The sequence below is a fragment of the Centruroides sculpturatus genome, unplaced genomic scaffold (genome assembly GCF_000671375.1).
Source record: "Centruroides sculpturatus isolate CEXI.00-Female unplaced genomic scaffold, Cexi_2.0 scaffold90, whole genome shotgun sequence".
Taxonomy (NCBI): domain Eukaryota; kingdom Metazoa; phylum Arthropoda; class Arachnida; order Scorpiones; family Buthidae; genus Centruroides; species Centruroides sculpturatus.
Genome location: NW_019384353.1, coordinates 7,135 through 79,223, shown reverse-complemented (window position 1 = coordinate 79,223; position 72,089 = coordinate 7,135). Strand labels below are relative to the sequence as shown.

Below are 72,089 nucleotides of genomic sequence, written 5' to 3'. Positions count from 1 at the left end.
TTAAATATTTAAATATAAAAGAAAATATAATAGAAAATAAATCATTTCATCAAATTAAATATAGTAATAATGATAATAATTATTATTACATTTAATTTATAATATAATTATTATATCATAAATAATAATGTAACGGTTTAAACTTTATGATATTCCAGTGTAGGTAATATTCTGAAGCTGACACTGTTATGGGTCCCCTTCTCAACTAGTAACAATGGGGCAACATCCAACAAAGTAAGTAACAATGGGGCAACATCCATCCAACAAGGATCTTGCTGCACTTGCAAATATCTCGAGGCCCGAGTGGTGGAGAACGGAATGGTGGGGTGGAGTGAACTGAAGCTTAATTATTGGTTAATGAAATCATCATAAATATACACATAAAAATATTATCCACGTCACTATGGACCAAACTTATAAGCTCATCTTGACCATATTTAACACTAAACACTGAAGAAGATATAATCGAGAACGTACCAGAAACGAAGTGAAAGAAAATACATAGGAACGAAAATGACATCCTCTACATCAACGAATAGAGAAAAATATTGGTCCATTCTCTATAAGAGAGATAGGTCATCAAAGGGGGAATCGTTAAAATAGAAGTAAAAATCTGATTTCTCGTGTTAAATTGCACAAGAGAGACGAGTGAGTGCAGTCTGAATCGAATATTCAGACTGTACTCACTCGTCTCTCTTGTTCAATAGAACCATTTTATGGTTCTATTGAAAAATTATAAAATTTATATAGAAGGTTATCATAGAAACAATAATTGAGATGTACGAATAAAAAAGATGTCTGAATCGAAGATCCAGACATCTTTTTTATNACGACAGAGCCATAATCACAGATAAAACAATTTACCACAACAGACCAGACATTACACTCATTGACAAATACAATAAAATCACATACATTATAGACATAGCTATTCCAAACACTCACAATGTAAAAAACACATGCACTGAAAAAATTAGCAAGTACACAGAACTCGCCGAGGAAATAAGGCATCTGTGGAGGATGGATAGGGTGCTTATTGTACCTGTTGTTCTCTCCTGTACAGGTGTGATACCACACACACTACACAAAAGCCTGGGAACATTAGAATTGAGTAGAAATACATACATAACACTACAGAAGGCCACTATATTGAATACATGCCACATTGTTAGGAAATTCCTGAATACAGACACTGACACACTTATTTAATTTTAGTTTTGTTTTGGTTGCTATGCCTTGACTCTGGTCCGGCATAGTACACAGCCACCGGTGTGAACCGAGTAAAATTCACTAAACTCAACATAATAATAATAATAATGGGACTGACCTTTGCTGCAACTTGTATGTAAGTATAAATTTTTAAGACTGATTTTATTATAAGAATACCGACAAGAAGAATTTTGCTACATTCAATCATGTAATACATTTATTTGGTAGTTAAATAGATGCTATTTACATACCTAAGAGGATATTCATCTATGGTCAATGTTTCTATTTTTTCGTAAAAAGAAGTAATACATGAACTATTTGACAAGCAGAGTGAAGATGTAGTAAAGTGGATTAACAGTACGTCACTGCATTAAAATGAAACGTTTTGTTGTTAGGCAATAACATCACTGCTAATCAGCTTTACACCTTCACTCTGCTTGTCAAATAGTCTGTGTATTAGTTTCTGATGAAAAAATAGAAACATTGACCATAGAGAAATAATCTCTTAAACACATTCTATTTGCATACCTAATTATCAAATAAATGTTAGTACTAAGTATTATATGACTTGCATGTAGTTACATTCGCCTTGTGAGTGTGACATCTGTCGACATTAAAATTATTTAGTATGATTTTCTGACTAACATTTGATCAGATTTAAACATTTTTTGTTTAACAGTTCTAGATTTTCAAATGTCTGTGTTTGAATGCTGTTTATTTACCTTGTAACCACATTTGAAATTGTCATCTTTCAATGACACATCTTAGTTTGGAGAAGAAAACATGTTTAGCATAGGTGTAATCTGGATAGTAGGATGGATGAAGTAACACAGTAATACATTTGTTTTTTGTTTTTCTTTGGCTAAAAAAATGCTTTATAATGGATTATTTCAGTTACAATGTACAAAATTATTTATTCACAAAAGAAATGAGAACTCTAGAGCTGTTGTACAGAAGAGACTGTTGAAATATGGTTAAGTATTATTCTAACCACCATACTAAAGACTTTGTCAGAAAATAGATGTTACATAGTAGTATTGTAATAAAATCAGTCTTAAAAATTTTTGGACAGACCTTGTGTATATGTATGTGTATGCACAAACACATACATATACAGTTGAACCTGTCTATTTGAAACATGTTTATCTCAATATCCTCTTTATATTGAAATTTATTTTTTCTCTGCATTTTCAGCCTAAATTCATTATATTTTCTATGTTTATCTCAAATAATTTTCTCCTGAAATTTCTATATATCGAATTATGGACTGAAATGTCAATTACAATTTCAAAACTTGATAACTAAAGTTGATAGCATAAACTGTAGTTGAGAAACATTTCTTGCAATACAGTACATAGTTGCAATTAATACTGCTGTTCTTTGATTGGAAATGAGTTGGCTTATGTCTTATTAATTGAAGATGGTCAGGCATCAGAAACTATTGACAAATTATTTCTGTTAACATATGTAAAAAATATTTTATATATATCTAATATAGGTATGTGCTGTACTTGCTATGATATTAATAAAATACCTACCTCCAGTTAAACCTATTACTTTCTATTGTATAGGAACCTTTATGTTTTCAAACCTGTCTATTTTGAATTTTTGTTTATTTTTCCTGTAAGATTAGAGATGGGACAGGTTCAACTGTGCACACATGCACACATATACATGCATAGTTTATAAAATAAGTTATCTTGGCTTACACTAGTGAATTTTTTTAAAATTTGAAATATTTAATAAAATAATCTTTCTCAGATGTCTAATTAACAATAAAAATAAAATATTTTTTCTAAATTTAAAATGTGAACATTTGTTTTATTACGAAAGTTAAGATTATAATAATTAAGACATACAGAAAATAGTTTTATCTCTAACAAGAGTTAAATTCAACATAATGTTAAGTTACTTATTAATAAACTATATACTACTTCAAAAAATTCATTAAATAACTTCTGGACTAGTTTTAAAAATATATACAGAGTGGCCCAAAAATCAGATAACCAAGTTATATTTTAAGAACAGTTAAAACTGGTCTGGAACAGCTGCATGTTGTTTTGTTTAACTGTTTTTAAAATAAACTTGGTTAACTGATTTTTGACTGTCCTATATTTTTAAAAATCTGTTGCAAGTTCACATTAATTAGGTGGATTTGCTACATTTTATAATAACTACTATTTTATTGAATGCAATTATTAGAGCATAAGTTATTTATACTTACAGAACATTTATTTATTGATAATTTTACAAAGCATGTGAATTTTATATGCATTGTGCTTTATAGTTTTGAAAATTGAGTTTGTAATTTGAAATTTTAATAAATAAAAATTTTACAAATGCAAAATATTTTATACAGTCATTAATTTCATTAAAATCTCATTAATAATTGATTTAAAAATATGTTCAAATATTTTGTTATTACAATATATAAATAAATACAGGTAACTCCCGTATAACATGGCACTTCTATAGCATGGATTCACTCTAACACGATTCGAGAATTGGGATCCCCTGTATAACTCGGTGGTTTTATAGCACAGGCTCACTCTAACACAGTTCAGGAATTGGGTAAAACCCTCATACAACATGAAATGTAATAAAGGGTGCATTCTTTTATACTTCCACGTAACTCCGTGCGAGCATTCTAATTGTTTTTGTGGCTACTTTGAATACTCTTTCAACAAATAATCTATTTAATGGTTAAATTTTACAATTGGGACCCTTCTTTTGTCTCTAAAAGCTTATTTTAGAATTATAGATTCCTCCATCACGATACTATCGATAGTGCGGGCACAGCCATTTTTCTTTCACCGTCGTTTCTAAATTCCTACAAACAGCAGCGCACTCCCATTGCAAAGCAACCACTATTAACAAACACACCCAAAAACTGTTACCAGTTGATGATGCTCATGCTGAGATTATCATACAGGATGAATAATCCTCTGGTAAAATATTTACTTAAATAAGAAATAAGTATTTTACCTATGAAAAAACAAATAATAAATTTGATTTAAATAAGGATTTAACAGCATGTTTTTTAATTTTTGGAACTTAACCCCCCTTTTTGCACTAGTTCTTTGTTTTGTATAACACGGATTTGCACAACATGGCAATTTTTTTGGAACGTAACTCCCGTGTTATATGGGGGTTACCTGTATATTCTTGTGATAAATTGTTATAATTATTGCTTAAATTGAAAGTTTCTTTCTAGACTTAAATAAGAAATAATCTTCAAAAGTTTTGTTTTATACATTTTCAATACTACACACACACACATATAGGGTTAGCTCTGTTCAATATGATGTCCTGGGGCAAGAGCGGATTTTGGTGTCCCAATATCAGGTTTACTCCTAAATAATAAGTTTGGAAATGGGTTTGGATAGGAACAATTTAACTAATGAGGTTCAGATTAAAACATTTTATTGATATTCAACACTTTTACAAAAGTTTACTAAAAATTGACAAGAAAATTTTCCGTTTTCTACTTGGAACACTCTGCACATTCTATTTTTTCAAATGTGTTCTTTTTCGCTTGAGAACGATGATATAATACTCGTCGAAAGTACTTGCGATATAAGAAAATCGTGTTAACGCTGAACTCAGTGCTTGTTATCAAGAAGCTAGATTAAACAATAATTTGGGGTACGTTCGTAAAGTCAAACGAGTTAAACACGTTAGTAACGAATCATTTGAATAGTAGTAGTCTTGCTCAGTGCGCATGCTCTGCGGTGATGACGTTTCGAACGAAACTCTAACGAAGTTCACGAAGGAAAGAGTTAGTTTACTTCGTTAAGAAAATGGCGCCCGACGATATCGATGTTTCTAAATCTACTCGAGAGTTNACGTTAATAATTTATATATTTTTAAGCTGGTTTGACCATATAATTAAAATTATTAAAAATAATTGTATAAATTACAATTTTTATCTTACACTCTATTGAAATTATTACTATTTGAACTGGAATACTCTTCATAATTAGTGAGTGCGATTTGTAACTTGGCCTTAATACTTCAAGATAATGTAATTAACGATAACGAGTCTTAACATCAATCCTCAGGAATAATTAACTGCAACAATCATTAAATGCAACATCTCGTGGAATGCTTTCTCTAAACAAGACTGTATTTACAAATTTCAAAGACGATATCGTTTTAAAGTAGGATAGGATTTTTAAATAGCACTTACGTCCTACTTTAAAAAGTTTAAAATTTCAGCCCAATCTTACGAAATTATTAATGAATATTAAAACATTTTGAATAATTTGAGTTACGTTTTCACAATAACCAAGCATTTTGTCACGAATACTAATCAAAAATGGCTGACGGATGGATCGAAATAGGAAAATTCAAATATAAATTACATTAACATGCCATAAAAATCATTAAATTTTATGGTTTCCTGTAAGAATGTAAGACGAAATTGGGAAACGATTAACAAATTTAAAATTAAAAAGTGAAGATAATATATAAAAAGAGTTTTATAAGACTAATATCGTTTAATAATTGATAAGGATTGGGTTTTCAATTGTCAGAAATTCTGCGAATGCCTTCAAAGACGAGATATTGGCGAATAATGTAGATAAGAATCTTCTTCGGCATAATTGCTGTAATGTTTTTGTGTACTCTATTTTATGTTTAATTTTTACATATAGTAAGTTTAATCTAGATTTAGCTACCGCTGTAATGGACGTTAAACGTTAGAGTAATCTTAATGGCATGGTAGAAAGCTACGAGTTCTTAATTCGCTTGCTATTTTTCCCACTTTTTCTTACCATCTATCGTTATATAATTTTAGTGCTTCTTGGATATATTTGATGCGTATAAATAAAAATAAGTTAAGGAAGAGAATTAATTTTAAATAAATTATTATTACTACTTCAATCACGGGTGATTTCATTTAAAGACTATAAGGTTTTCTTTATTGCTACTAAAATATTATTATTTTACAGAGAGATTCATAAAAATGTAGAATTTATGTGATAAAATATGTTATAAATTGCACGTTTTGAAGCATAAATCCTTCTCCACGCATAGAATACTCGATGCCCGACAGACATTTTGACGTGCCATTCTCACTTATGTCATAACGATATGTCAGTTGTTGATAAGTAGAATTAGAAATAAAACGAAAAACATTTTCATAAGAATTTTTATACTGAAAGCAAACATGTTTGTGCTTTCTTCATACTCCATAAAAGAAATTTATCGATTTTTCGATTGACAAATGATGGAAAATGTTAATAAGCCTATTATTTTCCCTTTATTTTTTAAATAAATTACAAAAATCGATAAATGATAAAATTTAGAAAGTTTACCAATGCGAAAACACAAAATTTAACTGAATAATTTCACAGTTTTTGCGCTCCTAGTTATGATTTTTATTAGTTTTATCGTGTTCTTACTTAAACATTATAATAATAAAAATAAAATTCCAGTAATAATATCTTAAACAAACAGTAATAGAAAATTATTAAAGTATATCTATTAAACATGAAATTGTAAACTAAGGTATAGTTTAGGAGTTCATGGAAAACTTTTAACTATGTATTTCCATGCAGCGTCCCTTATATTAATGCATGCATCCTCTAACTTGCTTCTATAAATTTCAATTTTTTCAGTGCTCATTGCTAATGTTGGGGAGTGCAAGGGTCTGACAATATCTCCTTCATTCCAAATGGCACAGTCTCAAGGTTGTGCCATTTGGGAAAGTACTGTAGTATTAGATCCTTTATTAACATTACACTTGTTTTCTTTAAGCCTGACTCCCAAACAACACCAATATAGTTTTTTTTTTATTCCTAGTTGTATGTTTTCATAAGGTATCTTGTAGAACTCTGCTTTTTCTTCTTTTTAAATGTTACCTTTGTTATTCCTTAAAATTGTATATAGGTTCAGAACTCTTTTTAAAACTATTTTTGACCTCTTGTGGTTTATAATTTCTTTCATGATGCTTTTTGTATTTTTGTTATATGTGAAATTTGTGATTTTACTGGGATCATGGTTTGAAGCTTTGCTGTGCCCATTTCATAGCTTCTAATCATTCCTGTTATTGTGCCTGTTATATATCCCAGAGCTTCAGCCATCTTTATAATTTTGTTGATCTCCCTTTTTCTGTCCACAACACTACCACAATATAGAAAGCCCTTCTAATTAGAGTTTGGAACAAATTGAATGATCCTTACTGGTATAAGCTGAACTCTAATTGTAAGATAATGCTTAATACTTTTCTTGTTTGTTTTTGGTTTCACATAATTTAGATAAAATTTTACTTTTCAGTTGTTTTGTTGCATAAATAATACAATGTTAATTTTCATGTTGTTCTTATCAGTAGTTCCTGGGATATTGATTAAAGTAATGATTATAATTACTTTTTGGATATGAATGTGTATAGGTACGTTAAAAGTCCTGTTCCATGGAATAAAAGCCCTAGAAGTTTTTACAAGAATTATAACACAAGTCTGTTGAATAGCCTCTCAGATCACCCTGTTCCTGTAGATTGTTTCTTATGTGATCACCTTAAATCCGCATCCAATTTTAGAACAAAATAAAATTTAAAAGATAATATCAAATCAGAATTTGAAACCATTACATGTTACTCTATCTCAAACATTTTAAGATAATATGTTAAATAAGTAAAGAAGGAAGTGTTTAAAAGAAAACGATAACCAATTCAAATGTTTAATAATAATAATAATAATAATAATAATAACTCTCTTGTGGTGGGAGAGTCCAGTAATTTTACTGATCCATAGGGCAATGCAGGGTAGAGCACAAGCTCCTGGTAGGGACACCCATGCCAGTTTGGTCTATGGGGAAAAATNTTTAAAAATATTAATCTTAATTATCTCTAGCAATTAATCCAACATTTTTATAACTTCGCAATGAAAGTTGGTGCAGTTAAGAATTTTTCTCATCATCTCTAGTTTCAAATGCGTAATTATTGGTACAAAAAGTATTTCTTTACGCTCTATAACACTTCTTTAATGAGAAATATAATGTAAAAGTATCTCCAGACAAATTGTTTGTGACTCGAGATACGAAGATTATTTCCAAAAAAAGAAAAAAAATTATTTTCCTCTAAAAATAATGACAATATTTGGAATAGTCAATTAATTGTAATTTAATGCACAATTATGAAATAATTATATTTAAATTAAACCCGGATTTGCACGCAAGTTGTAGTTTGGGACCTGATGCTAACAGACTACAACTTAAGACCTCACGCTTTTAAATTTACTATTATTTAGTAGGGATAGAGGAACTCGTATATTACGTCTTAGGACATCTGTCACAGATTTAAACACATTTTATTACTGTTTAAATTCAAAGCTTGCTTTTTCGAAACTAAATCAATAAATGCAAATTACAATTGTAATTTTAAGTTTTTAAATGAATTTACATTCAGAATATTTATAATTTAAAAAATAATCTTAAAAGCTGTAATGAAATATTTTATATGTTCAATGGCTGCCACAATTAATTAATGATAGATCCATTTCAAAATATATAAATATTCTTGAAAATTGCAAGAAATCGAGGAACAACGTACTATATATTATGTTTATCAATAATTTTTAATAAGTTTTCAGCTGTTATAATCAAAGATCCGTAAATCTTCTCTAGAATTACAACTATCTTTTGCAATTCCAAGAGATCATCGATAGCATTTAGCTGTTTCGACAGCTCTTTATTGTATTTATATAATAAATAAAATATATGTTTTAACTCCTATAAAAAAAATTCTGTAAATTACAATAGGGTATATAATTTCTACACATAATGACCCAAAAATCAGTTAACCGATTAATGTATATTTTTACCGTAATATAAATTAGTTGAGTAATTTTTGAGTCATCTTGCACATAGGAAAAAATAAAGATACAGTATTCGATTCTAGGTAGACAATTTAATTATTTTAAAATAAATACATAATATAATATCGCACATATATACGAGGTATATATATATAGACGGCCGGATGGTCGAGCGGTCAAGGTGGCAGCCAACTACTCTGGGGGACCGGGAACGAATCCTGACGGGTCAAAATAAATTTCGGGATGGTCCGNTTCAGTTGTTTTGTTGCATAAATAATACAATGTTAATTTTCATGTTGTTCTTATCAGTAGTTCCTGGGATATTGATTAAAGTAATGATTATAATTACTTTTTGGATATGAATGTGTATAGGTACGTTAAAAGTCCTGTTCCATGGAATAAAAGCCCTAGAAGTTTTTACAAGAATTATAACACAAGTCTGTTGAATAGCCTCTCAGATCACCCTGTTCCTGTAGATTGTTTCTTATGTGATCACCTTAAATCCGCATCCAATTTTAGAACAAAATAAAATTTAAAAGATAATATCAAATCAGAATTTGAAACCATTACATGTTACTCTATCTCAAACATTTTAAGATAATATGTTAAATAAGTAAAGAAGGAAGTGTTTAAAAGAAAACGATAACCAATTCAAATGTTTAATAATAATAATAATAATAATAATAATAACTCTCTTGTGGTGGGAGAGTCCAGTAATTTTACTGATCCATAGGGCAATGCAGGGTAGAGCACAAGCTCCTGGTAGGGACACCCATGCCAGTTTGGTCTATGGGGAAAAATGAAGCTAAGAGTGACTACAACCCACATTCTGTGGAGACATTTATCATGATAGTAACCAGGTCTAAGTGTGATACTGGCCCAGATATTGCCCGAGTTAACAAGATCCACATTCATGGGTTAGGCAGAGTCTCACATTTGAAAAAATAGGCCACAGTCTCCCTTGGCTACTGGTGCTGGTCCAAGCATGGCTACTGCAATGCCCTCGACAGAACTGAGGAGCCAACCCAGCCCTGGTATTACTGTGGCAATGCATCCACAGACCACAAAAGCTGGAAAACCATGCCAACGGATGAAATGGACAACAGAAATGAACAAGTTTATCNCAATGCAAAATATGTAATTATTTTCGGTAATCCAGACACTTTTGGTAATCTGACACACCTTTGGTCCCATACCTGTCGGATTATCAAGGGACAACTGTAATTATATTCTGGAATCCCAGGAAACAGTTTACTTTTTTCTGGAGTCCTGGGACAAGCAAAAGATTGGGAAATGAAAAACCTTATACATGAAATATTATTAAAGTAATCAAATAATCACATATGGCATATCCAAAAATAATTAATAACAGTCCAATGTTGATATTAATAACTTAATTGTAATTGAAATTAATTGTAAAAGTATGTAGTGTAAGTATGTAAATAGGGCAAGTGGGTGGATGCATTGTAACATCACTGCACCTGTTGTATAAAAACGAGACGACTCAGATGAGGTGAAGCTCACATTCAAATGAGGTGAAGCTTAGATTCGAATGAGTTGGTGCTAAGAATTGAGTGATCAATGAAAGGTTTCCAGGATCTATTAGGTAACCAAAAAAGTTCTGTCGTTTTTTGTGAAACTACAAAGTTTAAAGAATGTTACACGCAATACACAATAGATGACACTAAAATTCCAGCAATATGTTAATCAAGATTTAATGCTGACTCACCTNCTTACTACACCATCACAAGACTCGAAACAAACATGACAGCATACAGACAACAACTACATCATAAATTCACACAACAATATCCTCACCTCACTGTCACCGAACAAAGGGCTGTCGATCAAAAAAGAACAATTATACACAACAACTTTATTCCACAAACAACAGGTTGCTGATCAAATACATCAACAGACAGAAACATTTAACATTAATCAAGATCACGTAACCTGTCAGGATAATCCAGCAACAAGCATTGATAATAGCACATATATAACAACTACCACTAATGATACTACAGGCACTTCCTCACTGATAACATAGATATAGATTTAGTTAATACACTCTCATTTATATTTCAGGAAACACTCACTAAATATACAGGCACAGATCCCACACAAAGACCACGAATACCGAANACACACACATGTATATAACATTTTTAAAATGTTATATATATATTTAATAATATAACTCGCATTCAAAACATTCTTAAAGGGGATTTTAAACTGGGATAAGTTTAAGGAAACAAATTGTTTAGCAATCTAAACTTAATTTTTCTTTTTAAAAATATATATCGGATGATCTCTAACGAAGACAATCGCAACAATGTCAAAATTTTATTTTATGCAAATAATAATTATAAATGTAGGTGTTCGAGGTGACATCGTTCTCGCTACAGGCACGAAATTATATTACCGAATGAAATTTAATAAATTCGGAATAAATCAGAGAATTCTTCGAGTTCTTCCTATATTGGACCATACGCAAACTCACTGGTTGATTCCCTCCCTGCATTGATGTTCTGACTGAGTTACTATACTGAATCACGAATTCCATTTTTTATTTACATATTTAATATATACAGAATTTTCAGAAATTTCAATATGGTTTAGTTTTACCTTCGAGTAAAACTAAATACAAAATCACAGGAAAAAAGATATTAAAATAAAGAAATCTACAAATGATGCCACGGGAATGATGACCAAAGATAGAAGGAGCCCATACTATACTATGACGCAGACACCATTATCCAGAATTTTTCTCTCCAGTAGATCACTGCATTTTCAGTACATAAAGACAAAATCAACTAAAAATTGCAACCAAAATGTTTGCATCTTTTATCTTATTGATTAAAAAACAAATAAAGCAAACTTTAGACTTATCTTAGACCTTAACAAATAGCAGTTATCACAAATTAATCTGACTTCCATAATCAGTCAGTTAGAATACATCAGTTATTGTCTTAGTAATTACATTCATAAGGATATCAATAAAGATTTATCTGTAGAATCTCGTCCATTGATAGTTTAGAATAGTCCATTGATATTAATAATATTTCGATGAAGCCAACCTTACACAAACCCATTTATTCGTCTCCTATCAATTAATTGCCATACTCATTTGGTATCCATTATTATGCTAAATGTCATTTCTCGAATGATCCGACAATACCTCTTTAATCGAACACACGAACAGTACAAAAGAACGTCGAAAACGATTTTCATTTTCGATTTTTTTAAGAATACCACTTAACACAGCTGTTGCACCCGCTGTAATCGAAAAACATGAAAAGGTGCCATATAAAACCTTTTCTCTTAATTCACGATTTATCCACTTTTGCTATAGAATTATATAGATTTTGAACATTTTCAAATAAATTTTCATGTACAAGATTTCAAATATAGTTTGCCATTTATATCTCGAAGACCACATCGCGTAAGTGTGCAAACATTGTTCACCTCTTCGATGCAAGGAGCGGCGCGACATATTTTCTGGTATGTTATTAATTGAATGATGTGATCTTTAACTATATAAAAGCAACGTAATAACATTTCAAATTTATTAAAGTGCATGGAATATGTTCAATCAGTTGTAACTAATACCATTAAAATGTTATTATAATTGATAAGTTCTTAAAGCAATAATTGATAATTTAAACGCTATTCTGAAGATAAAGTACCACGCTGAAGAACAATCGATAGGAAATTACAAATTCTAATGCTCTTATCTCTTACTGCGTTATATTGATTTCCGCAATCGTGTTAAACTGGGGACTTTGAATTTAAAAAATATTCAATTTTTATTTGTTTATACTTGTTATATTCGTAACGAACTATGAACAAAGACTGCAGTCGCGTATCTTTAAACAAACGGAGTGCTGGATATGTCGATAAAATTTCGTAGACAAATAGATTTTCAGGTCTTAGTGCCAACATAAATCTTATAACTACAGAAAGAATACTACTTCCTAAAATATGAATTTTTAAATTAATTTATCATAGTTTTATTTATATAAATGAAAAAATATTATTATTTGATATAAAATAATAATAATTAATGTTATTTACAGAATATATGATAATTGTTTCTTATTGTTAAACTTTCATAGTAAATTGTGGAAATTCTATTTAAGAAAATTACAGATGAATAGTTTATTAATGCTTTTCATTATAAATTATTTTATAAACGTCATAAACGCAAATTTTAAAAGAAACAAATCAGCAAGCGAACGTTTCAATTTTAATTATTGATATTGCTGATGTAAACCTTTTCCCTTTCTGTATGACTGTATGTAAATATCATATACAGTCTAGGACCTCGCGTTAAGAGATTACAGCCACTATTAATTCGAAGTGGAGCGTATATATTTTAAATTAATTAAATAAAAAATATGATTAAAAATTGCAGCCAGACATTGTAACGACGTCACAATAAATATTTGCTCGTTCATATAAAGAAGTGTTGAGAAATATTCATTTGGGATTTATTTTCGCAATTCTGTACTTCTTTAAACAAAAAAAAGCAGCTAACGTATTTAAATTTTTGACAATATCGAAAATAACTTTAATTTAAAAACACAAATATTTTAAAAAGAAAGTACAGTACATCATCACGGATGTTCAAACAAATGCAGAATGATCATCAAATTTTTGTACGCTTTTGGCGGTTCACACTGAAAATGACATATAAAACATTAGAAATTTATAAAGTTTCTTTATATTATTGTTGTTAATATTTTGTCAATTCATTTATTTTCACGGTTTTTTACTGATTGACAATGGAAACGGTGAAAATGGCGATAAATGAGAAAGTCAGCTGTCTGTTACGGGTCACAGAATTTAAGTTCTAACAGCTGTGAGATAATATAAAACTAAAAATTAAGCTTTTTATGCATGCGGTATATTTTTATCACGTGTACATTCAAAGGTATTAAAGTTGCTGAAAATAATATTTCAAATACAATAGCAGAGATAACGGAGAAGAGACTTATCACACTGCTACTGGTAACATTAAAACGACACTTCTACCATCAGAATGCAACTTTATTACTGGTATGCATTTCTGCACAAGACCCTCATCGGCCATACATCAAAATATATATGTATCTGTTGTAGAAAGAAATTCACAGAGAAACTGATAAAAATTACAATCTACAATTTAAAACATACCTGTTTAAGATTTATTTCCACCCACACTGCAGAGTACTATGAGGATTACATCACGAACAGGCCAACAATATCTAAACAGACCTGTTCATAATGTAATCCTCATAGTATTGGTGGAAATAAATCTTGAACAGGTATGTTTTAAATTGTAGATTGTAATTGCGATCAGTTTCTCTGTGAATTTGTTTCTACAACAGATACATATATATTTTGATGTATGGCCGATGAGGGTCTTGTGTACCGAAATGCACGTAACATACCACTCTATATCTGGTTCGACTTTCGTCTATCTAACTCCGTTCTCGAGATTAAGGAAGGACAAACAGACAACAGAAGACAGTGGAGATTTATAGGTCTATACCTTTTTAAAACTGCAGCCCAAAATATTACACAAAACAAATATTAATATTTTTATGAAATTATAATGAAACTACACTTTATAACGTATAAAATTAATTTCACTATATAACTTTAGTCCTATACGATTTTCATCTTTGCATAGAAACAGCGATAACGAAAACTATAAATTTATTGTAATGAAATTTAATTATTGAGAGTTTAAACTTTAATAAGAAAAGATTCCGACCCAATAAAATTGTAAAATTCTTTTTTTTAATTATAGTTTAAAGATTTCATTACCATTTTCTTTCATTCTAACTCTACAAAAGAAAATCCAAACATTTTTTATATGCAAAAAGAATTTTAATAATATAGAATAAAAAAATATTTTTTGATGAATATGAAATTTAACGATAAAATCTCAAGCGGAAACTAAAATAGATGTAATTCTCACTACACGTCTCGATCAATAACCATATCAAATTTGAAAGATGCAATTAAAAAAAGTTTAGTAAATAAAATGTTTTGTTTACTTGCCGAAAGTAATTACATCTTACAAAACAAACTACATTAAGAAAATAAGTCAAAACACGCGGTTTCCATTAGTAAATATCGATTTTTGTAATCCATCTCTTCGCGGATTACAAGTACCAAAGTACCAATCCCCTTAACTCTTAGCATTATCATTTCGGGAAAATTATAATTAAATTTATTTTATGCAAATTTTAGTAGTTATTATACACACTTTAGCATTTAATTTTATACATTTAAACATTAAATTCTACAAAATAAACATTAATTTAGGTTATTACAATTCATAATCTCTGATGTAATTTAACAAATTTCAACGGGGCGTAAGATAATAAACATATTAACATTGAATTAAACGTTCAAATATTAATTAAGTGTACATTTTTAAATTTAAACACGTAATTTTAATTCCATAAACATTTATAAGTTTAAGGAGCCAAATGTATGTTACTTTAAAAGAAATGAAATTAGCGATTTCCAGACCGAATTTGAAATATTTTACATTAAAAATGTATCGAACTTTTAAATTACATTTTCACTTTTAAGAAGAAGTTTTAGAATTTATGAAAACGTTTATTTATAATCGAATTCATTCAATTTTTCTAGCTTTTAATGTAGAACTTTTCTATTTCGATGAGAAAAAGGATCGCACGAAAACACGAATTAAGCGATTTATATTTTCTATAAATCTAAATTTAACGTTTCGTTATTCATTTAAAAATTAATTTTATGCGCGATATCGTTAAGATCGTCGCTTGCAGAAAATACGATTCGACAGTTACAACCTATCATCTGGTATTGTGAAAGAACACATTTATCGATTATTCATCACAAATTTGGATGAATAGTATAGAAAATTGCATCTTAAATAATGATTAGACTATGCAATTTAATTATAATTTATTCGTTACAGTACGTTTATAATTAATTTCTTTTAAAACTCGATACATTTTTAACAAATCTTACGCAATTGTTTTCGTAACCGCAAGAAACCATCGATGCTCGTATCAAATTATAGAAAATTCAAGAGAGAACCAATGATTGTTTCCAACTGCAAGAGATAATCAATGATTGCTTCTAATTGCAAGAAATTACCAGAGGTAATCAATGCCCATATCAAATTACAAGAAACAATGTTTATTTCACGTAATTTGATACAAAAATCGAGAGAAATAATCATTAAAACATTTAACGTTAATGTTAATGTTAAAGTAATTTATTTTTAGTTTAAAAAATCCACAATTAACAAAGTAAGAGATCCATAACTTGGCTAGAAATAAAATTTAATTAAATTTAAGCGTTTTCTAATCAAAATTTAAAAGAAAAATAACGCACACTTTGGCATTTTGTTTGAAATGTTCTGCTGACGATATCAATAATTTCACGTTAAGGTATGGGTATATTTAGATTAGTGATTTGATTTATCTTAAATTCCTTCCCCACACTCCAAGTATTGAGAATAAATTCGTGTTAGAAAATTGGAAAAGTAGAATTCTTATTGTCATTGTTGGAAGCGACGGATTTTCTACACACTTTATTGATGTTCCTGTACAACTAAGCTATAAAGAATTGGTGTTAGGCAGCGCATCGTAAAAAAATCTTATCGATAACAATACATTAGAGTTCGACGTTTCTACCGATGCTAGTAAAGTAATCAAAAAATAGGCCTATTTCTTGATAATAGTTGATGCCAGAAGGTAAATTATAGAAAATATCAACAGAAAAATGCGATAAATTTATTAAATAAAATATTTATATTAATTAATTAATAATTAATATATAAACACATCTTATCAAAGGAGACTATCGGGTTCACTTCGCCGGGCTCTAAAAATTTCGTACAAATTACTCGTTTCGTTGCATTTCTTGTGTATTAAGTAAATATTTTCTTTTTTGTAACATCACAATTCGTAGCAATTTACATCCCGTAATTCGTGTTTAAATTTGAAAATTAATTAACACGAAAACCATGGGAATTAATCTTAACACGATAAAGTTTTCAAATGATATTTGTTAACTAGTTGTACTCCATAGTTCACCAACACGGGATAAACATTGACCTCTTTTTGGTGGAATCTTGGCTAATATTTGCTGCAAGTGCCGTAAATAATGTACGCAACGGGTGCCCAGAACGAAGGGAGTCCTAAGACAGAACTGACAAAAAACTTTGCGCAGAGCAATCGGAATGCCCAATTTCGACAATGTTTATTGGTTATAGTACTTTATTAATATGAATAAAATATCAATTCTTTGAATTTAAACGGTTTGCCATTTGATATTTAAAAACCGATTAATGGATTTTGAGAATTTCCTGTTTGCCAGGCACTGCTCAAAATATTAAATGGCTCTGGTCTTTGACAGGCCCCGGAGGCAGGATCATCTTCAGGATGCGGCTCTTTTATTACTTACAAACTACGATACTAACAAATTATACCTCGTTTTCCTCTTTAAAAATCTTCTTTAAAGTTAACAACAACGAAATTAATGTTTGAAGTTAATTTAGGAATTTCATCAACGAGGATCAATGCTCTAAGAACAATTTCTACCTGTCAAGGGATATTCCGTAACTGTTCTCAAAACAATAAAAAATAATACGAAAATTATTTTAATTACCTTCATTAATTTTCAAACAAACAGTCAATAAAGTTTATAAAAGCTACCAAAATAGACATTTAACATGGCATTTATTAATGGCTCAGCGCATCTCGCCAATGGCTAGCAAACATTATCAATGGCAAGAGTGTAAAAGAATGAAAAATCCAAAAATTTCCAGTTGCTTAACTTTCCCGGCAACATTTGATGGCATTATCTGTTATCATATTTTATTTTAAAACATTTTGAATATTTTTAACCATTATAAAATGGCAAAAAGCCTAATTTTGAGAGTAGATAGGGGTTTTATAAAAAATCGTAAATGCTAATAAAAAGTAAAATCGTTATTAAGTCCGATCCTATTGGAGATACTTCATTTTCTCCCCACCCCTCGACCTTTAATCACTAAAATTTAACAGCATCGATTCCCAAATGCCAAATTTCAGAAATTTTCGACAAAAAGCGCACGAGTTATTAAACTTCAGAGGTAAACACGCACCAATATCCATAAATACAGGAAAAGATCCCGAATTTTTTAAAAATTTCTCTACGTTTCGAGGTTCCCCAAATCCAAAAGTGTAAAACTCTTTGGGGAAAGGGCGGCTTTTTCACCCATCGCCATACTTTTCCTCTGTTACGTATCAACTTTTTCTCGAGTAAACTTTTTTCTTTCGATTCTACAGTCGAGAAAGAAAATTCGATTTGTATCATACAATCGAGACACAAACGAACATTTCGCATGATGAGAATCGAAAATAAGTTTTGAAACCTTCCAAGTAATTTTTTTTTCCCACTTGAAATTTTCTATCCTCGATAATTTTTTTTCTTCTATTTTCTATACTACACAATTTCAAATAAAGAAATCAACAATACCCATTCTCTACCATGTTTTTATTTAGAATTTTTATTTGAAGGAATGCTTTTTTTAATCGAATAACTTTTTTAAATGTATATAAGGGCTATGTATAATCGTAAAAAATTAATAAAATTTAAATCTCATCTACTGTACAAATACACTTTTATGTATACACGAACAAAGGGAAAGTACGGCAATGGGTCAAAAAACGATTCCCAAATTTTTACATTTTTGAACTCGGGAACCTTAAAAAGTCTAAAAGTACATACGGAAAAACTCCAAATATTTTTGTACGAACGTATGTGTTTGGGGAGTCGTTCACCCACTTTAAAGCTTAATAACTCCCGTGCCTCTTGTCCAAAATTTATGAAATTTTGCGAGGAAATTTGTGTAGATCTTACTAAATTATAGTGGTTAAAGATCGAGGGGATGGAGAGATAGAGACGGTCGCGTGTCGTATCTCGAGTGGTGCCGGACTTAATGAAGTTTACTCGTGATTAGCATTTATAATTATTTATAAAACTCAAAATTAAGCTTTTTTGTCACTTTATAATAATTAATAATATAAGTGTTTTTAAAATATAATCTCCCGACAGATGGCGCCACGAGTTATTTTAACTGTTACGCCAGGAAAGTCCCGCAACTCATTGCTAGATTTTCTTTCTTATTAATGTATGTTTAAAGAAGTAATAAAAGAGTAAGTAACTAAGTATAAAAAAGTCAATTTTTTCTTTATTTTTTAATCCTCGTTTCCTTATTGTAACAACAAAATGAATCGGGCACTCGGGAAAAAAGTATGTTTTATCAATCGATAATGTAAATATTTATATAGAAAAAATGATATTAAATGTTTTAAAAATTCTACATTAATANTATTAAATTACATTGTTTAATTAACTTAAAATGCATCTTGAGAATAAACTAGCAATTTAAATTTTTGATTGACTGTATTAAAGTTCTGCTTTGATTATATTCTGATCACAAACATTAAGAAAACTGATTTCTTAAATTAAATAATTTCATTTTTATTTAGATACACATAGCAGGATTCAAATGAGTTCCTTGCCTTGAATAGTTTAAACACTGATGCACAACCACTTTTTAAATTAATCTAGTCAGGCAACAATATACTTTTTCTAGTGCTTTTCATGTATCTGGATGTAAAATGTAGAATTACATGAGTCCATTTATCATAAGATTGTTCTGACATTGTTTTGACATCAATTTGAGTTATCAAATGAGGCAAAAGCAGTATTGCAGGAGGCATTATAAATGATTGCAAAAGATGACTTATAGAAATGCTTCCAGAAGCTGTACAGCCACTGGAAAAAGTATATCATTGTTCAAGGCGATTAGTTTGAAAGTGGTTGTGTATTAGTGCATAGTTTAAACTATTCAAGGCAAGTAACTATACACCAAGTCCCTGAACTTTTGGATTCTGTTACATATTAATAATTAAAAGTTTTTTCTTGCATATATTCTTGGTACATCAATAAATGTAAATTTCATAAATTTATTTTTCTTTAAATTTAGATATCTTCGTCGCTTTAAGAAAATTAATCTCAAGGTATTAAAATCATGGTGCAAGCAGATTTTAAAAGGCTTAAACTTTTTACATTCACGCTGTCCTCCTATAATTCATCGAGACTTGAAATGTGACAATATTTTTATAACGGGAACAACAGGCTCAGTAAAGATTGGTGATTTAGGTTTAGCTACTTTAAAAAATAGGTCATTTGCTAAAAGTGTTATTGGTAAGTTTTTAAAATTTTAATTTTTAACTTGTTTTTTAAATCATTTATTTTATTTATCTTTAAATTATCTTTTCAGGTACACCAGAATTTATGGCACCAGAAATGTATGAAGAACGATATGATGAATCTGTTGATGTATATGCATTTGGAATGTGTATGTTAGAAATGGCTACATCAGAGTATCCTTATTCTGAATGTAGTGGACCAGCTCAAATATACAAGAAAGTTATTAGTGTAAGTATTCTTAACCTTGTGATCTAAAGATATAATAAAATTTACATTTAATTATATCTTAAATCAGGGTTATAACCCAAGGTTTACATACAAATTTTGCATGTAAATCTGTATGTTTTCGATACTTTTAGCAATTATTTTGATTCTTTTTGTCTATTTAACATGAAAATTTATAGGCCAAACTTATGTTTGCTTATTAACGTATTTTTGTGGAATGATCAGCATGCTGGTCTATCCAAGAGAGACTATGAAATCAGATACAGTAGAACCTCAATTATCCGGATTTTCGATTATCCGGATTGTTCAAAATAAACAAAAATTTTACGAATTTGCTAATTTGCACTTGGCGAATTATGATACTGTTTATGTATGTGATGGAATGAATAACTTTTTTTGTTTGAACAATGTCTCACCCGGCACAGTGGTCGTAAACTCTTAAATATATTTTGTGTCATAATAAAAATATAACTTGACATACGTATTTATAAATAATTTATATTCAAATTACATCATTTCTATGACCAAGGGTGGCATATGGGCAACGTGGGCCACCACCTATGCCTTGCAGTCCAAAGAGTCTCACGCCTCAAAGGTTTATGCATTACTTAAAAGCTGCAAATGCGATGAAAAAATTTTACTCATCATAAAATGATAAATAATTTGTCAAATTTTTATTCATAAAAATACAGTTTCAACTGCTTTTTATTTTATAAAATCCGTCTTCTTGTGCCACCAGAGGGCCTTTTAAACAATAAGTAGTCTGTTAGCGCTGGTCAGTAGTATTCCAAATTCAATACGAACGTTTGTTTCTTGAAAATTTGATCACGATTTAAATACAGTATTTATTTTTAATATTACTGATATGTCATCGAAAAGAAAATGTGTTGTATTATCATTAAAAGACAAATTAAAGTATTTGTTTCGATTATCTGAATTTTTCCTTATCCGGACTACCTTCATCCCCAATTAGTTCGGTTAATCGAGGTTCTACTGTATTTCCGTATAGTAAAAACTAGCATGTTGGTTTATCCTGGTGAATGCAGGCATGCTGATTTAAGGGAGGTTATAGATCCCTCTCTAGAGGGCACATTAAAAAAATGAACGAGTTATATCATGTAAAAATGAATGAATTTTTATTCTAAAATTGTGAAACTGTTAGCATTTTATCAAAAACTATGATTATATGTTTAATTACTTCAATTATATTTTCTTTCTAATGATGTAAAATACTCGTGGGATGACAAAAGTGTTGTTTATTTTATTGTAATTCAATTAAAAAATGCAAAAATAAGCATATTAAATTTCAGTGGCAAATTATCTCAACTTATACACTGATTAATATCCACTTTTTATGAAATTTGAGAAGAAGGAGTTATTTTTAAGGTCAGGGTAGATATAATGCTGCCCACACTGACTAACTTCTACTACTGTTGATGTCAATAAACCATTAATTGTTTTATTGCACTGTAAATGAAAACTCTCTTTGCAGTTTTAAGTCTGTAAAATTATAATGTTATTATTTTATTGTAAAACATGAAGATCAACAACACATCAACACCGGGTATGGAAATCAACACACTATCCAGAACCCTATACTTCATCTGAGGAAGAACTATTTAACGGTTTGAAAATGTTAGTGATAAACTGTATTATTCACAAAACACACTGGTAACAGGTTCTGGATAGAGTGTTTATTTTATTGTAATTGGAAGAATGTTTTCTTTAACATTTAATTAACAACTAATTTTGTTACATCTGATTAATTTTATTTTTTAGTCTCAGTTAACTCTGGGTTTTCTGGCATGCTGGTCTCCCTTGGTTTTACGCAGCATGCCAGTCATTCCTTGAAAATACAGTATATCATCGTAGTGTTTAAATATTGAAGTTTGAAATGCCTACATTAATAATAATTATAAAATAAAATTGAAACTGGTTTAAAATTTACTTTAAGAAAGTATTTATTTTAATAGGATGATATTGATTATAATTAATTTTCTATAGATTTCCACTAGTTTCATTGAGTTTACTATGTTTTTGTCTTTGATTTCCTTAATTACTTAGGCTTGGTCCCATAATATTGTGTTGTTTACATTCATTTAGCACTAGTCTTGTTAATATTGATACAACCAACATGGTATTATGGGAAGAAGCCAAACTAATTAAGAGAATCAAGTATCAAAAATTAGCAAATAGGAAGATAATTACTTTTATTAATACAAAAATTTTATATTAAAATGCAAACAAAAAGATTGATTTAATCACAATTGAAAAAAAATAAATTTTAAACTAGCAGATTTATTTTAAAAAACTAACATTTTTGACTGTTTAAGACAACAGTCAGTTTCAAATTAGAAAACAGAATTCTAAGATATAAACATTATATTCTAAAATATATCATTTAAAAGCAAAATCACATAACATTTGATATTAAAAATTAATTAATTAACATTACTTATGCCTTTTTTAAATGTTAAGCTAGGGCAATCTGAAAGAAATCCATTATTTTTATTGTTGGAAAACTATGTTTATTTTGATTAAACTTTTTAGAATTTATTCTAAAATGTAGTTTTCTTCATTATCTATTTTTTCCAGTGTAATAATTTTCCAATGCAATTTTTTATAAAAATTTAACAGTTTTCAATCAAAAAACAAAACAAGATAATTTTAGGTAATACATAATAATACAAAAAAACAACTGTTTTTTGGCATTAAAAGTCTGTAATAAAGATAAAATATGTATGCAAGTAATTTCAATGATGCATTACCATCTTCATCAGACAAAAAAATTTTTTTGTATAATGGAACATTGAACAAAAAGTTTTTTAAATAAATAGAACACAAGTTAAAAATGTTTTATTACATATGCAAATTCTTAACAATCTTTTTGCCAAGTTTTAAAAAAAAACCAAATGCAAAGGAACACAATTATTATACAGGAAATCCTTATTAATTTGAATTTGGATAGTTCAAAATCCTGTTAGTTCATAACTACATTAGAGCATCGATTATCCAAAATAATTCAGGACTGGGGTTGTTTGAATAACTGATTTTTCAGATAACTAATCATTTATGAAAAAATATATTAAACACAAAACTGTACTGTATATATTTTGTATCATACATCTTACAAATACATACCTTACATAAAGTAGTACATTAAAGTAGGCCTACAGTTTAGGTTGGTAGGGAGGGGGAGAGTGCTGCAGTGCCAGAAATTTGAATTTGTCGATTGGAATGCTTTTGGTTAACTGATATTTCGGTTGATCGGTATTTGGATAATTGATGCTCTACTGTATATTGTTTGTCTTGGCCAGAGATACAGAGATAGATTTATATGTTAAGGAATTTGGTTAGTTTGAAATATGGCTACTTTGTAATTCAAAGTGAAAATTCTGTCCAAACTGTAATGTGCATATGTTAACTTGTTTGTTTAGATCGAAGTGCTTCCATACTGTAAGTGAACAATAGACCAAGAACAACTCTGATCTGGTCAGCATGGCTTTGCTTTTACAGTAACACATTTTCAGGTGTTACCTTACCCATGGACTACACCTTTTTTCTCTTATTTCATCAAATACGGCTGGGTTTCAGGATTACAAGATGGGGTTAAAAGTAGCAGATTGAGATATTTATAGGGCTCTAGGCTACTACTTTTTGCGCCATTTTAAAAATAATTTGGTCTACATTTTGAGGAATTCTGCTTTACTTTTTATAAAATCGATCTGGTAGCCTGTGAGGTTCTCATCTGACACCTGCAGTTTATTTAGATAAATAATAATAATAATCAGTGTTGCCACCTTTTCAAAATTGCTGACCTGGACATTTTAAAATTAGGATATTATACTTAAAAAAACCCTAATTTTTTTATTTCTATTGTGAGTAGAAAATAAAAATTTTTTTTTATTAGAAGGTAAACATGTACATGATTAGGATTTCTCCAACAAGATCCCAGGAAATCTGGGATCCCGGCTGTTTTTTTAACCTGGGAAATTCTTCTCATCTTGGGAAATCCTGTAAATTTCTTAAAAATTTACTTTTTTCTTATTTTGTGTTAAGGTTGAGGAAATTTTGCAAATAGAAAGTATAATTAACCCATAAACTGTCAGAATACATTTGTATTTATTAATTTTAAGCCGGCTTATTAGTTTAAATTTTTGCTCATTATGGCATGTCACACAGTGTTAATAATCAATATGTAGCCTACTTGTGGCAGGACCTTAAAATTCTTTACTTGTTGGAACCTGTTATATCTCGAATAATTGCATCGATGCCATCTTAATTTTTAATCATGCCCAGTAGCTTCAATAACTGCATTATGCCAGGTTGTGCAAATTCGTCCAGTATACAAACGAGTACGAAGTATGCAAGTATGAAGTTTTTCTTCATAAAACTTGATTATTAAAGCCAAATGAACTGCCGTACTATTGGGCTATAAGCTCGATGTCGTTATTAAAGCAGCTGAGGTAGACAAATCAAGAATACTAGATGGCAAAAGAAGTACTGTAACGCATCTGGAAAACAAACTAGAAATCTTCCAGGCTATAGGTGAAAAACACAACATTCATCTTCTCTTGAATGCATTAAAGACGATTCCACCTGCATCAATTGAATCGAAAAGGGCATTCTTGGTAGCAGGACTTCTCATTACTAAAATAAGAACTAGATTGAGTGATCGGAATATTGATCATCTTTGTTTTTTAAAATCTTATTATAAAAATTTACAATAATANTAATTATTATATCATAAATAATAATGTAACGGTTTAAACTTTATGATATTCCAGTGTAGGTAATATTCTGAAGCTGACACTGTTATGGGTCCCCTTCTCAACTAGTAACAATGGGGCAACATCCAACAAAGTAAGTAACAATGGGGCAACATCCATCCAACAAGGATCTTGCTGCACTTGCAAATATCTCGAGGCCCGAGTGGTGGAGAACGGAATGGTGGGGTGGAGTGAACTGAAGCTTAATTATTGGTTAATGAAATCATCATAAATATACACATAAAAATATTATCCACGTCACTATGGACCAAACTTATAAGCTCATCTTGACCATATTTAACACTAAACACTGAAGAAGATATAATCGAGAACGTACCAGAAACGAAGTGAAAGAAAATACATAGGAACGAAAATGACATCCTCTACATCAACGAATAGAGAAAAATATTGGTCCATTCTCTATAAGAGAGATAGGTCATCAAAGGGGGAATCGTTAAAATAGAAGTAAAAATCTGATTTCTCGTGTTAAATTGCACAAGAGAGACGAGTGAGTGCAGTCTGAATCGAATATTCAGACTGTACTCACTCGTCTCTCTTGTTCAATAGAACCATTTTATGGTTCTATTGAAAAATTATAAAATTTATATAGAAGGTTATCATAGAAACAATAATTGAGATGTACGAATAAAAAAGATGTCTGAATCGAAGATCCAGACATCTTTTTTATGGTTCTATCTGTTCTAGCCTAAAGGTTGAGCCGTAGAATTATTAAGCCGCGCACCAACGAAAGATTCGAGGATCTAGCTATTAATATATTATGGTGGTCATACAGCCGAAGGTTGGAATTCTGAAAGCCCTACAGAAAATTTTGATATTTGACCAATTATAGCGACATTTTGAGGTTGTTTGCAGTGAATATTAGAGCATATCCTAAGATCAATATTAAATACCTCAAGCCGTTGGCCTACGATTCTATCACTAAAATAGTCTTATTTTAATATAAAACACTTCAAAATATTCCATTGATTTTGTTGAAAAACTCACTCGTTAAAAACAGTTGGATTGGGAGCCTCGAAGCGTAAGCTTCAGTTTCGCAATGGATCCGCCATTGAATAAAGAACTAATTCATACATGTATAAAGTTTATATATGTTTACCATAATTATTTTTATTTTAAACATTAAAACAGTTTTACTTTATATACTTTAGTAGATATATTTAATAAAAAACAACGAAGAAATACAAAAATTTGTATCACTTTGCTGTAAATTATATAAATTTACTGTACTGAAAATAATATAATAGATAACGATGACATATGAGAATTTTTTGAAAATATTTATTACAAATTCTCGTATTTCATCGCCATTTTTTATATGTTGTAATATCCTTTTCTTGTATTTTAATATAAAAGTTGGATCAATTTAGAAAATGTTTCTAAAAAACCAATTTTGTTTACTGCGATACGGCATTGATCAATAAAACATTTTATTCTTTTCTTATTTATTAAAAATTAAGTATAAAAATTTAAAAATTTGAAGCAAATAATGCCGAGTTTATTAGAAAAAAAATTATATCTAAAACTATAGTTAATGCATAGTAAATATCAATACCTTAATTAAGTAACTCGTACATCATTCGTGTATACACTATAGATTCGATAGGTTTCCCATAAACAATGATTAGAAAATTAAAATCTTTTCTCGACTTTTTAGACGATAAAAAATGTTTTTTATTTCTTATATCAAAAACATTTTCCCAATCTTGTAAAAATTAATTATAATTACAAAATCTTGAATAAATGAATTGCGGTGAGATTGGAGTGAGTCAAATGAAAGTTAAATTTTCAAATGTTTTAAAGTAGTATTAACAAATAAAACGATTTAGTAATTCTTAAATGACACGTAAATTAATTTTATAAAATTTTTTTAAATATATTAATATATTCTTTTTATTCTCAATGGCGTTTGGTTATTTTTATTTNAAGGTTCTGTTAGCACTCACACCACCCAAAGATGGTTTACAAAATTTTCTTCCGGCAATGAGTCGCTTAAAGATGCGCCATGAGAATGATGTTCAATTACAGGCTGCAATCGAAGAATATTCTGCTCAAACTTGTCAGATGTTAGCACAAAGGTTCTCCGTAAGTGATGAAACTGTCCGTTTACATTTGCATTGTCTTGGGAAAGTTTACAAGCTCAGTAAATGGATACTTCATCAATTGGCACCTGCCAATATTGTGCATATGGTGGACTGCAAATGGAATTGTTCACTATGAACTTATACCATCTGGCCAGACTATTACTGCTAATGTCTACAGTGACCAACTGCATTGAGTTCACCAATCACTTTTGAAAAAACCACCAGCTTTAGTGAACCATAAAGGCGTTCTTTTTCTACACAATAATGCTATAGACATCATGTTGCACGTGTGACCTCTGACACAATTCAGACCCTTGGATGGGAACCTCTTTTGCACCCTCCTTATTTCCCTGACATTAGCCCTTCTGACTATCACCTATTTTTAAGCCTAGATAATCATCTGCGAAATTGACAGTTTAGAAATAGAGAGGTTATAGAAACGGAATTAGGGAAGTTTTTCAACTCTAAAAATCTTGACTTTTATAAAAATGGAATTTATAAGCTTGTTTCCCGTTGGGAACAGGTTATTGAATGTGAGGGTGGTTATTTTGATGAATAAATTGTGTTATTTCCTATACATTTTTACGTTTGTTTTCTTTCAACAAAAAACGACAGAACTTTTTTGGTTACCTGATAGTAACTGAGTTTTGGTGACACACAGTCAAATTTGTAATATTCATTGTATTTTACGAACTTACGAACGGCACTTATTGGATTACATTAAACTGACCCAATGTGATAGGGTGGATAACAGACAGGTATGTCAATAAGCTGCAGTCTTGGGTTAAGTGTTTTGTCTGTACCAAACTGGCTGACTGCCTTGCTCTTGGTAACATTGTTGTTGACTTTCCTGATGTCCCTAGGTTGTTTGCCTTTGCAAAGATTCATAAATAAGGGCAACAACTTTGTTTGGTAGTCGACAAAGGAAGGGCACCCACATGTAATCTGGAAAAGGCCCCACACACCCTGCTCACTCTCCACCTTATAGCGTCACTAGTCCCGTGAGCTCATAACCCATTTGAAAGATGTCTCTACTCCCCAATATATCACTGTGTTTGACTTTAAGTCTTTCTACACTCTATTGAGCTTCCTCCAGCCTTTTGTGCACTCAGGGACATCTTATTTTATATTGTTGATGATGACACATTACACCACCACATTCTTGAGATGGCCCACTTAATCTGCTATAATTCATTTTTTCAGTTTAACAGCGTAGTCTTTACTCAGGGAAAAGGGATCCTTATGGGCAGCCCTGTATCAGGGGACCTATGTGAACATTGGCTCAACTAAGTGCTCCTTGGGAGTCAGTTACAGGAGCATCTCTATACAACATGTGAGAACTACCACAGCTCTCGCTACATATGGCGCAGATCCTGACATTGAGACGGACTTCAACTTCAACTGGGTAAGGCTCATCCTCACTTTGCCCTTCTAAGCACCTAAGATGGTTGGAGTCCATGCACATATTTAAATCTAGTTTCATCTCTACATGCATTAATTATAAGGCGGATTTGCTTTTGTCGAGGTCGAGGCCAGGCAGGTGCTGATTGACACCAATGTTTAAATGTTGGTCTCTGCTAGGCATCTGAATGCAAGCGCAACATGACTCTTCTGAAATTTCTTGTGCATCAGATTCAAATGATTGTTTGAATGATTATATTCCAAAGCTTTTACATTCCATCAGACATCCATTTAATGCCTGAAGAACTCTGGGGAGTTTGAAAACGTTTCTGGTGAATTTTCATTTTTTTTTCTTTGCACACTGGTCATGAATTGATTCCTATCTTTCTTGTCAGTTGGTTGGAAATAGAATTAAGATAGTTCTTATTTGATTGAAGTTTCCAAATTGTCAGGAAGGTTTTGTACATGTTTGTTTTGTTTGATAAAGTATCTTTTTTTCATTTTACAAAAATTTTCTAGCATTGTTGAATTGTACATGTACAGGCTTTACTAATAAATAGAATTTTTTATATTACATATAGTAATTATTTTGACACTTGATCTTTAGTAAAGATATTTTATTTTTGCCCACATAAGTTTACACCTGGTATACCAACAATGAGCCTTAGTATGCATGCACCATTAGCATATTTTTCCAGGCTTTTGCTTTACTTTCATATAATAAGATGTTATATCCTTAAAGATATATTATAACCATAATATCATAACGTCTAACTTTAATTACATTTTTCAGCTTTTTTATGGAAACAGTTGACTTTAATCATGAATATATGTGATATTTAAATGGCTACTTTTTAAAGAATAGTCATCAAAAGTATAAGTTCTATTGAATTTTTGTAACATGTTCTAATATAAATTCTAATAATTTGGTTAAAGAAAGCATTCAGTATGTTATCAGAGAATTTTGATTTATTATTAAGTAGTTTTTGTTTCATTAAAATTTAACTATGATGAACATCATTATTTAAAATAAGTATATTAATAATTTAAAAATTATTTTTTAGGGTGTTCCTCCTCTAAGTTTTAATAAAGTTGAAATTCCTGAAATGAAGGACATAATCAGTTTGTGCATACAACTTGAAAAAGAAAACAGGTTTATTTTCTATTGTGTTTTAAAATTTTTATTAAAAAATTTCTTAACATTGAATTACATTTCTTGTTGTAATGAATATTTTCAGACCTCGAGTAAAAGAGTTGCTTCAACTTGAATTTTTTCAAGATGAAGTTGGGATTAAAGTGGAATTTGTTAATCGTGAAGACAGCATTGCAAGTAAAGCAATGAAAATGGAACTGAGACTCAGAGTACTCGATCCTAAAAAGAGAAAAGATAAATATAAAGAAAATGAAGCAATACAATTTGATTTTGATATTGAAAATGATAATGCAGAAGAAGTTGCAGGAGCCATGGTATAATTTTTTTAGTTTTAATAAAAACTAATAATAAAATTATATTACTGTAATCATATGTAAATAATCTGCATATTATTGGTTAATTTTAAATTCCAGTTACCACTTTATCAAACAGCTTTTCCTTTGATCTTATTGAGTGCATCTTTAAAAATCATAAAATGTCTTTTACTCACTCACTGCGAATAATTTATTTATTTAGCATACTGGTTTTATTCATGATGCAAGGAATACAACAATATTCTTACCATAAAAGATTATTTCAAGTTCTATATGATATTACATAGCAAACAAAATTAATTTTAAAAAATCAATTAACCAATCAAATGTTCAAAAATTCAAAATTATGAGAACTATCCATAAACAGAAAAGAAAAACCAAAAATACAAAGAAGTATAATCATACTATAAAGTGAAGAAATAATATTACCTGTGAGCTAATCAAGAACTCCCAAATACAAAACAAATCATTATACAGTAGAGCGTCGTTTATCCGAAAGCCAAACAACTGAAACGTCAGTTAACTGAAAGCATTCCACTCGGGCTGTGTCATGCTGAATCGTACGTTTTTGATACTAGATTAACTTCCAAAATATAATTTTTTTTTTCAATATGTTTATTTTGTTTGTACAAAATAAAGAAATAATTTTTAATGATACAATAGCCATGATTATTATTTTTTAAAAATTTTTTGTTAGGCTTAACATTGACAAAAATTCAACACGAAGCAACACGCAACAGAGAAAAATTTCAACATGGGATAAGTTAATATATTTTTTCGTACATAATCGGTTATCCAAAAAATAAGTTATTCGAACAACCCCAGTCCCCAATTGATTCGGATAAATGACACTCTACTGTATAAGCCAAAGTATCCTAATAATAAGTAAAAAATAAAATATTAGGTCTACTACAAAATTACCTAAAAAATAATTTAATTTTTTCAATAAAGAAAAATAATTTATAATTGTAACAATTATCAAAAAGATCAAAACTTTTTCAAAAGAAAAAATTGAAACACCAAAACTACTTTCACGCTGTTTTGAAAAAACAAAACACTTAGCTATCATTTGATGTGCATCCAGAAACTGATCATCTTTACAATGTAATGCAAATATCTATGCATTAATTCTACAAAAAATTAAGAGAATTAAACTTGACTTGCATTGAGATAGAACTAATATGAACTTAATTAATGATGTTATAAATGAATCTGTCAAAAAATGAAATACTTAATTTACATTAATTAATTAAGTATTATAAGAACTCATTGCACCTGTTCAAATTCAAAATTTAACTATTAAAGAAATTTAGTTTGAATATATAGCATCAATTTAAATTATTAGATAATTTACCAAAATTAATACCATTATTAACACAATTATATCTAATATTTTTAAACCACATAAAATTGTTATTATTCAGAACATAATGTAAACATTTCTTACTCCATTTTTCATCCAGTTCCATTGTTCTAAAGATCCAGTTCAAACACTGATTTAGAATATCAAAAGACAAAGGCAATAACAAACATTCTATAAAAATTAAGTATTTTGGGGTGCACCTATATAAACCATATGATTTTTTAATAAACTCTAAGAGTCTGATATATTATCAAATCAGACTCTTAGAGTCTATTGAAATATTTAATCAGTCATAACTCCAATTGTATTAACTCTATGGATGAGATAGGACTATCCAAAGCATGGCAAATATGTTATGAAACATCAATATAATCTGGGTGACATAGTATAGCTCAATGCATGTCTTATATTGGCCTGTTCAATTTTGAATTCTACATGTGCATTCTATTTGATGCATTCCAATTCAAAATGACTTTGTAAACCTGAAGCTGGAATCATGTTGATTACGAAAACATTTGTGAATTGCTATTGATACATTTTACATGTTTTGCTGAAGCTGAAGAGGAAAATATTAATACGTTTTTCCAGTGCTAGTGAAGTATATTTTAACATTAATGTCAAATGATAAAGATTTAATGGAGAAAGTTTTTCTTGCACCAAAACAGTTGTGCCAAGACATACAGTTTTATCTGAATGATCCAGAAATTAATATGGTTATTATAGAATATTTGTGCTTGGTTGTTTATATTTACAATGATTTTTTAATAGAAATGAAATACAGAAAAAGGAATATTTTAATGCTTAGATGGCTGTCTTTGGAGGTATGAGTATTTGATAGGGTATGTTATATGAAGGTTTTATTTTTGCTGTGAATTTCTATGGGGTATATGTCACTACATCTTATCAGCACAAAATAGTGGTACTACTTGCTTTTTGGAAACGTAATATGCTTTTAAGTTGGTAAAAGTAAATTTGAGGAAATTCAAATTTGTTATCAATAAAAGTTATATCAATTCACACAAATAAGTTGTATATTATACAGATTTTTATTTGATTTTATCATGGTAGTTATCTGCAAGTGACAGTATTTTAATAATCTATATGATTGGATTCTGCATGCAAAAAACATGTTTATATTATTTATGTTTCAGACAGAATTTTTCTAAAGTATTAAGTGAATAAAGTTTGTACAGTTTTATTATAATAAATATACATAGTAAATCAAAAATAAACTGAACTTTTGACACAAGTTTAATTATACATCATAAGAGATGACAAAGAGTGGTGTAAGAATTTGTATAATTTTATATTATGCATCATACAAATTCTTACATCACAATAAAGTAAGTTCTTTCTGTAGCTATACATCTCTATCAGCATCTGTACCACTTGTCAAAGCAGTTTTCAAAGACATTTTTTGTCATGTCTTTTAGTGATTTTCATTGCTGAGACTTTACTCTGCTGCTTATTGTAATCTGTACCCCTTCAACTTTGCTTATGTTTTAGGAACTGTTCCCTAAAACATAAAAGCCTGTGAGAATAAAATCAAAAAATTAAGGAGATTGGGAAAGTGGTTATGCCTTTCTCAATCAGATGTTCACTGACTAGGAATGTCAAATGAAAGCTAAGAACATCACAGTAACTAGAGCCCTTAAAGACACCCAAAAAAATGGCTTTCCATAATACAGGGTGGGTGGAATGTAACTAGGCATTGAGAAATTGGTATAATTTTTGTAATAATGTAATAATAATGCATTCATAATAAAATTTGTATGTGTTTGTGTACATCAGTCAATGGAATTTTATAATTCTTGCTTCAGTGATGTTGGCAGTGACCAAAAGAGGCTGTACATGCAATAACAAAAAAGATGGCTGGTGATTGCTGTATAAAAATGGTGGTATATAGTAAAGGGATGTAATGCCACAATCTGTCTGGAAACAATCAAGAATTGTCATTTGAAGCTAAACTGACTACAGGTTTTGGTTGCAGACACAAGAGAAGTGACTATCTATTCACTTCTCCCTGTCTCCTTAAAAGCAGTATCATGTGCAGACTTATTCTCTGTATATATTTTGATTATACTGTTTTCTGTGGGCTACGCCCTGTGCATTGTAATTAAAGTACACTCAATAAATGGAACTCGATGGTGCCATGGTTCCCGTTTCACACTTTCCTATCATTCTTTACTTTCTTCCCTCTTCTCACTTTTTCTAAAACTCTTCATCCTTCCTTTTCAAAGGCTATGACGTAAAGTTTGGCCTTCTAACTTTTTTAATCATATCATATCATATATCCATTCATATCATGACCTGAGGAAAATGTGTCATTGGTGGATTGTGCTGGTACCTATGCTGAATTTTAAAGTATACTCCATATTTCCATTATTTGACAAGTACCATACAGTACATGTCAAATAATTTTCATTATTTTTGTATTAAAAATATAGATGATATAGTGATTTCTCAATACCAGTTACTTTTTACACACCCTGAACTTTGGCAGATGATATACATGCTAGCAGAAGTGTGAAGCTGCAGAAGATACTTATTTTGAAGTTGGTCTTCTATATACACTTATACTATTAATATAATAAAAGTTATGTTAAAAGTTGGATTTATTTTTGATTCTATTATATAGGCGTTTTAATTTATGAATAATGATAAAATTGTCAACATTATCAAATCAAAATATTTTGTTTACTAAAACTGATTGTGATCACTGAGAAAGAGATACAGTTGTGCTTCAACATTTTTTTCGGATCTCTTTTCCTACTACATCAGTAGAAATAATTTTTTTCTGCTAATTAGATGTAAAAAATAAATTTATCTAAAACTTTTCAAAATGATTAAACTTTATTTGAGCAGATTGAAAAACTGGATAGTCCAAATTAAAGTAATATGCCAATTTTGCATACCATACTATGCACTGGGCCTTCTGCTGTGGTGTGATTGCCATTTTGCATTTCCATGCATTTGGACCCTATGTGACTGAATACTAAAATGAACATGCATCATTCTAAAACTTAAAATCTTACAACATATTGCACCCTTTGTCAGAAAAGTTCCAGGACAAATCTCATAAAAAATAGAAAATTGCAATTACTAAGTAATGATCCTAGCTCCTGTCAAAGTTGTCCCTCAGCTATCTATACACAATTGCCAATGTTTCTGGAGGTCTTGGAAGCAAGCTGAGAAAGCTTCAAGTGTGATTCAAGTGTAAGACCTCTAGAAACATTGGCAATTGTGTATAGATAGCTGAGGGGACTACTTGTTAGCTCATTTGTCACAGTCCATTGTATGTCTGCAATATCTTGAAGAAATGTTCCTTTCAGTTGCTTTTTCAATTGTGGAAACAAGAAATAATCACACTTTACTGACAAAGGGTTGCAACTGAAAGGGACATGTCATCAAGCAAGTGAAAGGGATGTTTCGTCAAGATATTGCAGACGTCCAACGGACTGTGACAAATGAACTAACAAGTATCACACTTGAAGCTTTCTCTGCTTGCCTTTAAGACCTCTAGAAACATTGGCAATTGTGTATAGATAGCTGAGGGGACTACTTTGACAGGAACTAGGATCATTACTTGATAATTGCAATTTTCTATTTTTTATGAGCTTTGTTCTGGAACTTTTCTGACAAAGGGTGTATATAGCATTTAGTAATCTCTAATTGCATTACTTTATTTCCTACACATTTGTAATTTTATGACTTCCAAACAAATTATTTAGTATTTCTATATAACTTTATTCAAATTTATAAAATTATATATATAAAAATTTATGTATTTCATAAGTATGTTTTGTATTAAAATTTATGTTTATTTCTTCAAAGGCTATGACCGGCATTCTTATGGAAGACGATGTGCGTCTTGTTGCATTATTGATTCGTATACAAATAGCTTCTTTGCTGAGAGAGAGACAACAAACAACTCAAGAATATGAAAGTAAGCAAACTTCTACAGATGAAAAGCTACAAAACAATGATCAAACTTCACAATTGCAACCAAATTCACAAGCAACAGGAATTGTTCCACAAAAGTCAGCTTACACATCTGCTGCCATTAATATAAATCAAACAAGTAAGTTAATAAAAATGATAGAAATAGTTTTACTAATTAGTTTTATTAACTTAAAATTTTAGAATTAAATTAGAAAACAATCATATTACATCATCTGATGATGATCACTGAGAGAAAATTTTTTATTTAAGAAATGTTTTCACCCTATTACCATAGCCCATCTTCAGGTTTTTAACTAAATTTAAAAAATTGTTCCAAAAATAGAACAGTCTAAATACAAATTTAAAATAGCATGAATTAAGTAAATAAATTATGAAAAATATAAGGTTAACAAAATTAAAATTAAATTAACTCTGTAAGTCATGTGATTCCTTGCCCTTGCCTGAATTGCAGTGGGTCTGTCAAACCCAGTGTCTTAATATGAAATTATTAAATTTTATATATCGCATAAAAAAACTACAATTCTTCCATTAAATTCTGCACTTTGTTTTCTTTCTAGTGTATAAATTACTTGTGTATTGAAAACATTGCATTTTTAATGTTTATTTTTATGTAATTTGATTCAAAATAAAACAAAAAATAAACATATCAAAATTCAACTTGCTTTAAATTATCTCAATATTTATTGACTGTCATTGGGTTTGTTTGTAAATGGGGAAGAATGACTCATTGAACTGAAGTTAGTAGAAATTTTGTACTACTGCAAGAAGAATTGTTAATAGACCCCCTGCCACTCCCTACCACAAGAATCAATAAATGTTAATTGTTTTATGACTCTATTAACAAATGCTTCTTTCTGGGTTGTAAATTGACTAATTGACAAAGTTTTCAATTCATTTTACTCATAAGATTGTTGTCTTTAAACTGATGCAGACCTTGAGTAAGGTCAAAAGTGTTTGTTGGACAATTTATTAAATGTTTTTTGTTTCCAGACAAAGATTTTTCAAGAGTTATCATTAGCACCGGGTAACTAAGTGGAGATATCTTTAAATTTATTTTATTTCATGTACTGTACTATGTGATGATACATGTTATTCTAAAAAATATTCCATTTTATAAAAATTTTAATTTTAAATGAATATTTGGAGATTACACTTGAAACCAATTACAACCAATAAAATAAACAGATATCTGTTTATTTTATTGGTTGTTATTAACAGAGCGCTGCTGTTTGTGTAAATATAAAGGATGGCCCAAAAGTGAGTTAACAGCTGCATGTTACTATTTATGATTGGTTATGAAAAATAATATGTATGTATTCCAAACTGGTTTAACCATTTCTAAAATAAAGTTTAAACAATATATCTTGGTTAAGTAATTTTTGGGTTATCTTGTATTTTATTATCTTCATTTCCAAGAGGCATTCAAATTTTGAAATTTAAGTGTGTTACCCAAATAGGTTGTGGAACAAGATCTGGATGATAAATGTTTATTATGTTTTAAGTATTTTTTTATGTACTAATGAAATCAGTTTGTTAAAAGAGTGAAATTTAGAACGATAATTGACAATTATCGTTTCATTATTTGTAAATTAATCAAATTACATAAATATTATAAGTATGAGTACTTGATAAAAAAAATATTGGTCAAGTTTTTAAGTATAATGATGACCTTGATATGATGTCTGTTACATAATAACTACAGTTATTTCATNAATCTTTTAAGAAAATAAATAGATGAAATAATAGTTCGTTTCCTAGAGACGTGTATTTATTTCCAGTGAAACGTTTAAAACGTTTCATTCAACAAATCTTAATATTTATGTCTACATCGGCAGTAGCGTGTGTGACGTATTTTCTTATCGTAAATTTGAATATGACGTCAATTGAAATTGATATATTATGACTTTTCCACGTGTACGTCACGCTGTATCGAAAAGTAATTAAATCTCATTTATCGATGCAAATAATTAATTTATTTTACAGAATATTTTACTTTCTCGGCTGTTGTATATAATTGATAGAAAGAGTGGCGTCCGATCAAAAAATGACCCTTAGATTTTTACATTTACGGACTCGGAAACCTCGAAACGTCGTACGTATGTGAGAGTGGACGATTTTGTTCACCCGATTTGAAGCTTAATAACTCCTGTTCCTTTTTGTCCAAAATTTCTGAAATTTTGCAGGCATGTTTGTGTAAGAGGATAATCGATCCCACCAAATTTTGTTGGTTAAAGGTCAAAGGGGTGGGGAGATAGAGGCGGTCGAGCGTCGTATCTCGAGTGGGGTCGGACTTAATAAAGTTATTAGCATTTATAATTATTTATAAAACTCGTCTCGACCCTGAAAATTAAGATTTTTATGTGTTATAATGATTAAAAATATAAAATTTGATAACAGATGGCCCAAATGCTGCTGGGTAAAGTTAAGCAGTATGGTTTTATTGTTTTGCCAATACTAGATCTTTAAAATAATTCGTGAACTAGTTCATTAGAGTCATTAATGAACTCACTAATATTTCATTTGTTTTAATATCATTGATATATACAGTAGACCCCCTATAACACGGGTTTTTATAGTTCGGTTTCCTATATCACGGCGAAAAAATTGCGAGAGTATTCGTACAAACATGCGAAAGAACTCCTATACTTCGGTAAAACGTCATCGCTGACTCGTGTCNATATAGAAAATAAAAAAAATATCTGGTTGACTGCCTAAATATCTGACCTGATATTAATTTCATTGGAATTAGATTTTCAGTCTGAGTCTTCTGATTTTTTCCTGCATTATTTTCAAATGAATTTTTCAGAGATGATGATAAAAGAAATATTTTAATGATCAAATGATAAAGCTGAAATAACTATCAGATTTAACATCTGATTATAAGTAAAGTAATGAAATAAAATTTAAAAAATAGAGAAAATTATTTTAAATAATTTTCTAAAAATAATTTATGATGATTATGATTATAAATATATGTATACATGTGTACAAGTTGACCTTAGTTTTTTGGATGAAATACATTTCTTAAAATGTATATGAGAGTTGAACAATAGAGTTATATATTATAAAGGAGATTTTTGTTTCTGAAACAAAGAGCTGAAAACAAAACTATAAAATCTCTTATTAAAATTGGAAAGTTATAAGATTTTTTTCTCACAGTGAAAATATAATGAAATGTAAACATGTTAAGTTATTAAAATATAGATTTAACAGAAAATAATAAAAAAAATTACTTTTTAAAAGTGATTTTGATGTTGCCAAACCTTATTTACATCAACTAGTAACTAGCATTGCTACACAATAACTTGAATGTTTTGTTTGTTGACTGAATTATGTATGAAAGTGCAAAATTGGCATTTAAAAAGTGAATTAAAAATATAAGAGTATCATGTATGTATTGAAGATAAATATCACAAAAATCAAAGATTACCCATACTAGTTTTTTTTTTAATGTTTAGTAAATAAACCTTCAGAAATCTTTAAAATCCAATAATGTATCTATTTAATAAAAATGTTCAATTTGTAATCAGTGTAGAAAAATTGGAATACAATAACACAATATGAAGGACTTCAAAAAAAAAAAAAAGACTTGAAGTGGAGAGCATCCTCAAGCTTACATGAGGAATGAACAGCAGTTTGAAAAAAGATGATTATTTGGTGCAAATACAATTTCTTTGAATATGTATGAATGACTTATTCCAGATATTGCATGAAGGAGCGCAAAGATGAATTCCATTCTGGAAATAAAGTTCCATTACAGAAGTTATAAAAAAAAAAAAAAGAATGCTGTCAAAATATTTAATGTATTTGAAGAAACTAGATAGGTCCAATCTAGTACAGGCTACCTTTGGCAAGTCTGTATAGAGTAAATTGGCTAGTTTATTAAATAAAAGATAAACTTCATGCACTTTGGTTACAATATGATGAATTGATGGACAGCAGTAAATCAAATTGGAAGATAATAATCTATTATGTTTGAAAATTGATAAAAATGAGTCATCTCAAAATGTTCTTTTGAAAAGATTACCTTGAAAATCTCCACAAAATCTTCACGTTTAATGGAAAGACTTTTTATTGTTTTTTCAATGTGATGCTTGAAGCAAGTTTGCTGTCAAAAACAATATCTAGGTTGCTTACTGTCAACATAGTAAATATAGATATTGTATATTTATATATTTAAATATAATTCATAAATCAGAAACATAATATATTTTATCAAATAGCAAATTTAAAAAAATAGGTTTTTACTATATATTTATAAATCCTATCTACTATGGAAGAATTGCTTAGTCTGATGGGAATTTGTTATAGACAAGTTTGACTGTAAATAGAGGATTTCTTATTCTTCTCTGTACTCTGTTTGATTGGTCTCTTAGTCTAACTTTGACAAAAATTAACATGAATACCTTTCATATTGATTTCTTAGAGTTAATCTAAAATTATTTTTTAAAAGTCTATCAAGAAAAAATTTTAGGTTACTTTAATTTCATTTTAAATTGCTAAGCAATTAATAATTGCTGTTTCACAGTTAATGGTCAATGTTTCTCACTCAAGACTCCAAATCAAAATATAATTCTAAATTATTTTAATTAAGTTTTAGACCATGGTTGAAGTCTAAAATCCATTTTTGCAGTCCACTTATACAGTCTCAAAAAACATTTACTCTGAATAAACCATTGACTCCTTGAACTTTTTAGCATTTTTAAGATTATTTAATTACAAGAGAGATTTTTTAATTTAATATGTTTGTGAAATATCTAATTAATTTTATGTACAAGTAAATTTAAATAAATTTAAAAATGCAAGATGTATAAGTAGATGGTGATTACAGATTTCTCCAATTGAGAAATAACTGAAATTAATTATATATAGCAATTATCTTATGTGCAGTTTGTGTTTTTCATAATAATTTTTATTTAATTCAAATACATTAAAAAGAATTTTAATTAAAAGTACACAAAATGTTAAGTGTATTGTATATATTTACTTAAATTTTTTTAAACAGGTAAAAAACTAAAAAAAACTGAAAGGTTATAAAGAAAAGTAAAAGTTTAAATATTAGATCATCACCTTAACATTAAATACCTGACCCATTTTTCTGTTTTTGATTTTTTTTTCTCACATTGTTCTCTATCAGAAATTAATAGGTCAGTCTTATACTTTGAAATCAAAATGTTCTACTGACATATTTTGTGTATGCTAGTATAATGATGAAAGAATTGATTAACCAGATATAGTAGTTTTAAACAGTGCAGATTTAATTCTTCTTATAAATATATTTTTTAAATGATGATATGATTATATTCTGTTTTATAAAAATTTTTAAAAATTTGTGTTTGTTTTTTAAATACCTTATTGATATGATAAATTTATAATTGTACCTGTTTTGTTAAATACATATTTTATTTTTCTAGATGAAAGCCTAGATCCTGTGACAGGAAATCATTTGAATTTAGAAAATACACCACCTTCACATTTTCAGTCTTCTCAGGTATGTTTAAAACATTAAAGTTTTTATCTTATACATTATTTACTTTATTGTTATACTTTATTGTATTTCTTCTATGATATCATAATTTACAGATTAATGTTTAGCCATGTAAAATTAACTTTTTTTTACTAATTTTTTTTATTAATAAAATGATTTGAGTTTGTAAACATTATCAAATTATTGTTTTGTTTGTTCTACTTATTGTGAAAGCATTAATGATTGGAAAACTTTATTTATTTTAAAAGAATCATTAATTTAATTTTATTAATACTAAATTAGTTTATAAAATAAATTTTGATGAAGTTGAATTAAATAGAAACATTTTTCTTAATGAATACATATATAAATATATCAGCAGTTTTAAGATAGTTCAATAAATTGTTTACTCAGACAACAATAATGTAAAATCAGTGTTATTAAAATGCAATTAAATTTCTTCTTTAAAAAAATTTCTAAATTGCTGAACACTAAATGATTAAAAATGTTAATTTTCAAAGTTTTACATTGTAGCTGTATTTTAAGCAATTTCCTTAGAACAAACTAATCTATTTTTATCTTTTATAGTTATTTATATTTACAGCACTGTTCATATGATAAAGAAGTGCATCATAGGTTTTTTATTAAAAATTATATATTATTCTCTTTTAATAACCTTGGTTACAGGAGCCAAGGATTCAACAAATTAAGCACTTTCAAGAAACAATCCTCTTGTCTTCAGAATTGCTCTTGTTGTTTCAAAAAATCAAGATTTTAATTTTTGAACCTTAATTTTTTTTAAATGAAAAATTTATTAATGCATATTTATTGTATTGATTCTCTATTTTGTCTTTTCATTTGACTTGTTGTATACTTTTATTATACTAATGAATTTTGTTTAATTGTTAAAGGGGTGAGGCTTCATTGTGTTAATGATATGATATTGTAATATTTAAAGAACAAAGAATAAAGAATTATATTTTTTTGAAATTTCCATTAGCATAAATAAACAGAAACTATAAATTAAAGGGAATGGAAAACATTCTATTTAGTTAAGAGTTGTAGATGTCACAGCTGTGTAAAAACTTACACTGATTTGTAAATATAAATCAGATATATTCAATTCAATTCAATTCAATTGTTTATTACAGTGGGTCTATATCTGCAGGCCTGTTATAAATCAGATATAAACCTACTCCTTGAGCATGAATTAATCATAAACAGTTTGTTCTACAACTTCTAAGTCATTGTTGTTAGCTAGTGCTGTGTCTTTGGACAAATTCAGATTCCTGTGAAAATGAAGGATAATTGTTTATAACTTAATAAATCCTGTTGCAGATATAGAAATATGTATTTACTAATATACGTATTTAAGAAGTAAATTAATAAAAATGCAAAAATAAGTAATTTGATGATGGAAAAATCATAAAAAATAAAAATCTTGAGTATTGAACCCAGAACAGTCATGGAATAAGGTCTCATAAACAGAAACTTATCAACTACACCACTCTTACAAACATATTTGTACTGAAGCATGAAAATTCAATAACTTGGTTTCTTTTTATACTTGAAAATGCTTAGGATGAGGATTTTTGACTATTACATGTAGGTTTAATTTCATATTAACTTAAAAAGGAAATATTTAAAACTTAGGTGGTCATTTGTTACTTTTCCTTGTTTGTTCAGATTCAACTATTCAATTGTTTTTGAGCCTAGTTCCAAAAATTGAAAAAAATGTTTGGAATATTTGATTTTGAATTAAGTTAGAAGTTTGAGTTTTAAATGGATTTATACATTTTTTAAAAAATAAATTATTTTAAGAGTTAAAATTGGATTTTATAAAACACTTGAGTTGCTCTGGAGTTAGAGGATTGCTTTTTGAAAATGGTGAATCTTCCTAAAACTAAGCTGATTAAAGAGTAAAAATATTTAATCTTAAGGAATCATTTATTCTGTATATTCTTAAATAAATATAAATTAAATCATAAAATTAAAATTAAACAAGGTAACTATTTTAATAGATTTAAATATGTATTTTTAAGGTTTTTTTTGTTCTTTAACAAAAAATAAATTAAAATAATCAAACACCTTAGTGTTTCCAGCAACAAAGTATTTAATAAAATAAAAACGTTTTTGACTATATTTAATAGTCTTCTTCAGTTAAATAAATTAATATTTAAAATACAAATTTTACAATTGCACAATCAAACAATATAACATAAGATACTGAAATCGAAAAGTTTAAAACGTTTAAATTTAAAATAGAAATATTCCATCTTTATTAGTTTAGAAAGGTAATGTAAGAAATTTACTGATGCAAAATTTTAAAGTTTCAAATGTAGGAATTTTTTTTGTTTTTTTTTAAATATTTTGATGAAGCACTAAACATTTTACATTTAGATAAATGACCTTTCAAAATTTCTAGGTTTATTGTATTTGTGTAGAATAGATCAGTATAAAATTTGAATTAAAAATGAAACTTACAAATGGCTTAGTTCTTTAGTTAAAATGTTAGTGTACTTCAAATTTTACTTTTGGTTAATTTAAAGAAGAATCAAAAAGATGTCATTATTTCCAACAGATATTGAATTTGATTATTCTGAAATTGTATTTTTAAATTAGGTAAATGTCTGGTTTTTTTTTTTTTTTTCTTCTTAATTGAAAAATTGGGTTTTTTTATTTTTAAATCTGTTGTAGGTTAAACATACCATTAAAAATTTATTTAAAATGATAAGACAGTTTCTACGGTTAAACAGTCTTTTGTTTTTCTAATATGATGAACCTATTGTGAATGGTAATTCCAAACAAATTTTTAATGAATAATTAAATAATTTTTTAGAAAAGTAAAAAACACTTTTTGTAATTTTATTATTATGCCCATTAGTTTATTTGCATTTTATGACATCTGTTTTTTTCCCTATTTTAAATTTTCTATAATATATATTTAAAATTCTTGAAATGTATAATTAATAAAAACATCTGTTAGCTCATTCTTTCATTTATAAATTATTAATAAAACAATTTTTGATAAATGCGTGAATTTTTTAAAATTTTTATTCTATCAACTGAATGCATGCAACATATGGGAAACTTAAACCTAAATGTAAAATTTCAATATAAAAACACAGCAATCTTTCAAAAACTGGATGCAAATATAAAATAAAAACTTACAAAAATCCAGCAAACAAGTAAACATTTGTTAGACATCAAAGTTTTCTTGTTTCTGGATTTTTTGGTTTTAGAAGTGTTTATTTTCTAAAATTTCAGTATTCAAATGTATAAATATTTATCAACAGATAACTAATATAAAATAGTGTTATTAAATGTAGTTGTTAAATGAATCTAGTATGATATCTTTGGATTTTTAGTAATCTTTAAATAATGCTTTATTCAAAATGAAAAGCTCAATGATTTTAATGCTTTCATGCTTCATGAATGCAAGAAAAATAAGAAAGAATTTTTTAATATTTCTTATAAAGACATTATAGACATATCCTAAAAATCTGCATAAATTTCAATAGCATTTTCTAGTAATTTTGAATAATTTCACATCTTTATGAGACATCATATATTTTTTCTAAAATATTTTCTCATTTACTGAAAAAGTTTACTTAAATAACATTCCATTTTAAAAAGGAAAGGATTAAATGAATTCAATGGAAGAAATGCAAATGGCAAATTTGATACTGAAAATTACAAAAATGGGAAATCTTATATAGTTAAACATCTCTGCAATGGGAGTTTCTTTATGTACAGTCTTTAGCGTCATTTCAAAGATAGAGCAAGGAAAACATGCAGAAAGAAGAATGGGAAGTGGTTGAAAGAACAAAAATATGATAGAATGGAAGAGGACCCAGTTGGAAGAAGCAGCTTTGGAAAAGTTGTACAAATGTTTACAAAATTAGTAACAAAGTTGAAAATTTTACGCTGACATATTCTGCCAGATTTTGAGGGAATGTCGAATGACTCAAGAAGTGAAAGTCTGTTCCAAAATACATGATAAAGCAACTTACTACTCAAAAAACTGTCTGTGGAAGCTGCATGATGGATTTTGAAAGGAGCCAAACAATCTTGCTGGAGTTTTACTTCAGCAAGATTGTTTGGCTTCTTTCAACAAGTTTTATTTCACTTTTGATGAAAGTGAACAGATTGGTAACAATCACTATTTCACCCTAAAAAAAAAGGTTAGATATGGATTCTGAAGTCAGATTCAAACAATACTCAATACAAGTTTTTGCCAAAGACTCTGGTTTGGCTGACAATAGGTTGAAGTTAGACATTCATGAACCTTCACTGTCCCATCAGAACTCTGTCACCAAATAAGTGTATTCGAAGAGGCTAGTACCTTTTCTAAAGAAATACTATTGTGACCAAGAATGTGTGTTATGGTCATTGCCCATTATGCTCACAAGACAGGTGCCAAGTTGAATCATTATGGAATTCGATACATAATCTGTGAAGCTAATGTTCCAAACATTCCACAACTGAAACCAATTGAGAGACTTTTTTGTACCAACTGAAGCATAAAGTTTATGAAAATGGTTAGGAAGCTGGGTCTACAAAGGACTTGGATAGCAGGATCAAGGCTAAATTTCATCACTTGAAAGCTGGCCATTTTTAGATATTAGACTAAAGTTTGAATTGCACCAATCATGGTCATTATCATCTCATCTGAACTTTTAACAAACTATCTGTACCCCAAAAAATTTTATTTTAAATAAATAATAAAATAAATAATGAATTTTAAACAAGTTTGAAATTTTTGCAGGTTTTTTGGATACATGCCTTTATTTTTATAACACATTTTTATATAGTAATTATTATATTTGTACATGTTGAGTTTTTTAGCTCTGAACATTAAAATTTTTTTCCTTACATAATAATGATTTCTATCACATTAGGTACATTTTTATGTCTATGTTTTAATCTGATACATTAGTAATACCAAGTGATTTGCAGATTTTCATTGGTTTATACTAAGGCTAATGAATAATCCAAAACATAGAAATTTGGCTACAGGTAGACAGTTAAGCCACCATTTTATGATAAATTTAATTATTATGAATAAATTAATTTTTAATGTAAAATATTCTGGAAGAAAAGAATCAGCAAGACTGGGATTCAATCCTGCAACTCCTACTTGTCATGCAGTTGTACTGCCTGTTATGCTACCTGGATCTCCTCCTGATCTTTGCTTCCAGAGCTATTATAAATAAATTAAATATTAATTTACTTATAATTATGAAATTTATCATGAGATTGATGACTTAATTGCTTACCTCTAGCCAAATTACTTTGTTTTAGATTATTAATTAGCCTTAATATAGCTTTATAAAAATCAGGTGAATTGTTGGTGTTAAGTCAAAATAAGAAATAATTTGAAATAGTTCAAAATTGTAGATAATGTTTTAAAAGCTTTTATGAAGTTATTTGTGTTCAGAAATTCTTGAATTTATATATTAAATTTAAAAAGAAAAATGGAAAATTAAGATATTTCGAATATTCAATATTAAATATATTCTGATATAAAATGTAGAAATTTGATCATGAATTTATGATTCTTTAAGAGTTATTCTTTTAATAATTAATCCATCAAATTATTAATTATACTTCAATTTATTTTGACAAAATTATTAATTTGGTTGAGTATTTTTATATTATTATTATAAATTACAATATAAGTTCAAATTTTATAATCAATCAAAAATCTAAATTGCCAGATTAATTTTATTTTATATTTTAAGTTAATTTGACAACATAATTTGGTCTATTGATGGGTGATTAGGCCATTTTCTTAAACTAAGATTAATAGTTTTAATTAATTTGAAATTTAATTTAATAATTCAGAAAATTCTGGAGAAAAGATTGGTTTGAAGCAGTATTTGAATCTGCAACTTATACTTACTTAGAGGTGGATGGAAAGTAATGGATTAAGTTCTGCAACTCATACTTTAATGCTTGTGTAACAGAACAATTCTTACAGCTGTTCTTCATCTAATAACAACTATTGTAAAGTAGTAGTAATAGTTATTTTCTTGATATACAATTGAACAAATGTTTTTGTAAGCATGGATCACAAGAGATTTTTCTGAGGTAGATGCAACTTTTCAGATGATAAATTCCCAAGTCTGGTGGAAGAACCTGATGTTTTTGACAAGGACTTTTTGTTTGCAATACTTCTCCTTGCATTTTGCCCAAAAGCACTTTATGCCACATGCTTGTTGGACATTTGGAGGGTTGTCTTTCTTGGATATGTATTGAATATTTGACATCTTTGCTATCTGAGAAGGCAGTTACAATTTTCGCATAATGCAGCATAGCTAAATATTGCCAAAAGATGACATCACTCCTGGAATAGTGTTTATCAATGAAGAAAAACAGTCATTTTCTCGGACATTCCTCTACATAAGTCTGAGCAGTGATGGTATGTTCATAAACAAAAGCATCTGCAATGTTTCCAGAGGTGTCCATGCCATTCCAAATAAAGTATTTCTTGTAGAATTTTTTCTTAGGCTGGACTTTTCCTTATAAGCAATATCCTGAGGATTTGAAGTATGGTAATATTGTTTTCCTTATTAATTTTCCAGGGTCAAATGGACAATAGGTCTTGTGAATAATGAAATGCTTCCTCAAACTTTTCTGCAGCCTCTTTTTGCTCTTTCTGTTTGGTCCTTTATATGGGTATACTTCGATGCAGTTTGCTTTTTATGTCCCTTGATTTCCAACTTCTTGACTTTGATATTCTGTAATATTGTCTTTGGAATGACAGTTTTGATGATATATTTCTGATGGAAAATGATAGAGCCTGTTGATAGAATTTTTTTGACTTCACAACTTTCAGAATGGATTGACAGATGGTATGACCTGGAAGTGGATTGTAATAGTCTTGTTGTGTTTTTTATACTTTTGCAAAATGACATACAAAGTGCTTTTTTTTCATACCTTGTTCCATAAAATGGGCAACAATTTTCTTCTTACTGTGTCTTGATGTATTTTCTTAGTACTGAATGACACTTTTGGCAAGGTGCTCATTCTCAAATCTTTTTCCCTTGTTGTTTCACTGGAAGTACAGAACTTTTATTGTGTGTGTGACAAGGCATGTCACAGCATATATCAATCATCTTTATTTGCAAATTACACAATAGTCCTGGAATTATTTTTGTTCTCCTCTTATATAGATCTTATACTAAGACTTAATTATTAATTTTAATCATTAATCTTAATTCAAAGTAGTGGCCTAACCTTAGATCAAATTATGTTGTTTAATATATAACTATGTTACCTTTTTAGTATAATTATTATTTATTTTATCAATTTGCCCTTTATAACTGGCTACACGTTTAATGAAAAGTTCAATAAAGCTCAAACTATTGTTTCTCTTAGAATTGACTCAGTCTTCCAGTTTTTCACATTCACCTGGGAGAGTGTATTGTAAAATAAAGATAAGGAGTAGAGAAAGAGAAAATTTAGCTTGCACTCTGAAGTGGTATGCAAGTGTGAAGGGATAAGCATGAAAGGAGAGCATTTGAATGAAGAAAGTATGGATGAAGATTAAGTGCATCAGAGTAAAAAAATAAAAGGAAGAAGTTAATACCCAAAATTTTATTTTTACTAAGAGTTAATCCGATTGTTTCAACTGTGTAAAACTGTTATTGTTGTGAACTCTCCTCTGTTTCATTATTAAGTTACAGTGGTTTCTACCAAGTTGACAGACCTTTGTTTTATACACATTAAGATTGGTACTTCATAAATTATTTGGAATAGTTTTATATCTCCAAAACTACTGAATATCTGTTCCCCATTGATATTAGAAATTAATTTGTTTTTGTTTGAAATTTTGAAATCTTTTCATTAACTTTTTGCTTGAGTATGCCTTTATTTTTATAACACATTTTTATATAGTAATTATTATATTTGTACATGTTGAGTTTTTTAGCTCTGAACATTAAAATTTTTTTCCTTACATAATAATGATTTCTATCACATTAGGTACATTTTTATGTCTATGTTTTAATCTGATACATTAGTAATACCAAGTGATTTGCAGATTTTCATTGGTTTATACTAAGGCTAATGAATAATCCAAAACATAGAAATTTGGCTACAGGTAGACAGTTAAGCCACCATTTTATGATAAATTTAATTATTATGAATAAATTAATTTTTAATGTAAAATATTCTGGAAGAAAAGAATCAGCTTGGAGNTATTATTGAACTAAGTTTCAATTTTGAATTATTAAACTTTATTTGAAATATTTAAATTAACACTATATACTGTGGTATGTAACAGCTTTTTTGTTTTATTTATACTAAAAAAGAAAATACATTAATGCTTTTGTGAATAAAATACTTTAATAGAATATTATAAGGAGAATTGTTAGTAAGAACATCAAGATGTCAGCAATCACATATCTTAATGTTCAGCGTCAGTAGTCTGATTAAGTGTTATTTACTGTTATTCAGTCCCTAATGATTTATTATTAGATTTATTTTAAAAAAAAAGTGATATTTGACTGTATTAATCAGTCATCTTTATATTCAGAAAGAAAATTCTAAGATGAGAATATCACTTTCAATAGAAGTCAAAATATTAGTTTTGACTGACCAATTTATTTGTTTATAGGTCTGTTTATTTTTAATGATGATTTGACCAGGTTTTTTTTTTTCATATTTATCAGTCACAAATTTCTGAGTTACTGGAAGAATCAACAGGATTAAAGTATCCCCTTACCTTAAACCAGTGTTTCTCAACCTCTAACGAATCGTCACCCCCTTCAATGTAGTATCGCCCCCTTCACTTCAAAATTCCGATGTCGAGGGCCAAGGCTAACGCCAAATTCGTACTGCATTTAATAGACTATTGACTACTATAGTGTTATTTGTTTAATTATTGTACGATATAACGAATAAAATATCTAATTATTCTTAATATAATGTTTTACTATATTGCCAAGAAAATTGTTTTTCGCCCCCAAAATATAAATTGTTATAAATCACCCCCTCAACATGGAAAAACGCCCACATGGGGGCAATATCGTCCCCGTTGAGAAACACTGCCTTAAACAGTAGCCCCTTGTTATATCGTGCTTAGTTATATTGTGGATTCAGATATATCACACTTTTTTTTGTCCTCAAATTTTAAAAGCACTTGAGTCAATAAATTTTAAAAAATTAATTGCCATTGAATTTCTTTTTACAATGAAATACCATCTTTTATTCCTACCATTGTCCTTGAAACTACCACTGTGGGTGAAATAATAAATTCATCAAGATCTAAGTAAGCAAAACAGGTTGCCAGATCAATTATCAAATATGTTTTCTTTTGATATTAAAATTTGTTTGTTTGTTGTTTTAAGTACTGTTTCTTCATTTACAAGTTTCTGTGAATTCAAAATTTTACACCTTTATGTGAAATAATATAAATAACATTTTTTAAACGGTCCAACAAAATGTTTAATTTGATTAAAATGTTTTTGGCCGATTTTAGCGGTCTTCATCAGTTATTCTAATATTAAAAAGAACAAAGCATTCGAATTTATGTAATACAAAAATTAAACAAACTCAGTGTGGTTGTGCATATTAACAGAAATGCAGTTGTGGGTTATTCAAAATTATAAAAACATAAAAAATAAATGAAAAATACAAACAAATAAATGTAAAATAAAATAACAGTGCTGTCTATGAGGATACATATGTTAACTTATGTTATTATAAAAGGACTTCCAAGCAGTGGATAATCCTTCAGAATCCCTGTGATTAATGCATTCCATGATAATATGTGCTTTGTGTATCTCCATTTTTTTCAAGATGCCTCACAGCTTGTATAGATCTTGTAGCTCTAATGACTGCTGCTCGATCCCAGAATATGGTGATATCCTGTTACTTTGGACAACGCTGCAAGTACAGTACTATCAATGCTCGTACTCGCAGAGTATTTGTGTTCATTTATCCTTTGTTTTAAGCTCCACATAGTTGCCCCAATATACATGAGGTTGGAGTTAAATCGATGATCTTTTTTAGGTATAGAATATACCCCTGTCTTATTATTTCATTTATCCTTCCTCTTATCATTCCTTAACAATCTGTACACAGATTTTTATATTTTTATATATTTTAGTTTCAGTAAGAATTTATTGTTTATTTATGTGAAATTTCGAATTCACTGTGTAATGTGTAAGAATACAATTTCTTTAAATTCTGAATGAAAGTTCTAAAATTTTTATACAGTAGTAACTTTATTTTGCTTTTTAGAGAATTTTTATCTTTAATTTTATAAGTTTTGAAGTTCTACTATATGTTCAATATTTATTTTTTAAATTTTCAGTTATTGTATTTATAATTTTTAATGAAAAATATAAATTACTAAATTTTTAATACAGTAATACCCTGACTTATGCTACCCCAACTTACGCGAACCCGGAGTTACGCGATTTTCAAATCTCGTCGATTCGTCTTTTGTTTGAGCGCCATGCAACCCTTGATTACTCACTCCCCCCACACTATTGTTCAGCTTACATGTTCGGACGTGTCGTGTGGAATCCACACATAGCCACAATTTAATTTGTGTTATTTATTTCTGTGTTTGTTATATCTACAGAGACTTGAGCGACTCTACTATGTCATCCAAACGAAGTAGAACTAATTCTTCTGCATCAAACAAGAAAAGAAAAACTTTATCTTTGGAATGTAAAGTTAACATTGGGTATGTTCGTAAAGTCGAACGAGTTAAGCGAGAACGAAGTCATTGTTATTCCTATTTCGTTATACTTTTCGAACGATTCGTTACTAACGCGTTTAACTCGTTTAACTTTACGAATGTATCCATTATTAAAGACTTTGATACAAAAATGAAAATTTGTGAATTGGCAAAGAAGTTTGATCTACCGGAATTGTCAGTCAGAACAATTATAAAAGGCAAAGAAAAAATTCTCCAAGCTGTGAAAAATGCTTAATCCTTAAATTCAAGCATCATTTGTAAACGTCACGGTATTATCACTGAGATGGAAACAATGTTAAAATTATGGCATAATAATCAAGTAAATCTGAAAAATTGTAAAATAATATAGTCTAGGCCTAATTTGTTATACATATATATTATCTAAGATTTTATTAAACATTTTTTTCTAAATTGCTGTTTTCTTTAGTCTCAGGCCCCAATTAAAAATTATTTGTATGTATTTATATGCGAAATTATACCCTAACTTACGCGAATTCGACTTACGCGGTTACCGCTTGGTCCCACCTATCACATAAGTTTGGGGTATTACTGTAATCAATTTATTATGAAATATAGTAATGTATCATGAAATTGCAGCTGATATTTTGTTTTTATATTGACAGTTTTTAAATGTCATTGATAAAGAAACAATAATGCTAAATGGGTGTTCGTGGTATTGGTATATACGTAAATGTCATTTAATATGATATAACCATGAATAAAATTCAGTATTGCAAAACTAAGCTTATTTGATATTAGAAACACCTGCTGATGAAAGAATAGGAGATAGAGATGCTTATATTATACATAGCATGTATAAGATTATACATGCTATGGTATAGTATAAGCCCAGAATTTTTAGTATTGTTATATCATGCCACCAGATATATAACACTTTTTCTTTGTCTCCCGACAAGCATGCTATAATGAGGGGCATGATTATGAATTAGATTATGAATTTTTGGATTTGTATGGAAAATATGTAAAATTAAATATTTATAAGAAAACTTTTTAATGCCAAATGAATTGCAGAATTATACATCTGACTGTAACAATGTTAATTTAATGATTAGATATAGAGCAATTTGGTATAGTTAAATTGCTTTATATTTAAACATTAAATTAACCATATTACATATAAATAAACATCTTGTGTAACTAAATGCAGTAAATACTTAAACAAATACACTAATACAGTAGAGCCTCGAAAACTCGGCCTAATGTGGACCGAAGGGTGGCTGAGTTTGTGAAAATGCCGGGTTATCGGGAATGGGGTTAAAAAAGGATAAGTATGTGTGTTTCCTCAGAAAATATTGTACTGTACTTGTATGTATTGTTTGCTTGAGAATACAACAGAGAATAAACTGCCCAAATACCCTTAAACAAAGGAAAAGTACGTCCTTTATGAAGGCATAGAGCCTTTACTACATGAAAATGAAAATTAATGAATACACTGTGTACAGTAATTTACCTGATAAGACAGATCTCAGAAAAATACTTTATGGGGCATAAAGCTGTCTATAATGAAAATTAATTAACTAAGGATTTTTTTTGCCCTGCCAGGGTGTGGCCGAGTTATTCGGAGTGCCGTGTTATCAAGTGTTGAGTTTTTAAGGCTCTACTGTACTAAAACGACCCAGCAGAAGAAGAATACTTTTATTTGGAAACAAAAATATTTGTTTTTGTTTACAAGTAACCTTATTATAGTCTTTGAATAATCCAGCAGTACGTTTGAAATTAGGAGTTAAAAATCATGTTGCTGTATATGTTATATATATATGAAAAGTTTTTAATCTTTGTTATAATTTTGAATTACACTTTCATATAGTTTTTGAAGCTGTTATAATTTGTGTTTTAATTAATTAAAAGAACTGTTAATGCAAAGACAACTTTTTTAACTACTATAAGAAAAAGATTTGTGAATAATAATAAAAACCATATTCTTTTTTAGATTGATCGACATGTGGCATATAACTGGGGAGACTAGCATGTCAGAAACACTGGGGTTACTGGCATGTTGGTTACATTGCAATCAAAAAATAAAATTAATTAGATCTAACAAAACTAGTTGTTAAATAAATGTTAAAGAAAACATTCTTTCCAGTATAATAACATTGTTAACTATAATTCAGAAATGGACAGCACGCCAATCATTTAATAGGAGATACTTCTTAACATATAGGCATTAAATTACAAATAAATGTGGCTAGATTAACAAGCGCTTTTGACAATAATTATTTTTGCTTTTGATGAAAATAATTATCTCTAAAAATCTCTTAAAATTATTTCTAAAATTCCATACTTTTTTATGGAAAATTGTTTAGTGTTTAATTACATTAATCACAAATTATTATAGTAAATCTTTACATTATTTTAATCCAGTTAAATGTGTTAAATGCATTTTTGTTTGGAAAAACTAATTTTACTTTCCTGGCTGTTATGTATATAAGCTGTTTTTTGTCAACCTTTGATGGTCCATAAAACAAAGACAAGTGTATACAACAAAATGAATTTATTACCAAAAGTTAAGTACAAACATGGTTACTTTTCGACATAGTCACCGTGAAGATTGAGGCATTGACATATCTGTGGACAAACTTTGCAATTCTCTTGTCATAGAATGTTGCTGCCAGTGACTTGAGATGGTCTTAATGTTATTTTGAAGATCATTATTAGTCTCAAACCTCTGCTCTCCTAGTAACGTTTTCAGTTGAGGAAAGAGGTGGAAGTCTTTTGCTATTTTATAATAATTAAAAATATATAATATTTTTATAATAAAATCTCATAACAGATGGCACTACATACAATTTAGTTGTTTATTTTGATTAATAATACAAATGTTACTTTTAAAATCAAATCTCATAAAAACCAAGAAAGTTATGCAACTTGTACCTAGATTTTTTTAAATTGACATCCAATTTTAAGATGAATTGAATAAAATGTAACTAATAATGTCAATAAGTTCTTATTCAGTTTTGTGTAGATGTAATTTTATAAATGTCGAAATTAAACAAATTTGCCCTTGACATTTGTATAGAACTCTCCAAACTTCAATTAAACTTAAGAAAAACTACGCTTTATTGGAATGTAAACTTTTGAAATCTTTAAAATTCAAGCATTTATCCAAGGCTTCATTTTTAAAGTTCAGAAAGGTTAAAAGTATTTGGATTTTAGTTATCAAAATTTTAACTCCAGTAAAATGTAGTTTTTTTTATAATTTTCATCATTATTATATTGTTTTCATTCATAATTAAAAATGACTTATACTGAAAATTCTTTTATTTTTGAATGATTTTATTTATTATAATTATAAATAAATTTTAGTTATGTTAGAATATATTTTAATGAATCATTTTAAATTTTGGAAACCAATATACATTTAAATATTTAATTATGAAATTGGTGCTCTTGTAATAATCATATCAAAATTTTAAAACTAATTTTACTTAAATTAAACTTTAGCTAAAATAACTTTTCTATTTTAAATTTACTAATAATTTTTTAATTTATATAATTTTCTTAATCTGTCTTTTTACTAAAACATCAATAGGATATTTCATTTAATCCAAATATATCTTCAAAATATAGTTATACGTAAAAATAGTTTTCGGACCTTTTTCTTCAGGCTTCCGTGGCTGTTGTGTATACGTCAGTTGGCCAGGTGATTGGATCAAGTCAACAGAATGTTTTTACATCTATAAATCAGCCAAATTTGACAAATTTTTCTCAAGGTGGTCAACAAATACTTTCCACCTCCCAAATAGCCTTACAAAGTTCTCATCCTTCCACAGTTGGTCTCCATTTGGGATATCAACAGCAACTTCAAAGTGGACAGGAGCCTTCTCAGTCACTCTCTCTTATCTTACCTCAGTCATCTACAATTTGCTCTGTTCCTGCTCAAGAACAAGGACTTTCCGCTTCCCAGTCAGTTCTCCATCCTCCTGTAAACCAAGTTTTAGGTTTTTCTCAATCCACTCTGCCATATAGTACTTCAACTTCTTTTCAACTTCCTCACCAAGTAGTGACTGAACAACCTACAGCAGTTTCTCTACAGTCTTCCATTCCACAACAGATCGATAGTATAGATAAAATTGCAGAAGCATCTTGCTCACAATACACAATCCAGTCTCCTCTGCAGATTGACAACAAAAGTGAACTCCCTATTACACCAATTTTAACTATTCCTACTAGTTTTCAAGGTGCTGGCTTAATTGAAAATACCATTACACAAGAACAGTTTGGTTCACCACAAAAGAGCTGGATACCTCAAGCTGCAGTTATACAACAACAGTCTAATTCCTTATCATCTTCTCTTCCATTTCAAAATTTGCCTTCTACAACTCTACAGTTTACTCCATATCAACAGGTAGGCTCTTCTAATAATTTAACACAACATTTTCTTGCAACGACTCCAATTTCATCTAATCCACCTGCAAAGTTTATTCCCTTTTCAAGCATATCATCAAGAATGGATAATGCTTCGTTATCAATGGAGTGTCAAGAAAATTTTCAAAATTCCTGCAATTCAAATCCTAATTGCCCAATTACTAATCAGTCTAATTCTCATTATATTATAATGACAGTTCCTTCTAATGGAAATCAGCAACCAATTCAAAAAAGAGCTTGCTCAATTGGTTGTCCACCCTTCCAATATACTTCAAATTCCTCATATTCAAATTCTCCTGTACAGTTGACCAATAATCATGTTTCAAATTTTGTTAGATCACATTCATTTTCTCAAGCATTTACGCCAGTCTCACATGTTGGTAGATCATATAATCATGTTCAATCACCACTTGCCCTTCAAAATAATAGGTCGTTTTCAAACAATATTTATTTAACACATCCTGAACAGTCTACATGCATTCAACCAAATAGTAGACCTAGTACTCCATTTCCACCTATTCAAGTATTGGTACACGATCATGTTCCTAGCAGAAATTCACCAGTTAATCTAACACCACCCCCACAGCTTTTATCTTTTCCTCAACCTCCCCAAAGTCCAAATGTTATTAGACCAGTAACCCGAGTTGCTTCTCCACTAACATTACCTATTGGATCATCTCCACCTTCCCCTCTTCCAACTCCTCCCCATACACCAGATTATTCAACAAGTTCAAAAGAAAATTTTACATATTCAAATATAGCCCGAGCAGCTAGTCCTTATCCTTCTTCTAATGGAAGAATTCACATTTCTAGATCTTCTACATCAACTCCATGTTCTCCAGTCTATACTTGTATACAGCCATCATTTCATTTACAATCCAAAAGAGATCTCTGTAGATCCACTTCTGTAATTGCAGTTCCTACTCATTCACAATCTTCCAAATATTTGTTATCTCAAAATTCTGCTTCAACTCCATCTTCTCCAGTTTCTTCATCTTTCCTTTCATCTTTTCCTACACAACAATCAAATGTATCTCAACAGGAAGACCAAACAGACATTAAACATTATGAGTTATCCAATTACCCAAATAATAATCTTCAAGTAGAGTATGGATTTACTCCTCTACAAATTCCTTCAAGTTCTGCCAATAGTTTTAACTCTATGTCAAATAATCTTGTGTTTATTCCTTTGGAAAATATTTCTTGTTCACAAGAATTGAATGCTATAAGCAAACCTGCTATGACTATCTCCTCAATGTGCCTTAGTCAACAAGACAAAATTGGACCAATGGAGCACACTCCCAACTCACAAATTCCCCAAACGTGGGTTCCTCTGACGTCTCTTGCTATGCCTACACAATTTGTTCCTGTTTCTATGGCTAAAACTGACAATGCCCAAAGTATGAACGAAGTTGATAAACCGAATCCAGTTTATTTGAGTCCTCAGAGGTCTTTGCCTTCCATAAAGCTACAATCCTCGTTTCTTCATCCAAAAAATCAGGTATTTTTTATGGAAATGTCGGTGGAGGTCAAATTGCACTTGTCTCTGATTCTGAGAACAATTTCTTTGCTGACTTTAAGCTGGAATATTTCTTTTCTTCTTTGGTTTTCTTTAAATTTGATAGGTTGGTGCAAGCAAATTTGTAGTATGCATTCATATAGTGAGAGGTGAAAATAAAACAGGAAGCTTTTACTAACATACCTTAACTAATATATGTCTTTTATCTACTAATGCAACTGCTTGCTATATTAACATGCATGTTAATTTATCTTGCCTGCAGATGGCAATAATCTGAATTTTAGAAAAATTAAGCAAAACGTTTTTTGAACATATTTCTAATCTATAAATAACAAATTAGTATAAACCACAGATGACAAAACAAGATACAGGGTACTTATTACTTCAGCAAAACTTTATATTAAGATTAAGATACAGAAAAAAATGTAAACTACTAAATTTAGTAATTTACATTTGTTTCTAACTACTAAATTTAGTAGTTTATATTACTCTCACAAATGAATTTCTCAGTTTGAAAAAGTTAAATAAAGATAAATTGTTTTGCTGAAACAAATTAAACTTCATTCATAAGTCACAGTTTTGTACTAATTTGTCATTTTATCAGGTGATAAAATGAAAAGTTTGTTTACAAGAGTAGACTTGATGGCAGGAGTCTGAAACCCAAATGATTCATTACATTTTGCCGAGTCTGCTTGCAAGCTAATTTTTCATTTGATTACCTAATACATATATTTATATAATCTGTTTACAATATTGTAACATTTATGTGATTAAGAAAATATGAAGTATTTTTAATATGCCTTATTTATACTTCATTCTTATGAGTAATTGACTAATAAGCTGTATAAAGCAACATTATTTTCAATGAAATTTTTATAATTTTGTTTAAAGCTTAAAATGGGAATTTGATTATTAATAACAATATTTTGTACTAATTTAAATATATAGAAGCAGTTTAAACCTTAAAAATTAATTAATTTCTCACAAAAACTAAATTTTGAAATGCGTGAAATGTAATACATGAGTATAAATTTAAAAATTTATAAAGAAATTAAATGTTTAATATATTAAATAATATAATATAATATCTTGTAAAAAATTTATAAACAAAAGTTTACTTTTATTTTTGTAATTTAAATTGATAAAATAAAGGGTGACTCAAATGTCAGTTAATCTAGATTGTTTTTAAAACAATTGAAAAAATATATCTCAAAATTATCTTGGTTAACTGATTTTTAGACCACTTCCTTTATTTAAAAAAAAAATTCACTTTTAAGGCATGTTAAAGATTAATTCAGATATTAAAAATTGTTTCTCCTTAATTCTTGAAAAATGTAAATTATTGTTATAATGGCTATTTTAACAAAAAAGATTAATAATAATAATAATAATAATAAAACTTTAACATTTTTTATGCAGATTTAAGTATGCATTGCATGCAGCATGAATTCAGATTTCTTTTCAGTTTTTATTACTTGTGCTTATTTTAACAATTTATATTAATTCCTTTTTTTTCAGATGTTGAGTCGTTTTGTTTGAAATTAAATAATTAAAATTCTTTATTTAGGATATTTCTAATACTCAAATGCAGACTACTATGCAGAATCTTCAAGTGCAACAAATGGATGAAAATAAGCTAGACAGGTAATTTGATTTTATTACTTTAAAATTTAAAAATTAAACTGTTTTCAAGAAACCAAAAGTATTCTTTATTTGTTTGTATTCTTTGTAAGATGAAACCAACTGTAAAATGGCAAAAATGATGCCCAAGTAAATGAAATATTTCTTATTCAGTAATATTAATCTTTTAAATTACAGCACAGTACCAACTTTTATGCAATTTTGTTTAAAATTTTTTATTCTTTAAGTTTTCAAATGTGTTTAGAAAATGTTCTTATTTTAGAAATAAATAATGTATTTTTATAATAATTACTCTATAAAGTTAGTTTATTATGTAAAATATTTATTGAGCTCCCTTTCTTTCAGTAATATTTTAAGCTCAGATTCAGCTTGTGAACAAGCAGAATCATCAGAAATTTCTAAAGAAAGGGCTGCTAAAGCTGAAAGAAGAAAAGGTAAACGGAGACGAACGCAAGATCGGATGTTGAGATTAACTGTACTCAATGTAAAAGATGGAACCATAGTTGAATGTGAATTAGAATCTACCAGAGGAAAAACCGTTACTTTCAAATTTGATATAACTGATATTGTTCCTGCAGATGTAGCTAATAATTTGGTATGTTATGTTTTTCAATTCTATAAAATTTTGATAGTTTCTCAAAACAGCTTTTTTTTTTATACTTAATGAATGATGATTTTTTCAGGTGGTTACTAATCTAATGACAGAACATCATTCAGAAGCATTTATAGAATTAATAAATGACATTGTACAGCAGCTGAAGGAGAATCCAGATAAAATACCCGTTATTCAATATCAAGATCCTTCTAATACATCGAGTCCAGTAGTACAACGCAGACAAACTGGACATGAAATTCTTGACAGGGTAAATTTTTTTTATAATGGTTTTATGTGTATATATATATCTATATATGAGGAATTGCACTGTATAGCAACAAAATCACCACTTTGCGATAGCATGTGATGGTAAAATCCTAGTCCACTTGTTTTGACATTCAGCGTAAAATTGAATCACAAATCACACTTCAGGAAAAATGGCAAAATGTTGAGCTTCTGTACAATGGGAGGAGTCCTGTGCACAATACATCTAGCAATGTCATGGCATCACATTGCAAGTTCAAAATGAATAGTAGGAAGTGATGTTGAGAACTAAAGGCAGTTTTGTGCACTGCCACCCAGTGTTTCCAGATTGGGATATTTTATCAGCTGACAGAAATTTTGGGGAATTTTTGGGGTGACTTCTTTCTTTTTTTAAAAAGAAAAGATTTATTTATCAGATGAAAATTATCAGTAGAATGATAATGACCTCCACTGCTAATGCCAGTAAACCTCAAATTGTTTTATTACCCTATAAACAAAAGCTGCATTCCAGCTTGTATGTTGAGAGGAGCTGAAGATTTTTTCCCTAGGCCCAGGAGAAAATTTAGTGGCTCATAGTGGCTTCTATTCCTATAATTTAACTTTATTTTTATTAACAAAACATAAAATCTTTAAGATTGCTTTTTTTAATAAATAAACATTTTGTGTGTTTTAGGGATCTTGCTAGCTTTTTCAAATCTGTAGTTTTATTTTTTATTTTTTTTTTTGCTAATGTTGTCTTGAAAAGTGTAGCAAAATTTAAAATTCTGTAGTGTGGCAAAATAAATAATGTAAAAAAAATGCATTCAACATGATTAAAATTGTAGATTTTATTTTGATATCAGCCAGTACAAAATTAGAAATGCTATAACTTATTTATAGTCATACTAAGGTCACAATTAAAAGCATCTGTTTTTTCAGGCACCATGCGATAAAGGCAGCTTGGAAATCAAATTCTCTTTGAAGTGGACCATTGATATATTTATCAAATTGCTAACATTTATTACATCTAGTCTATTGTGTATTAGGTTTTAATGAGATTCATTTCACTAAATCAATATAATAATAATTTCACTGAAAATTATTGTACAGCCATCCTGGTCTGTTACATTTGCGGATTCAGATATATTGTGCTTTTTTTGGTCCTCAAAATTTTAAAAGTACTTCTGTCAATAAATTTGAAAATATCAATTGCTATTGAATTTCTTTTTGCAACAAAATATGATATCTTATTCTTACCACTGTCCTTGAAATCATCACTGCAGATGAAACAATAAATTTGTCAAGATATAAATAAGCAAAACAGGTGTATTGATCAATTGTCAATTTTTTTTAATATAATCAATTTATTATGAAATATAGTAATGTATCATGAAATTGCAACTGATATTTTGTTTTTATATCAACAGTATTTGTTTCTAAATGTTATTGTTAAAGAAGCAATACAGTAATGCTAAATGGATATTCATGGTTATCAATATATATGTCAACGTTATTTAATACTATATAACCACGAATAATATTCAGTATTGCAAAACTAAGCTAATTTTATATCAAAAACATGTTCTAATGAAAGAATAGAAGATAGGGATTCCTTAGCATGTATAATCTGTTTAGTATAAGCCAGAATTTTTAGTACTTGGTTATATTGTGCTTTTTTCTTTGTCTCCTGACAAGCATGATATAATGAGCATTTAAATTGTATTAAAGTATTTTTGAAGTAATTCTGAAATGTACAAAAACACATCATCATACAGGAAACTATTGTATTTGTCTAAGTGAGAAATTTTCTGTCATTTTTTTTGTGAATTTGCAGACAAAAGTTGTTACTAAATTACCCCACTTGTCACAAAAAAGTGAAAAAAACTACCAGTAGCAAGATCCCTAATGTGTTTTATTGAATATTTGTTTGAAAAAAAAATGGTGAAAGGAAATCACTATCCTAATTGTATTACAAGATACAAGCTTTTACTTGAGTCTCTAGTAAAATACAATTGAACTTGGTTAATTGTAAGTTCAAATGGAATGCAAAATAATTTGAATTAACCAATTTCATGAATAAATATTAAGTAATACAGATACAATGTACTTACTTTGTTGTTATATTTTCTTGTTAATATTAAGTGTAGCATTGAGTGAAAAGTGAAAAATGAAAATGAAAGTGAAATAGGTCTAGACTGCAAAAAGTCAAAAGTGACTGTGAATTTTGAACAACTAATCATTTACAAACAAGAGAAAATAGATCATCAATAAAAACAAAAAATTTTTCACATTGTTTTTAACTGCTGTTGCATATTTGTTACAAATATGAAAGATATGTTAAAAAGAAAAGGATGTTCAGTGAGAGAAATGTTTAAAAGGTGTGAAATGCAAGACTATCACACTAATTTTGATGTCTACTCTATTGTGTCATGATTTGTAACCATCTTAAAAGAGAATAAATCAACACAAAACAGCATTAAAGAGCTTTTAATTCTTTGCAAGCACTTTTGACATTCCTTTAAATGTTGTCTTCAGGCAATGACTGAAATTAAATGCTTTTTCAGAAGAAATTTTAAAATACAGAAACGAAATGGCATTAACTGAATGGAATACAAAACTTGGAACATAAAATTTTTAAGAACATTTTTTTAAAGTCATGCAGTGTCTATGCACATGTGCTTAGAGATGTGGAGACAAACACATAGAAAGGTGTAGGGAAGGTGGAGATTAGTGGTTACTAAGTATTATTTATTCACTTGTACAAATTGGCACAAATGTCAGGCAATCATCTTAAAAATTACTAAAAATGTATGACAACAAAGGGAACTGATTAGTGACGATATCACACTTTCTTTTTATTCCTTTTCCTACTTCCACTAATTACCTCAACTCTTCTCTCCAAAATTAAAGAATTATTGTAGATCCATGCTTCAACATGAAAAATATGCAACTAAACTTCAGTACACTGCTATTCCAAAGTACTGTACAGTAAATGAACAGAACAATAGACCTAGAGTATGTACTTTACTACACTAAACAATTAGAGATAATCACTAGCACCCGAAACCTAGCACATGATGTGACATTGAATATACTTAACATTCACTACTAGTATATGAATTTCATGCAACCACATGAACAGATCAAGACATGAAACATGTCGGGGAAATATCATTCTTGGTCCTTTCTCCCTGCTCTGACACATGCAGGCACTTTTTCCATGGTAACAGATGCTTTTGTTACTTCTATCACAATTTCAAATTGTTATTACTATTCTTAAAATTTTTTGAAAAATTGAAAATAGCAATTGACAGGAGGAACACTGCTCTTTAATCACTCTGGAGATGATATAATGCATGAATATATTGTGTTGAGTGAAAAACTTGCAAAAACATTGATGAACACATTATTGCACAAAATTGACATTTAGAATAATTTGTGTGCATATGTGCATATAATAATTATCTTCCAAACATGTACTGTTTACATGAAATTCACAAAAGATACACATTCTCTGAGTAAGAGAAATGAAGCAATGCTTGTTTAGCACAATACAATAGATCACATTTATTTTACCAAATTACACTGCATAGGAGTTTGAGGTGATCTTAACTATTCTTGAGATTTCAGATTTCAGTTATCAATGTTTTCTTTCACCTTCAAAGTTTTTCAAAAATGTCTGTGATTTGTTGTTTTTGCTTTAGCTCTGTGCTTTCTTTTTATATTGGGTCCTTAGCACACCATGTATCAAAATTCCAATTTTCAGAATACTAGTGCACCAAATTATTATTGAATAATTTTGGATTATTGTCTATTTTTCAAAAGATGCTGGATTAACAAACTTCTACCATATTTGATTTCATAATTAATTATTTGATTAATTTGGCATTTTTATTAGACATCAGCAAGACTTAATTTGTTGGAACCTCAATTAAAATTTATCTTTATATTTTGTGTAGAAATTAAGTCTCGAGAGTCAAGATAGCACTCCATCAACACCTAAATATTCCGAGAAAGAAACTGAAAGTTCATTTGCAAATCAAACACTGGCTGCTACGGCACAAGTTAAACCAAACAGCGAACCAACTCCAGCTTTGGTTCAAAATCAACCTCAAGTTAGTGAGCCTCAACATACCGTTCCAATGAAGATTGCCCAATCTCCTTCCCCTATATCTCAAGCCCAGGTGATTTTTTTCTTTCTATTTTAAGTAAAAATTTATAGATATGTGAAAAATAAGATACATATTGACTAATTTATGTTTGCAATATTTCTAAAAATTTTTCTCATACTCTGTATACAATGAAAGTAAGTTTAGTTAGTTTTCTAAAATAATTTCTTTTGATGTGATATATCCAGGGCATGCGAAGTGCCCTGAGGAAGAAATCAGCTCGTTGGAAAAAATTTATAACTTTTACTCATTATGTTTGTTGTTGTGAACTTCCACACATGCTGCTACCTGGATTTTTATCACAGGTTAGTTCATTTTTTATCTGTATGGCTTCCACAGCAATTTGTGGTGATAGAGCACATGATAAATTTTTTAATCATATGCATATTGAATTTTAAATGCTATGCATTTAGACATTAAAATATTATAAATCATAAAAAGAAATAAGATTTCAAAAAATATTTACAAATAACTGTCGCTTCTAAAACAATTTTCAAATGCAAAATAAGTGTCTTTGAATTAAAAATGTAGTTAATATAAAATATAGAGAAATTATAGCACTACAGCACTTTATTAAATATTGGAGCTTGGCACTATAAATTCAGGTTTAACATTTTGTTTTTATTTTCATTTGCTATTTGATTTATGTTTTTTGTATTATAGGTCAGCCATTTCTTTTTTTTTTTTTAATTTTAAATTACAATATTAGTTATAAGTTTATGTTTAATGTACAGTAAATGTTGTTAAATTGAAAGAATGAGTAAATGATTTAAATACATAAGTATGAAATTCTTATTCATTTTTACACATTAAGATGATGATCATAAAATGAAATTTTTTAAAAATTTTAAATAGATAAAAAAAATATTTTTCTATGCAAAATACAATATAATCATATTTTTGGGACAATTTTAAAGTACTGAGATTGCAGTGAGTTACAGACCCTCTTATATTATTACATTCACTTAATTTTGTGCATCATTTTGTGATTAATTACATTTGTGATGTGCCAAGACAGTTAATGTTCTTGATTTTTTTAAATTTAAAACCACTCTTTAAATTAAGTTTGTGGAAGACAAAATGAATTTATCTGATGACAGTTTTTTTTTTTTTTTTGGTCTGAAAAACATTTGTCTTTCTGTTTTACATGGACATGTTTTATTATAAAGAGTGGTTTTAGATTTAAAAATTGTCTTGCTCAATTTGTGTCAAATTTTCTATTTCCAATACTTTCATTTAATGATGTACTATATTTAAACATTTCTCAGTAATTGAAATAAATGACCGCAATTTTTACATTTTTTATCCTGCAAGAAATTGTTACCTGCATAACTTTGGTTTAAAAAATCTAATATTAAAAGTCTATTTTGTATTTTTAATGTGTTTTTGCAGTAATTTTTGGTAATGAAAGTTTGAATTTGGAATCAGAATAACACATATAATAATTGTCTGGAAATCAGATATAAACAGAAATTAATAAAATTTAATTTCAAATTTAGCGAATCATTCTATCATTGACTTATAACAAATTAAAATTTGATGTCTGTATTTCATTGAAAGTATTTGCTGTTCTAACAGTGTTATATTGATAATTTAATATTGAAGTATTTAGTTATTGATGTATTGCTGTTCTAATGCATATTTTATGATATTTCTTTCATGTAGCCATATATTATATTTATCTTGTTTCAACATCAGAAATAATTATAAATGTTTAAATTGAATGCCATTGTTGTGTGATTGAGCAAGTAAACATAAACAAAAGCAATTGCTATGGTTTACAAAAGAAAACTATAAAATGCATGTTTCTCACATTTGGAAATGCATTAATTAATCTGTTTTTACTTATGTTAGATACATTTGTGTAATTAAGTATGTATGAGAAGTTTAATTATTTTCTATATGTATTACACTTGACTCATCTTAAAATGAACACCAATAAAGTGAATTCTTGCATTAAAACAAATTTTGCCATTGTCACAATGTTTTTACACAATAAAGAAAACAAAAATTTTACCAGAATTTGTTAAATCAAATTGTAAATTACCTTCACAAACTTCAAGATATAATTTTGTTTCCATAATTAATTATGAAAACAGAATTATTATTTACTAATAATTATTTTATTATTTATGTTGAAAAATGTAAAAAGCATAGTACTGTAATTAATGTTCTAGAATAGATTTTCTTCTACTAGTAATCAAAGTTGGGTTAAACTTCTGATTGTAGAGCAATTCAAACATCTGGTTTTATTGGAACATTCTACTGTAAATATTAATTAAAGTTTAAAGACACACCTCTTTAAACAGATGCAGTCCTGTGCAAACACATGCTAGATTGCATATTGAGAGGAGGAGATTCAAGATTTGGCTCCTTTTTATCCTTTTGGCACCAAAAATATTTTCTACCTTTTCAAACAATCTTCAACAGAAAAAAATCACAAATTTCTTTTAGCTCTATTTTATTTAACCATTTTGATATACTGCTTCGTACTTAAATGGCAAATACTATTTTCTCCTAATTTTGTTTGATTTGAAAATCATTTAGATCATTAATTTATTTAACTTTATTTAGGAAATTAATTCAAAATATTATAATTTAGAGATTTCAATTGCTCATTAATCCTTAACTTTGTAATTTATATGATTTTGGCCTGAAAATCATTAATATGAATTTTCAGTGAAGTGAACTAACTATTGTTTTTCTAGCAGTTTGTATTAATGCAAGTTGATTGTATTGCTTATGTGCTCATCTTATTTCTGAGACTGTAATAAACGGTTACACAATCTAAATTGAAATAAACAAACAAACGGTTTTTGGATTTGGAAAAAATAACCTGTTAATTTAATTACATATAAAAACATTTTAAAATTAACAGGGTATTAATTTTCACATATGAGATGTGGACTGGAAATTTTCTCTGTTAAATTAAGATTTTTACTGTAATTAGATTTTGCCATAAGAAAAAATTATAATATGGTTTAATTGGACATTATAACTTCACACTGAAGTATAGGAATGGAATCATCAATCCAAGTGAATTACTTGTTCAGACACAGATTGAAAATGTGGAGTAGTATGTCAATTTCATTTAGCAAACATCAGAACAAGATGTTCTTAGAATGATATGGGTAATTGAAGCTATAAACAATGATGATGGTGTCTTTCAACAATTAAAGAAAGTTCATTTATGTTGTTTATGCCAAGACTATAATTTTAAAGTTGAAACTATCTATTTTTAAAACTTAAAAATGAATTGATAATCACAGATGAAGGAATTTTACTAAGGGACACCAGAATACTGAGATCCTTGCAGAATAAGGTGGTCATACTAAGTTCATCAAGATGATCATGGTATTATGAAAACCAAATAGTTACTTTGATCTGAAGTTTGATTTCTGGAAATAGACAAATTAATAGAAAGAGCTATTCAAAATTGTATTCCATGGATTGCAACAAATGACTTTTTCAAAAGATAGCCAATAAAAATGTCCAAGTTACCTACTGCACCTTGGGAAAAGGCCTAAAAAATGTTTTTCATATATTTTGTGTACTTTCTACTACTACTGTTTTTTGAACAAACAACAACATTAGCAATTGCATGCCGTCCTTGGAAGCGGTACAAGTGCCGCTTCCCCTGTATTTTCTACAATATAAATACGTATTGTACGATTATTTTCATATTTTAACGTACGGTACTTTGAATTAATTAAAATTAATATTTTATTATAACCTCATTATGTATCTTATTACAAATTTCTATACTACATGTGAAAAAAACAATAAGATTGCTATTGTATATTTTAATATCAGTGGCGGAATGGAAGCGCTGTATTGTTGAAACCAGGTCAGCTTCCAAGCAGCCAGGTTATAGGCATTTGCACATGTGCTTTACAGAGCACCAACCTCACAGTGGAAGCTACACACACAACACTTCTAGTGATTCTATCCAGGACTGGTTCTGGGCTGTTAGCCACCTGACTGCTAGATATTTGGCCACCCTCGTCCAATTATGTGAATCACAAGTAGATTTATAACTTAACCCAACCAATAGGAATTTACTGGTACATTTTTATGATAGTTCTGTATAGTTAACAGGAGTTAAAAAAAATCCATTAAAATATATGATATTTTTATTCTGCTCTCCCATCTTATATTACTTGTGGATTTCAATGTTAAACCAGTGATATTACGATTTCATATGTCCCATCTATAAGGGGATGTAGAAAATTCTTGTACAATGTAAAAAAGTGAACTGTTACTTTGGCAGCATCATTTACAACTAAATTTAATGAATGTGATGCACAAAGTACAAAAACAGTTCTAGAATTTATATTCCTTAAATTTATGATTTATGTATTCGTTGTCATAAAAATTTGTCTTTCCACTTCTTCCCCAAGACTACAAATATTCAAGTAACAGATTTCGACTTATTTCTACTTAAGAAGTAGTTACATAATTAAGAGATTGGGGAATTAGGGACATAAATAAAACCCTGCTGAAAGAGCCAGAATTTTACTTAAACAAAAGCTTAACTGAAACAATCTCTAGCTGAGTACAGTGGGGACTGATTTCTTCATAATATGAGATGTAATAAAGACAAATTTTTCCAGTTCAATGAGAGTGACTGAAAAGTCATAAATTTTGGAAATTTCTGTGGACACCTGGTCCTAAAATGAATTAGTTAGAAAACAAATGGCTATTAAGTTTAACATATTTAGATTTTTACAACTATGGTGAAAAAACTTTAAAATCTACAACAATCCTGTCACGTCCTTTGAGATATACTAGTGATGCGACAAAAGAGGCATTTGACATTAACCAGTATCGGCACCCTTGGGATTTGTCACGCATGCACGCACTGCACATCTACCAAGATTGTCTCTGATTCCATCCATGAGCTACTCATAGGGAGCAATTTTAACTAAGTGGATTGTTTTAATATTTAAAAAGTAAAGAATACTTTGTTATTTTTATGTATGTTTCTTCACAAAACTATATTTAATTATAATTTTCTTTAAAAGTACATTCATACAATTGAAGACTGTTTTGTACCAGATATGTATAATTGTATATCCATCACACATTTTATTTCACCAAGTAAGTTTTTATTATTTTGTTTTTAATTGTAGCCCTTATATTGTGGCTAGCAATTCAAAATGTAATTGTGATATTAAAAATACAATTAGAGAAGTCTACGGTTTTTATTGGCTTATCAAACAAATGAATACAAATGAATCCTAGACCATCACTGACGTGCACTTAACTGATTGCCCCTGGAAGTTGGCTTCTTACAGAAAAACAGCTTTCCTATCGTCAAATGTCACAATATGCTACTGAACATTACAACCCGTTACATTATAAACTACAAGCATATGTTATCGGGCTAATATTATAGCTGATATCTAGCCCGATAACATACGGCATTGGTTGGCTCATAGTCTGTTGTTATTTGTTCTATAATTTAAAACAGATGTTGATATTTTAAAAAGTTTGTTCTATTTTTGAATCATTTGCCTGATGAAGACTATAATGTATTATCAGATGTACTCACCTATTCTATGCCTAAGTAAATTTATTTTAACACTTTAAATAAGAAGCAAATAAACCATCCAGAAAATGATAGGTTAAAATGGCAACAGATAACAACAATTCTTATGCTGTTGCATTTTTATTATAAATACAAGTGCTTCTTAATTTATCAACATTTGGCTGCAATGAACATCATAGTCAATACATTCTGACCGATTTTCCTGATTATCAGCTGAACATACAGCTGCCATTAAGTGTAGTTCTGTTTTCAATGATGTAAAAGTCTGGCCATTATGAGTTTAAAAATAAATGCTGTATTAGTAGTGAGGCTTATAGCAGTAGTAATAAAATTAAGCTCCCCACCAGTGGCCAAGTGGATAAAATCACTGAATGCTTGTAGTTACAGGTTCAGACCTTGCCAATGTGCAATTTTCCAGGTTTTCTTCATGTGTCTAACACCTTAAAGGGATCAGTTTCCCATAAAAATCCTCCTGGCAGAATCCTCTCTTGGCAGATTGCTAGTGTATTACATTGCCATATCTCATCAAACCAAACCTTAAGAACTGAGCTGGATATTATGTTAAAAAAAAAGACTGAATCACATAATGAAACTATTGATGGGCAAGAGCATATTTACAGTTAAGAGAGCTATTGCACATTGTTTTCTTATGTTTTAAGATTGTTTCTATTTTCTTAAGTGATTAAAATTGTTTAACACACAACAAACAGAAACATAGCAAACGACCCCAAGAATGGCTCTTGTTCTTAAAAAGTGCTCTCTTATTGCTGGTAATTACAATGTCATATCTGAGCAGTTCAGTATAGTTTGTCAACTTCATATCAAGAAATTATTATTTTATAAAATATATTCATGAAATTAGAAGAAACAATAAAAATGTCTTCATATTTGGCATTTTTAATGCCTTGAAAAACAACAGTTTTTATGGCAGAATTAACCTTTTATTTGAGCTACTCATCTGCCCTTGATATGTAAAAATGTTTAAAAAATTATTATTATATTGATTTCCAGTAATAATTTTTGTTTCTGACAAATTTATCAGTAGAAAAAAATATATACATACAAAAATAAAATAGATCTAATTAGATATAAGTTTTGTGAATTTTTTCATACAAAATTTCTAAACCATAATTTTTATTTCCATTTGATTGTTACTATTTTACTAATTGTTGAAATTATTCCTTAAATTATTGTATTTTAATGTGACCAGCTCTTTCAATGATCCATTAATTATAGCTTCATATTGTGATACTTAGATTAGGATGATGAATGGGTTTGTACAAAGCTTAAATCATTATTATTCATAATTATAATTTAATATACAGTTGAACCTGTCTATCTCAAACATGTTCATCTCAAAAACCTATTTATCTTGAAATTTTTCTTTTTTCCTTGCATTTTAATCCTAAATTTAATACATTTTTTATGTTTATTTCAAATAATTTTTTCCCATAACCTCTATATCTTAAAAAAATTATGGACTGAAGTATCAGTTACAAATTCAAAGCTCAGTGACTAAATTTTGATAGCATAAACTGCCATCAGTTTATGAGTTGAGAAACATCTCTTACAATACAGTACATACTGTAGTTGCCGTTAATGCCTCATTTTTGTAATTGGATGAGTTCGGCTTGCATCTTATTGGTTGAAGAAAGTCAGGCAACAGAAACTATCAACAAACTATACGTCAAAAATGTTTTATTTATACCTAATACAGATATGTACTGTACTTGCTATTGTATTAATAAAATATTGTTCCTCTAATCAAACCTATTAATGTTTGCTGTATAGGAACTGCTATATCCCAAAACTTGTCTGTCTCAAAATTTTTTTCTTGTTATCATGAGATTTCAGATAGACTGGTTCAACTGTATTTCAAATACACGTGTGTGTTTGTTTTTTGTAACTTTCATTTTTAAGAGTTTTACCTTCAGAACGAAATGTTAACTGATTTATGGTTTAAATAAAGCTATGTCATGTTTCTTCTCTATTTAAATTTGAAAGTTATTAGTAAAGTTATTTTTAAGAAAAACTTTCGTTTTATTTTCCTTTTTTTGTTTAAATATTATTAATTTTCAGTAATTAAATGGATGATGATGATGATGATAAATAATAAAACTCTATAGTAATAAAATTGTTTTTTATTTAAATATGCTGAATAATAAATGATTGAATGTTGCTGAAAATTAATTGTATTTCAATCTAAGTCTTTGACATCATAAAATATGAATATCA

The 72,089-nt window shown here is 28.8% G+C and overlaps 1 protein-coding gene across 1 annotated transcript; it reads left to right on the top strand.

Moving 5' to 3' along the window:
* Window positions 1-20,044: 20,044 nt before the first annotated feature.
* On the top strand, window positions 20,045-64,716 carry LOC111638738 (serine/threonine-protein kinase WNK1-like; the record flags this gene model as incomplete). Its single annotated transcript, XM_023384496.1, has 12 exons — window positions 20,045-20,270; window positions 20,347-20,504; window positions 29,838-29,926; window positions 30,012-30,240; window positions 35,438-35,684; window positions 40,981-41,057; window positions 55,376-57,637; window positions 59,223-59,299; window positions 59,642-59,891; window positions 59,980-60,159; window positions 64,094-64,318; window positions 64,492-64,716. Coding segments are annotated over 12 exons (4,230 nt in total), but the record flags the coding sequence as incomplete, so codon positions are not given.
* Between the last annotated feature and the right edge of the window lie 7,373 nt (window positions 64,717-72,089).